Below are 72,089 nucleotides of genomic sequence, written 5' to 3' on the forward strand. Positions count from 1 at the left end.
TTTGCCACAACAACTGGAATTGTATTCTTTTGTATTCAAGTTTTCACTTATCAAATCTTTCTCAATTGATATTATTACTATTATAATATTCTTTTGTAATTGAGACGATTTGAAAACTCCTTTATTATTAAGTGACGTATATCAAGTCTTCATATAAATTTATAATTTTGTCAAAGAGTTTTGTTATGATTTCAATGAGAAGAGCATTTGATATGTCACTGACCTCGCCTTTTTTTGTGTGTATGTAGATGGTATATGGATGATGTAGATAGATGAATGATGGTCGTTGAACAAAATAGAAGCGTATCAAAACCTAATTATCCCTCAATAAGTAAAGGATGAGTAGGGTATCGTTCCACTTTTAAGTGTATGTTTATATGAAGGACAGGACTAGAAAGGGGGTTTAAGGAATTAAAAACTATTATTATAGATATTGTAGATTCTATTGCTAAACTAAACTAAACTAAACTAAACTATTGAGAATTTATAAAAGATGGAATTCAAGAGATTAGAATCCACCAATACTTTTGATTAAATGACATTTTGCTTCATGGTTGTTCTCACAAGTAGACTACAATTAGGCAATCGAGCGAGTGTCGATGCCCTCTTGGACGAAACATCGTTAACGAATAACTCTACTTAAGGTTGTTCCTATGTTCATGTTACTAGTATCTTCTTTCCTTTTATGTGAGTTTGGGCAGCTATTCAATGAATCACCATCTAAGGCAAACACAAGGAATACTTTCCTTACTCTAAAACACTACACAACTAGAAGAAAAGTATAAAATAATAGTATAATATTCAATTACAATAAATAAAACCCTATTCTAGCATGATATTCGATTGCAATAAATAAAAGCATATCACTAGCAAATATTCAATTGCAATAAATAAACCCCTAAACTAGCATGATATTCGATTGCAATAAATAAAAACCTTAATCTATACTTCCATCCTCTGGTCTGGGCAATGGAACTAATAACTAAAAACATAAAGAACTAACCTGATTGAAGAACACCATGAACCAGAAGAATCATTAAACCTTAAGCACTGGCTTCATCTCCTCCCTTGAAGGAGAAGATTAGCCTTCCATAAATAAGGAAGAACACGAAGAAGCGAGAAGAAGAAGAGTCGAAGAACATAAGACTAGAAAGACTAATTTATTAAGACTCGACTAGTTAAAACCGATCTTTTATTATTAATCTCTCTCGCCTCAAGTTAAGGAGACAAGAGTATAAGTGAATTGGCAAATTACATGAGGCACTTAGGTCCTCTATTTATAGAGGTTACAATGAGCTCTAGAAGCATTCCAAACCGTCATTTGTTTCCTAATACAAATAGACTTCTTTCGAGTCCAACTTCGTCTCCAAACCTGAGAAGAAATTGGCTACAGTGTCGATCCATGCGTCTGGACGCACTATTCATGTGTCTCAGACGCGATCAATGTGTCTGGACGCTCGATCCATGCCTCCCAGACGCGTTAGCCGATTTTGTCTCTTCTGCTCTATCCTTCTATTCTCTTTTACGGGCTTTGGTTCAAGCAACGAATTCTTTGGCCTTGGGTTTCCAAATAGGCTTTAAAATAGGTCCAAGTCGCATCTTTAATAGCTCCAATTCCTTGGCCTTCTCCATGATTGTCCACGGGCCTCCCATGTGATCCTTAATGCTCCGAATTGCTCCGTTTTACCCTTTTTTCTCTAATATTCTACAAAACTCTCTTTTTCACATGTAGAATCTTAAAACACAACTTATAAACATTATTAGTCCACTAAGATGGCTAAACAAGAGGCATAATCGAGGGTTAAATTGCACTTTTTGAGCACTTATCAATAACTAAAAAATATATGTGCCTACTAGCAAAGTTGGTAAAACCTTTGGGTGTTGATAAAAAAAATAATGTCACTAAAAAAAGATTTTTTTTTTTTTTGGAATAATTAGCGTGTAAATCATGGCAGTATTAGTAATGGTTGTATTCCACGTCAAAATCCCAAAAGTCTTAATTGCTTCAGTACATGATGATGCATGTCTTCATATATATAAAAAAATAATGTCACTAAAAAAAGAAAAAAAAAATCTGAAAAATTAGCATGTAAAATCATGGCAGTATTAGTAATGGTTGTATTCCACGTCAAAATCCCAAAAGTCTTAATTGCTTCAGTACATGATGATGCATGTCTTCATATATTCCGTGTTGAAAGCACGGGCATTACCTAGTCAATTGATAACTTACACTACAAGAATATTGAGCATTTGCCTCGGCCATAGACCGTGGCTAAAGGAATTTGGCCATGACTATGAGTCGTTGTAGGACCATGGCCAATGCACATGTGGCTAACATTTTGCCACGGCTAATAGTCGTAGCTGAAGCTTGGGTTTTGCCCACAGTTTTTAACCATTCCAAGGGCCGTGGCAAATAAATATTTTGCCACAACTTTTGAATGTGACTAATGCTTAGTTGAGCAGTGGGCTATTAGATTTTGTTTACTGGAATTATAGTTTGGCCACGGTTGTAGGCCGTGGCAAATGTTTTGAATTGGTTATTTTTAAAAATGATTCTCGACTCCTTTATCACACTTGCAGTTCATACAAAGTTTTACAATTTCAATCAAACCCCCAAAAATCCAAATTCACCACAATGTAACATTTCATACAACAATATGTCCTTGCCATAAGAATCTTTTACATAATAGATCCATATATTAGATATCCAAACTTACATAAGATAACAAATATGTAAACATATAAGGTATTGTTCAAAGGTACATACTCTATACTATTCAACTTATGGTTCACCTAAGTTGTTCCAACCATAGTACAAAATATCGGGATATGACAAAATATCGACCTCTGATTTATGGATATGTATCGTGGATATATCCCCCTGTGTGGGGATATATTACATTTGGGCATTTGTAAATATCATGGATATATCGAGATATATCGATAAATATCGACAAATATCCACAGACTATGTGTGGGTATTTCTGACTGCAAATATCGTGGATATATCGACAAATATCGATAAATATCTACAAATATCGATAAATATCTATATTTTCTTTGAATGTGGTCATTATAAAGGTTGAATTTGATCAGTCCTTACAAGTGTGAATAATGGAGAAGATTGTGATGGGTCGAGTTTTGACTGAGCTCGCTTTGGGACGAGCTGCCTACATATCAAGATTTTGTGATGAACTTGAATTAAGTCAGACGTTGTTCTTCTCCTCTGTTTTATAGGTAAGTACCCACTACTTCCCCCCTTTCCTCTGTCAGCTCAAGTCCCTGTCTTGATGAGAATAAATGAGCTTTTAGACAGTATATTTATAAGCGCGACTGATGCTACGACTTTAACTAACACAGCTACGTTGAGCGTTATTGCTCGTTGCGTGCATGTGTCAGGTTGTCACCTCGTTCTAGACAAGGTGTTATGTTGTAACGATCTATCATGAGTCCTGGAAGTTATCACCTCGTTCTAGACAAGGTGTTATGTTATAACGATTTTCCATGAGTTTTCCTGATTCGTGTTGGACACGTGCATAATATATATAAATATATTATTCCCTCACAGTCATACTTTTAATATAAATTACTCTCTAATACTCAAAAATACACCTCAGAATTCCTACATATTACATTGACTTTTCATTCTTTAACAATGAATCTTGAATTTTTTTTCTACATATTACAATACTTGTTGCACTTGCACCGAAATGTTCAATCATATAAGCGATCTATTATATCTTACATTGTGATTGAATCCATGATGAGAGCATGAAGGCCTCAAGCGACCGATGTCCATAGATGCCTCCGCCTATAGAGTCTATCCAACACTCTAACGTCTTCAGGAGACGACCAACACAACTCCAATCCACTTCATCAGTTGTCAGGACGTGTTCAATTACATCATATCACTTGCCAAAACCATGCTCCCACTAATATCCTCCCCATCACTGCCATAAACCGCATCCATCATCTTGATCAGGCAATCTACAACATATTGCAGCCCTTTGGTTGAAGCTAGGATTTTACATCCTTCAATAGAGGTTGTTATTTTGTACTATGATTCATACTACCAAAGATTACAAGCATTACCATTCTATCCATAAGTGTGTCACTCAAATCTGCACCTGTGAGATTACGACAGACGTGAAAACATTAAGGATCTCACAATAAACAAGAGACAACTAACAAATGCCACAATGATAAAATAATTCAAAGAAAGACAAGGAGATTGATTTGTTGAAGTGATTATTTAGTTTACCATCTTAACAGGTAATGGAAATCAAGATCCTCCGGCAGCAAGTAATCAAAACAAGACTGGTCTCTATGCATGTTCTCCACAGTTCAGCCAAGTGACAATTTATTTGAAAATGATGCATATGATAGATTTCTTTCAGTCAATATGAGATGAAGTCATAAGCATATGAAGAGTGGGAAATCTTATCTATCACACAAGAATTTTGAAAAAGAGAGAGCTCGCGAAAAGTGAAGTGGTGTAAGGTTCTAAAGGATTAATTAGATGATACAAATTGGAATTCAGAGTTTAAACTGCAAGAAGCTATACCTATAAATTTTGCCTTAAAAGCAACAGCCTTCTCCATATATTCTCCATTGAATGTTGAGCCACTGAAATCAGATTATCTCATATCAGCAGATGTGAAGTTCGCCCGCCTGTATTGGAAAATTGTAATATGACAAATTAGCATCAAGAACTGCTATCCAGCTTAGACTTTAACAGGTTCCTTTTTATTAAAATCAAGCACGTAGAATGGGAACAATTTGCCCAGCCATTTTCGCAACAAGACATTCGATGGTAGCATTCCAATTAGACTAGGACTCATATCTCAATCTGGAACTAAATTTAATCAAGGAGTATCGATAACAATCATAACAAAATAATCATCTCCTATAAATTCTCTAACTTCTAGTGGTTTTGCATCGATCTGTCACTGAAAAATTCAGACTTGGGTAATCTCATGATGAAGATTTAAAAAATGTGGCCTATTGAGTATTAACATTATCAACCTTTAGGCCAAACAGAGAAGTGAAGCTACAAACACATCTTAATTATATGCTTAATACCACAGACAAACAGGCATCTAACAACAAATAACAAACAAATTAAAAATAATGAAATTTCAATAACAATTGGAAGTTTAGAACAGTTACCTAAAGTTCTCATTCACATGAACAACCTTCCTACAAAACCAAGAAACAGAACAATATAACATCCACTACAACTATAAGTCTATAGCGAAACATTTTTGAAAAAAACAAAAAAAAAACACACCTCCGCAAACCTTAAATCAGCATAACCAAATTGAGCAGCAGAACCAATACCAAATTCACCACGAATATCAGCTTCAAACTTATTAAAATCAGCAAGAGCAGGCATACCCACGATATACCCACTGTATCGTCGAAATATCACGATATATCCATAAATATCGTCGATATTTGTATTTGTATTTATCCAATTACATATCGCGATATTTCGATGCCCATTTCTGATTTTTCGATATATATATATATCGCGATATTTTGTACTATGGTTCCAACACCAGCCTAGGTCTGGTATTGTCTTTGGTGAGTTCTCATTTGAACAGGGTAGGTCAAAATCCCTGTAATCTTGTTACACTTTACTTCTTTCACGTGGGTCAACTCCACACGAAGTCCTTTCATTCACAGCCTTCTTAACCTGACGGACAAATATAAAATGAACACTCACTCAGACAAAACACAATCAAGTCGGCAACAACATATATAGTACTACTTCCACAAGTAAAAAGACAACCATACCTTAATACGATTGGAATCACTTAAAGGACGTGAAGGGATAAGTTATGAAGTTTCTAAACATAATCAATAACAGGAATGGCTTCATAGAACGAGGTTGCAGCCACATCTACACAGTAAAGACGGTGACATTCTAAGTAAAAAAATGAACTTTTTTAAAAAAAAAGCTTATGCGCAACGGTCACAGAGTTCAGCAAAATCACCAATTCTGAGACTCCAACCTTTTCTTAACCTTTCAATTTTCGATTCTTTACAATATGGATTGAAACAGATCTTTGTTGTCGTCGTCACTGCACATGATGATGTCATCCTCTTTTTATCTCTAGAAAGGATTTGAACAACATTATTTTTTCTTATTAGTTTTAAGGTAACGCCGTAATTTGCTAAATGAAGAGAGAGAAAGGTTTATATAAAAGACTCGTTTTGCATTGGTTCTCTCTCTCTTTTATCTCTCACATAAACACACATTTCGGGGCATTTGTTTTTGCCTCTTATAATACCTTGGGTCTTATAACCTCTTATAAGATGTGGCCAGTGATTTTGGACATTTTTTTAGTTTGTTTTTTGTCTCTTACAAGAGGCATTATACTAGAAATGTCTTATAAGAAACTCCAATTTTTATAAGTACCAAAATTGGATCTACTTCAATTTTATAAGTCTTATAACTTGAAAAATGACTCAAACACCCCGTCCATATACCCCAAGTCTCATTTCTCTCTTCTTCCCTTTTCATTATTTTCTTCTCCAAATAACTCCATTGTCATAGCCACCACCGGCTACCACCACCACCACCACCACCGCTACCACCACCACCACCACCACCACCACCAAACTATTAAAACCACCACCACCACTGCCGCCACTATCACCACCACCACTACCACCACCATCATCATCTCCACCACCACTACCACTGTACTATTAAGACTATCACCACCACCACCACCACCATTGTGCTGTTAAAACCACCACCACTTCTACTACCACCACCACCACCATCACTACCACCGTGCTATTAAGACCAATATCATCACTTTCACTACCACCACCTTCACTACCACCACCACCGTCATCATACTATTAAGACTATCACCACCACCACTACCGTGCTATTAAGACATCCACCACATCTACTACCATCACCACCACCGTGCTATTAAGACCAATATCATCACCTCCACTACCACCACCACCGTGCTATTAAGACCACTACCACCACCGTCAATTAAAGTAGTTTCCTAAAATCGATATTCTAATTATCAAAATTGATTTGAAATCGAAAATCAAACTATATGCTTGTTTCAAATTAATCTATTCAAGTTAAATGTGATGTAAAGTAAGATTATATTTGTCAAATAACCATCTATAAGATATCATGTATTTGTTTTTTTTATTTTTACAAGTGCTTATAAGAGGAACTTAAAATGAAAAACAAACAACTTAATAAGACCATCTTATAAGACCCTCTTATAACACATGGTCTTATAAGACCCTCTTATAACTTAACCCAAAAAAACAAATAACCCCTTCATGTCTTTATGTCCTCGTTGATGTCATTTTGACACTTGGATAATATTCCAATGTTTATTTACATGTTGGGTTATGATTTGCTACTCCTGCTTATTCTATTTTATTTTACTATTCGGTGATTGGGTAGTTAGTTATGGTGACGTGGGTTATTGGTGTGAACTATTAACTTACGTAATTGGAAAAGTGAGTCGTATTTTCTACGAGTAATGTCATTTTCTAGCGTGTTTTTGGGACTTAGACTAGTATACTGCTAACAGTGAGGCGTGAGCGAAGCAAGAATAGGGAGAAAACGAAGGCTGTGAGGGGTGCCAAAGAAATAAGGGGAAAAGGGAATAGAGAAGAAAAGATAAAGGATATGAGGGGAGAAATTGTGAGGAAGTATGAGAGAAATAAGGGCAAAAAGGAATTGGAGAAGAAGAGGAAGAAGAGATTGTAAAAGTTCATTTTGTGCAGGACCTTAAGATTGTGGGAAAATAGGGGAAGATGTGGTAATGACTGAGTTCAAGTCTGTGTAAGTTGCTTACGTATCCAGTTCTCCGATGAGCTGGAATCAAATTGGACGTAGTTCCTGTTTGGGTTGGGTGATTGAATGTGGTTGAGGGGCGTAGAGCTGGAGAAGCAAGAGAGCTGAGTCTTCTCCTCCTCAGGAGATTATGGGGCTCCCAAATGAAGAAGATGGAGCCTGCTTTTATAGTTTGCTTGGTAATCTCTCATCTTCCTTTCCGTTAGGTCAGGTATCTAGTTGATGCGAGACTTTATGGAGCAGTGATGGCGAATCATTGATGAGTGTGGCCAGAGCTCTGGTCTTGATGGAGATAGATGTCACGTAAGTTACTGACCGTTACGATATCACATCAAGCTGGCAGTTTGTGAATAAGTATTCGATCTTCCTTAGAGGTTGTTGGTTCGTTCTGGAGAGAGTTGTTATGAGTTTGTTAGGAAAAGGGTTATGTGATGAGTTGTGTTGGACACGTGTATAATATACATTGGTTGTGTATATTAGTCCTTCACAGGGGTCAGATGTTCATTTATTCTTATGTTGTCACGTGTCCTTATATTTTTTTTCTTCCCCTAGCTAACACAAGAGTTCGCTTCGCTCACGAACAAGCTAGAATAACGTCTGAAATTTGGGGATTTGAATTGTTTGATATAACACCCCATTTTTTATTTTTCCTATTTTTTTAAACTTTAGATTTTCGTTTAATTGGAGCCACTTTAGGTCAAGATGACTTTGTGTGGAGCGACGAAATACCAACATTTGTAACAAAATTGGAAAACCCGCATCAGTTATACTTTAGATTTCCCTAGAGTGTAGAAAGATCTCATTTTGTTTCTTATGGTGGATACCTATCGTGTAACCTTATATTTATATTTATATTTATATTAATATATTCACACTTTGCCTGCAAAAGAAAAGTATTTTTTCTTAACTAGTTAATTGGACGTTGGGAATATATTGATATGAATTAATCATTGCTTATGAGATGGAACTTGGAAGATGCCACTATGATAATAGTGGACGTCCATTATATTGAAGGGATGGTGCAAGGCTTTTAAGCCTTCAAACCAAGTACATATTCATGGTTTAATTGTAACGGGAGCTTGATGGCTGTAGTAGCCGTTTTCATAGATGGACCATAACATGTATTAGGCCAAGAGATAGGGTCCAGACCACAGCATGTATTGGGTCAAGAGAGTGGGCCCAAGACGATACTATGGCCCATGAAGTAAACCTAAGAGAGGGATATAAAAAGAAAGAGAGGAGAAGAGAGAAAAGATGGGAGGGGGGGAGCTCATAATGGAGGCAGAGAGAGGGGTGAGAAAATAAAGGTGAACTATGGCGGCTTGATCCCGAAATGGGTACGTAGGCAACCAAATTAGTGCATCTGATCAAAGATAGAGCTTGAGTACTAGTAAAGTTAAAAGTCGCGGTATTGGGGTGCAACAAATGGCGCCGTCTGTGGGGACGAGGCAGTAGATGAGGCAAAGATGGTGGGCAGTTACCGCTAATGCTATGTTCTGCAGCAAATACAAGAAAAAGGTGTCACCTTTATGTGGTTTCTTGGTCGGGGATTATATCTGCTTATGTGAAATGTGGGAAACACGAGGAAGCTATTTATTTGTTTGGGCAAATGTTGGTTTCGGGTTTGGTTCCTAATGAATTCACGTTTCTAGTGCCTTGCGGTCTCACTGCGTGAAGTTTATTCAATGACGCATATGGGTTTTCAATAAAGAACAAGGTTTTAGAAGTCAGCAAGAAGTAATACAGAACAATTATAATGTACACATACAATTTTGGGGGCAAAAAGAAGCTGGTTCTTTCAACTATAAGTTGGGTTGGAGGGAAAAAGGATTTCTTGGGAATAGCTTATCTTACAGTTGGTGGATTGTGCCTCTTCTTAGCAGTAAGATTCATAATTGTTTATGTAGCCAAGCTGAGGTGAGTGATTAGCATTCAACTTTTCTTTATTTTGCATTACTCTGTCTAAATTATGTTCATTGACGTTCAACTTTTCTCGATGCTGTCTATGCAGAAATCAAGAGGAAACTCTAGAGCATGTTCTCTTTCACTGCCCATTCGCCAAGAGGGTTTGGAAGTATGCATAGCAAATTTTCCACATTTAGCGAGAGATGGAGTCATTTTCAGATGTGCGACAACAGAGCAAACATTACAGCTCACTCATCTTGGACATGTGGAAAGCGTGTTCATTGACGATCATGGTAAGTTTGTGGAAAAATAGAAACAAAGTCATGTACGATAATAGAGTATCAAGCTATCCACAAGTGTGCTTTCTCGTCAGGAGAGCGATCATAAGAGCTCATCATAAGTCCTCGGGACATATGGAGAATTCGGTACATGATCTCCAAATTCTCAGACACTTCAAGCTCCAGCACAAACTTCGAAGAGCCCCAAAAATCTTCGAATGTTTTTGGCTCTTACCCCCTCCGGGTATACTCAAGATAAATATCTTGTGGTGCTCGAGGGGAAACCCGGGGCGGTCGGGGATGGGGGTTTGTGTTCCAAAACTACAAAGGAGAATTTACGGGAGGCAAATGGCTTGGAGGAATGGATGCGTCCACAAATTACATGGCGTAAACAATGGCAATTGTGCGGCCATTAAACAAGCCTTCGAACCGGGATGGAGATATATTTGGGTGGAATCGACTCCTCATCGTTGTTCACGCTTTCGAATAACAAAAAATGCATTGGAGAGTGAAGGAAATATGGAAATCTCTTATGGGATAGGCGGAATGGATAAATGTCACTCCATCATGGAGAGAGACTAATTTGGGAGCAGACATACCGTGCCAAACAGGGGGCTCTATCTCTCGAGGAGATAGTATATGGTGGGAATCTAGACCTCTTTCATGAAAAATTTGGAGAACCACTATACTACCTATTTTCGTTTTGTTAACTAGATAACCATATTCTAGTAATGACCTTGTATTCCTTTTTCTATTTCTGTCTTTGTAGTAGCCATATTCAGGGATGTATCACATAGGTACTGGGCCAAGAGATAAGGCCCAGACAACAGTATGTGTTGAGCCAAGGAAAGGCCCAAGACTAGACTAGGCCCCATGAGGTAAACCTAAGAGAGGGATATAAAAAGGAGAAGAGAGAGGGGAGTAAGGGAGAGGAAGAAGAAGAGAGGCATAGAGGGATGAGGAGAGAGGTTAACTACGGCGGCTTGATCCCGAAATGGGTACGTAGGCAACCGAATTGGTGCAGCCGATCCAAAATAGAGAGTGAATTTGAGTAAATTTAGAGAGTCGCGAGATTCGCAGTAATAGGGTGCAACAAATGGCGCCGTCTGTGGGGATCATGAAGCTAATATCATTCGTGTAGTGGAGTACGTTGATTGTAGAAATTAGACAAAAGTGGCATCATCTAACTCTCGTTATCATTTTTAAACAGCTAGACGTCAGTTTGTACTCTGTTAAGGGTTTCAAGGGCTTGTTGGATCTTGCCGCTGGCGATGCTTTGAATTTCGGTCGAGTTGTGAAGAGACTACCTAGAGTGATGATGGGCCGGAATTATCGTTGACCGAGATGAGAACCGCAATAGTGTCAACTCGATATTCCTTCTTCAATATCTCATGAGCATATGATCGATTAGTGGGAAATCAGCTTCCACCGCGTGCCACCGGAGATCCGATAGTGATGGAGTATGGTATGTCAATGTTGGGATGAGGATTCGTAATTTCATTGTTGTCGGTGGTGGTGAATGGGTCGATCTCGGTGGTGAGTGGAGAGATGGGTAGAAAGATGGGAAATGGGTCGGTCCGGACCCATTTCAAATCGGGCAAAATGGGCTTATTGGGATGTTTTGGGCCTATTAGTTATCCGGTGAAGTTTGTGAAGTAGAAGGAGTCCATTGAATGCATTTTCTCATATCCGGAAAAATGGGGTGCTAAGCCTCTGTTCAAAGTCGCGGGTGCTAACATCCCACGTCGCGATTCTTTGGTCTTTGTGTTCTTGTTGGTTTGACAAGCTACCGGATTGTTCATCGGGGAAGAATGTATGGCTCTTGCGGTGCCTAAGTGAATTCATCGCTACCGTGATATTGATGAAAGTTTATAATAGTCCAATTGTTTAGTTATGTTGAGGAATTTTAATAACAAATAATAGTAGGCTCGGAGGGTTCTTAGGAAGACAGTGGAGCTAAGGAATGGAGAATAACAAGATCGAATGGGGTTTTGATGAGGATGATTCCTACTGATTGTTCTTCATCATGCCCAAACCGCGGGATGTGTGGACGAGCATGTTAGTTGCATTTACAGGTCATTTTATCCTTTGTTTTCGCAGTTCATTGACAAAGGCCTTGCCAACTCTGACATTAGTACAATCCTTGGTGGGGTAAAAAGGTGTTGTTGTTGCAACTCGATTGTGACGATGGTGACAATGGTGGGTGGTGACGATGGGTAAATAATGAAATAATGGTGTTGTTTTGGTGGTACTGATCGGTGGTTCTGGTTTGAGAAGGTGGTGACAGTTGTGCTGATCGATGGAAGGTGATGGTGGTGCAGACAACTGATTGAGTGATGGAAGGTGCTAGCGGTGATTAGAGATGGGTGCCTGGAACTAGTGGCTGTTGGTTTTAATTGTTGGTCTTGGCAGTATCATTTATGGAAGCATAAGGCATTAAAGACTTGTAATTGAAGCTGAAGATCTTTGTCAGATTGTTGAGATTAGGGTGTTGGACGACCAAGTTCCACTGTGTGTAGTTCATCCTATAATTGAAGTTTGTAATTGTGATCTTCACCCTTGAATACTCTTTGTAGTTGAGTTTACATGCCCAATGAACTTCGGATTAGGCACATATGGTTGGTACATTTGGACTAGAGGCGATAGCTATTTTTACCTTGGCCAATAATAGTGACTCTAAGTAAAGGCGAAGTCTCCCATTACGGCTTCTGGTTGAGTTATGTTATTTTGACAACCACAAGTGCAAGTAGGGCGATCGACAATTGTATCATCGTAGAAGGAAGAGAGCGAGACCAATGGTAGAAGCGCCTTACGTGATAGGAATTGTGAATAAGTGCGAGTCCACAAGTATATCCGGGACACGGAGCTTTCAACGTAAAATTCTTTGGAACTTTAAGCTGTCTTGTTGGTAGTTCTGCTGCACCTACACTAATTTGGAATGAGCTTGCCGCATTTCCGGATCCCGGCCCAAGAATGATACGCCTCCTTTGCGGCAATTTGCTATCTGTTGATTGTATGGAGTTCCCGGCCATAAATCCACGACCATTGGGTCCTTCTTACAACAATGAGGAATGTTTCCTTTAAATCTTGAACAATCACCCTGCTCCGTTGTTTGGCTTCCCACCATGCTCCAGATTACCTCCTTTTTTGCCCACGTCCATCCCAATGCCCATCCTGGTGCCTGAATATGACGATACTGCTGGAAGTTGTACATTGTAACTGTTGCAACATAACCATCAGGAGTCCAGCTCATGATATCCCATTTGATTGTGATATTTCCATTTGGATCAAGTGCATCATAAGCTTCTGTAGATGTGAAGGTGAAGCAAGAAAACAGGAACAGTAACAAAAGAGTGTAACAGGAAAGTTGTGGCTGTTGGTTTTAATTGTTGGTCTTGGTAGTGTTGGTTTGATGGTTGCCTGGGCGTGTTGACTAATCTGTGTTGTTGGTTGTGATATCTGTGCTGTTGGTTGTGATTTCGGTGATGTTGGTTTTGTTTGTTGTCGCTGTAGTGGTGGGTGTTGGTATTATTAAGACTGTGGGTGGTTGATGGGCTGGTCGAGCTAGGCGTCCGCTTCCTCTGCAAAAGTTCTTGATTCAACAAGATCGGTAACTTTTGGGGTGAGAAAAAATGGGGACTTCCTAAAAGTTTCTAAAAGATGTGTCTGGCGGTCTTGTTCTTCTTTGGAGGATTTTGTGTTGGGGATTTGTATTCGGAGTCAGAAGATGAAACTTGGGTTTGAGTTGAATCCAGTTTTGGGGAGTGCTTTGGTTTATTTTTATTCTAAATGTGGGTGCTTTTCAGAAGCTTTTGAAATATTCAAGGCTACTAATTGCGGTGATATAATTTTCTTAGACGACAACGATCTCTTCATGTGTACCAGCTCGGGAATGGGGCCTGGCTCTAAGGCTTTATGGTCAGATGATTAAGGGGATCAGACTGAACAGGAAAATTATATTCCTACAAGTGCTATAGTTGGCCGGCTAAATGTTGGTAAAAGTAGCATGTTGAATGCATTAGTTGGAGAGGACAGGACAATTGTTAACAAATGGGATACCATACCAAATAAAAAGTTGCAGACAGCGAGCTATTATGAAGAGGATGTCAAGGAGAAGTTTCAAAGCCTTAATTGGGCGCCAATAGTTTATTCCAATCGGAATGGTCGGCCACGATGTTGAAAAGGTCGTGGCTCTTGCTAGTAGTGTGGGAGAGAGAAAGGTCAAGAAGATGGGAATAGATTTGGGTTATCCCCAAACCTCGTGATATTGCTTGGGCACTGTGGCGCTAAGTTATCTAGGTGACCGCGGACCCGGATGGGTAACATGGCCAACCATTGTGTCTATATTCTCGTAATTGCTCTCGATCAACTGTAGGACGACGGTGTAGTTATTTGTATGTATTGGAGATTGAACCTTGGCTTCCACATAAAGTCTGGAGAAATCATAGTTGTGTTTCACAGCCAAAGTAAGTGCATGAGGAATGTTTGGCGAAATGCGCGTAAAGATGTTTGTTCTGTGTACATGTGAAAAAGGGAATCCTTCATGAAGGTTGCATAGTGATATGAAGGCGAGTTGCATGCAACGAATAACTCGGAAATCCAGAGGAACAAAGAGATCTAGAGTTTGGGACTGAGATCAACAGATTGGAGCGTCCGAATACAAATGGTAAGATGATTCTGAAAGAGATCTGAGACATCTGTGGCGGGGATTCTGAAAAGAAAAGATTTGCGGACCGTGGAATAGAGTGGAGATTGAGTGATATTTACTAGATGATGTTTGGTCTATTCTTATGTGGGAAGAGATAGAGATGAGCTGCCTTTAAGCCGAGAGCCGAGGGGATGAGCCTTCCGCGGACCACGGTCCGAATCAAACGCGTGGGGAGGCCGAATGTTCCCGGATGTGCATTCCGAAGGAGAGCGGAGGGTTCGAAACCGCCGTGGATATGTCGTGGGACTATCCGGAAAGAGTGCGGGGGATGAGCCCTCCGCGGACCCTTGTGTCCAAACAAGCGTGTGGGGGGGAGGCGAGGTCATCCCCAGAACCAACGATAACCCGGTCGAGCCAGCGGAGTGGAGGGGTGAACCCTCCACGGATCGAGATGCTAGAGATACATGGGGCAATGAGAGAGCCCCCCCAGCGAGAGTCCGAGCGAGCCCAGGAGTGGGATGAGCCTCCACGGATCGAGAGATGCTAGAGATCTTTGGGGGCAATGAGAGCCCCCAATCGGCGAGCCAAGCAAGCCCGTGGGATGGATGAGCCTCCTGCTTGAATCGAGATGCTAGAGACACATGGGGCAATGAGAGAGCCCCGACCGGCGAGAGCCCGAGCGAGCCCGCGGAGTGGGATGAGTCCTCCGTAGATCGGAGATGCTAGAGATACATGGGGCAATGAGAGAGCCCCAACAAGCGAGAGCCCGAGCGAGCCCGCGGAGTGTGATGAGCCCTCCGGGATCAAAGATGCTAGAGATACATGGGGCAATGAGAGAGCCCCAACCGGCTAACCGGTCAAGCCCGGCGAGTGGGATGAGCCCTCCGCTGGACCAAAGATGCTAGAGATACATGAGGCAATGAGAGAGCCCCAACAACGCGAGCTCGAGCGAGCCCGCTGGGATGAGAGCCCAGCGGAGACGGGAAGGGCAAGAAAAGAGAGCGGAGTCAAAGAAGAGTAGCCCCAGAGCTGGTTGAGCCGCAGGTCCCGGAGATGCAAAGAGATATCGCGGACATGAGATCCGAACAACGGGGGATGATCCTCCGTGGACATGAGATTCGAGTCCAACCCGGGGCAGCAGCGAGTTACCCTCATCGACTCCACTCCGGGCGGAGATATGCGGGGGATGAGCCTCTGCGGACATGAGATCCGAGTCAAGCACGAGAGCAAGTGGAGTTGCCCTCATCCGACTTTCCACTCCAGAGGCGACAACGGGGGATGAGCCCTCCGCATGGACATGATAGAGATTTCTATGAAGGAGAGCTTATGGTCATTTGACCCTCCGCCGACATTGTAGTGAGTTATGAGAAGGAGAAATACTGAGGGGACAAGACACTCCATGAGACATAGTGGTGAGTTCTCGAAGGAGAGATGGTGGGTGAGGTGATACACCATGAGGCAGGGTAGTGAGTTCCGGAAGGAGAGCGGTGGTCGGGGAGGCATCTGCCGATATGGTAGGGAGTTCTATGTGAGAGGTGATGGTTGGGTTGAGACGCGTATCGTGGGCATTGTATTGAGTTGAAGAGAGAGTGAAGGGATGAGATAGTTGTTGGAGTCCCACGAAAAAGGAAATGAAAGGGTGAGACACTCTGCTGGGATATAGAAGTGAGTTATGTGAAGGAGAGATTATGAGCGAGACACTTGAGACAACAGCGGCAAGTAGTTTTTGAAGAGAGATGTTGGGTGAGGTGAGACACTTTCGTGGACATAGTAGTGAGTTCTATGAAGGAGAGCTTATGGTCAGGTTGAGACACATTGTGGGCATTGTATCGAGTTGAAGGGAGAGAGCGAAGGGGATGAGATCCTTTGGGGATACGTTAATGGGGTATATGAACAAGAACCGATGGATTGAGTACTTCCTTCCGAGGCGTCACGGTTCGATGATTGAGACACATGGATCTGAAATGTCCTAAGGAGGAGAAGACTACGTCTGATCCTGAATCTCGTGGATATCTAGAGTCCAAAGAGAGAGACAAAGAAAGTTTGAGGACTTCGGATCCACCGTCGTCATCGCCATCGCCCGAACAGAGAGGGGGCAATGTAGTAGCCATATTCCGGGGATGTATCACATGGTCTCTTGGGCCAAGAGATAAGGCCCGGACCACGGTATGTGTTGAGCCAAGGAAAGGCCCAAGACTAGACTAGGCCCCATGAGGTAAACCTAAGAGAGGGATATAAAAAGGAAGAAAGAGGGGAGTAAGGGAGAGGAAGAAGAAGAGAGGCATAGAGGGATGAGGAGAGAGGTGAACTACGGCGGCTTGATCCCCGAAATGGATGCGTAAAGCAACCCAATTACGTCTTGGCCGATCCAAAATAGAGAGTGAATTTGAGTAAATTTAGAGAGTCGCGAGATTCGCAGTAATAGGGTGCAACAGTCTTGTTACTTTGGATTCCATGTAACTCTTATTCTTTTATTAATCAATTACCTTTAGCCAAAAAAAAAATGTCTAAATTATGTTGTCTGCATCAAACAAGAATCTAGTCATACGATTATCAAGGAGTTTGGAGAATTAATTTCTTATAAATCAGCACGTCATGTGTAAGGATTTTCCATATAAGCAGTAAATGGAGGCCGGGTTGATGTGGTGGGCTGAGTTGTTTGCTGTTGGGTAAGAGGTTATGGGGCAATTGGTGCTGGGTAAGTGAACCAGGGAAGACGGAAAAGGCAGAATGGTTGCCTTCCTAATTGATATGCCATGACTAATCAAGAAAGTTATGTGGGATATGTCGCCAGCCAAAATCGAGATGATGGGGGTTCCAGAGATGTTTTACGAGCTAGTTATGAGGCTGCGTGTAGTGGAGATGGGGCCTGAGAGGTTTGTTGGGGCTGTGTGGTAGTGAGAGATGGCGATGTGGTATACTGGAATAAAGCTCCAAAGGTGCTACTACCATAAAATAATATCGTAGGTGTTTGATGAAGTGTGTGGGTTGGTGGAGTAGTGTGCAGACTTAGGGAGTGTGGGTGATGGCGTAGTGTGGGAATTGGGGGTACAGTGTGGACATTAGTGGACTAGTAGGGTGTGGTCGGTGGTAACAGGATAGGTGTACCACCTCGGGTTTATGTGGGGCTGTTAAAAAGGGGTGGACAATCATGTCGAGTATTGCCAGAGGGGCAGTGGATCTAACAAGAGACAACATGGATGGCGAGGAAGTTGGAGACAGAGGGACAATGAGATCAATAGATTGGGGTTGAGATCAACGGCCTGGAGAGTCTGAATAAGAATGGTAAGATGATTACAAAAATGTAGAGAGGCATACACCGTGGCAGGTAACTCGTTCTTTTACCGTCATGTACATAATAGACAGACAAATAGTGACTCGGCCGGCAGCCATAGTTACATTGGGGGCAAGCATACCTTGTCCCCGTCCTTGGTAGAGATGTATGTGGGGTCAGATGGGGATTGTCCCCAGACCTCGTGGTATTTCGCAAACTAGCCTATTCGCTCTGGGAGGTCGCAGACCATGAATGAGAAACTTGGTTGTACACCTCAGGGTAAGGTGGATGGTACACTGTTTGGAGTACATGATCGCCATTATATGTGTATGCCAATCCTTATGCTAAATTAATGTATTCGTTAAAACTCACGTGTTATTTGTGCAACCTCAAATATGAAAGTTTCAGGTTGCAGAGAAAGAGAAAGATTCGCGGTACCACGGAACAGAGTTGAGATTGAGAAGGTATTGAGAGATGGATCCATCTCACCTCATTTACTACTTTATTTGCATACACAATATTGTCATCAAAGAGTTTACTTTTTGCACTAAAGGTTTATTGCATGATATAACATTAAGTAACCGGGGTCAAGCCCCATACTAGCTATACGGGGAACCTTGGAATCTGTTGGTGTCTCTATGTAGTGGTGAGTTACAGTTCACATTAAGGGCGTGATATCTTTGCACTGAGTTACATACATGTACACCATTATATCTTAATGCCTTGAGAATTTGTCTGCATATATTTACTAGAGGATGTTGGGTTTACTCTTATGTGAGAAGAGATAGAGATGAGCTGCCTCTAAGCTAGAGAACGGGGGGGATGAGCCCTCTGTGGACCCTCGTGTCCGAATCAAACATGCCCGGATGTGCATTCTGAAGGAGAGCGGAGGGGTTCAAGAAGACCCTTCGTGGATATGTCGTGGGGATATCCGAATGAATGCGGGGGGGATGAGCCCTCCACGGACCCTCGTGTCCAAACAGCGCGTGTGGGGCAGGCAGAGCTATCCCGGACCCTCGTGTCCAAAGCCTCGAGCAGGATAGGATCTGCGGACCCTCGTGTCCAAACAAATGCGATGGGGGCAAAAGCGGCCGAGTTGTCCCGACCCTCATGTCCGGCCTCGGCGGGATAGGATCTGCGGACCCTGCGTGGTCCAAACAAATAGCGTCTTGCAAAAGGCAAAAAGCCGCCCCAGCACCCTAGTGTCCGAAGCCTCAAGCAAGATAGGATCCGCGGACTCTCATGTCCAAACAAATGTGTGGGGGCGGCAAAGCTATCCTGCCACTTCGTGTCCGGCCCTCGAAATGGATAGGATTTTATGGACCACTTGTGTTCGAAGCCTCGAGTGTGATAGGATCTGTGAACCCTCATCAAACTCCACTCCAAAGCAGAGACAGCGGAGGGGATGTGCCCACCGTGGACTCTCGTGTTCGAATCAAACATAGTGGCAGGCTGAGCTGCTCCCGGATGTGCATTCCGAAAGAGAGAGGAGGGGTTCGAGAAGACCATTCGTGGATATGTCGTGGGGCTATCTGAATGAGTGCGGGGGGATGAGCCCTTCGTGGACCCTCGTGTTCGAATTAAACATGGGGCAGGCTGAGTTGTCCTCGGATGTGCATGCCAAAGGAGAGCTGAGGGGTTCGAGAAAACCCTTCGCGGATATGTCACGAGGTTATCCAAATAAGTGCGCGAGGGGGGGGGGCGCAAGTTGGAGTTTCAAATTGCAATTGGGAGCAAGCAACATATCCAGAAGGAACAATACTATTGAGTTCAACAAAAAAGAAATAGAGGGGATGATGCCCTTTGCGGATGGGATATTGAGTTTCATGAGTACGAAGGGGATGAGACCCTTGGCGGATACAATGTTAAGTTCTACGAAAAGAAAATGAAAGGGTGAGACACACCGCGGACGTGGTAGTGAGTTCTATGAAAGAGAGATGGTGGTTGAGGTTAGACACCCTGCGGACATGGGGGCAAGTTGAGCTGTCCCTGGACATGCTTCATGCTTTCCGAATGAGAGCAGAGAGGATGAGACACTTCGCGGATCCAATGCTGAGTTTGAAAGAGAAATGAAGGGGTCGAGACACTCCACGGAGATGGTAGCGAGATTTATGAAAGAGAGAAGGTGGCTGAGGTGAGACACTCCGCGGACATGGTAGTGAATTTTGTAGAGGGAAATGGATAGCTGGGTTGAGACACTTCATTGGCATGAGGATTGAGTTTAAAGAGTGAGAGCGAAGGGGATGAGACCCTTCGTGGATACGCTAATGAGTTATATGAATGAGAACCGATGGATTGAGATACTTCGCAGACATGATGATTGATGTGGAAGAGTGAGTGCCAAGGGAAAGAGACCCTTCGAAGACTGATAGGGAATTATGTAAGGAGAGCTAATAGTAGAAAGAGAATGAGGATATTGGGTCACGCGATCAAGGACGTTTAGCAAAGAAAACACTACTAAAGTAAGACTCCTTCAGTCCCAGACTATTGAAAGAGGGATCGCGGAGTAGAGTTTATTTACGGCTGACGCTCGCGGAACCATTGGATATTTGCAAAAAGAACCATAGCAAAGAGGCTAGAAAAATAGAAAAAGCGTAATCAAGGAAAGGGGCCAGAAGAGATGTAATGCACCAACATATAACAGAAACTTACAGAGATCTGAGGTACACATAGTTTATCGGCTGAGGTTGGAGAACTCGGGTAGTGATGAAGGAAGAGCGAGATGAGTGGAGGATTATAATACAATTCGTAGCCAACAAAGTCACAGAGTCAAGAAAGATGAGAGTGCAAAGTTCAAGAGTACACGGACAAAGAGAATATATAGGGATTGAGTACTTTACAAACATATGATCCAGTAGAAAAGTACATGGGTATGAAACGTCCTGAGGAGAAGAAGACTGCGTACAACCTCAAGATACTGCGGATATCTAGAGTTCAGAAAGAGAGACAAAGAAGTTCAGAGATTTCTCGGGCCCGCCGTCGTCATCGCCGCCGAACCCGAGAGGGGGCAAATGTAATAGCCGTTTTCATAGATGGACCATAGTATGTATTGGGCCAAGAGATAGGGTCCAGACCACAGTATGTATTGGGTCAAGAGAATGGGCCCAAGACGACACTGTGGCCCATGAAGTAAACCTAAAAGAGGGATATAAAAAGAAAGAGAGGAGAAGAGAGAAAAGAGAGGAGGGGGGAGAGCTCATAATGGAGGCAGAGAGAGGGATGAGAAAAGAGAGGTGAACTACGACGGCTTGATCCCAAAATGGGTACGTAGGCAACCAAATTGGTGCATCCGATAAAAGATAGAGCTTGAGTACTAGTAAAGTTAAAAGTCGCGGTATTAGGGTGCAACAATGGCGAGAACGTAATTAGAGAATATCCATGATTGGAATATATATATATATATATAGAAGTACATACTTATTTTAAATTAAAATAAATACGTAAGTAAAACTTCACCTATACCGTTAGATTTCTTTTTAAAGATGACAACAAATCTTAGCTAGGATAAAGGTTTCCAAATGAGCTCAAATTTTGTGGAGATGATCTTTATGATATGTAAGTAATACCCACAAAAAATTAGAGTTGAATTCATTTTCTAAGTGATGTTTTACTTACGTACTTATTTTAACTTTAAAATAAGTATGTACTTCTAAGATCAGGCCTGATATATATATATTATTTGCTCTATACTAAATGTGATACAGAGAACATGCTTTATAGGCTTTGTTAAGATCAGACTAATACTTTAACTAAGGACTATGACTAATGAGTTATCTTTTGTCGAGGATTCGTTTTGCTGTGATAGTCATGCATACCTATTTATTTATCCGTGTATATATTTGTGGACAATATGGAACATGTTATATCTTATTAGCTAGAAGATTCTATTATTGTTTGTGTAATTACACGAGTCACTCATACCTTTAGAACTCTCCATGCCTCCTGTTTGAAATAAATGTTTGATTAATGAGGTCATGTAGAAAGCCGCCCTAACGAGGAACTAAGAATTTTCGCCTTGCGGGTTGGTAATATCGTAGGTGGGTATTCCTTGAGTGTACGGGAATGACTCGATAGTTTTGATTGCCCATAAAATGTTTTATTTTATGTGTATTGAAAACCCAGAGATGGTTGTGACTCACAAGTTACGAGCTTACAAGATGGAAATATATTTACTAGAGGCGATAGCCCCGCTTGGGACATATGTCTTGTAGTGGTACTCAGTGTGAGAGAGGCATACAAGTATGTGTGATTTGGCAAATGTGTGAAATGCAAATCATGGAGTAGGTACTAAAAGTTGGGTTTATAAAATAAATCGGTTTAGTTAATATAAGAAATTGTATTAGTTGTGCATGTGCGTGCTTGGACTTGTGTTTGAATGCATATATCATCTGAATATTTGTATTGAAAATTTTCTAGCTCTCATTCGCAAGAAGGTAGGACTTACTAATATTTTGTGCAATCTTAGCATTTGGCAGGTAGCTTCTGCAGCAGTTTTTGCAGGTGCGGCATTCTTGGCATCTGCAGCTCTTTTTTGTCCGTTCCCCTACACCTCAGATATAATAAAGGAAGTTGAACTCCGAACAAGAAAGCTCTAAGAGCACAAAACAGAAACATGGACTTGAGTAAACAAGCAAACTTAGACTTAAATACCAAAAGTCATTTTGAAATAAGTTTGTTTGATATGCGTGCCACATTTTGGTATTTTAAAAGGATGACCCTGTTGAAGGATGACAGTCCATATGCAAAACATACTTATATAAAAATAAAAACAAGTTTACTTTTTCGAATTGGCAAGAGCAGCTTCAGTTGCAGCAGCAAGTTGCTTTGCATTAATCGATCCTTCTGACCAATTGCCGAACTTGGCCTCTGCTTCTTTTGCAGCTTCTTCCTGTAAGATAACAGTTTTATGTCAGTCAATATAACACCAACAAATTTATCAAGGGTTCAAAAGAAATCTTGACTTCTATAGAAATATCAAGGATTCAATGCATATCATAATTTCTATAGATGGCGATATCATTCACTTAAAGGCCAAACCAAGGACATAACATAGGTCTTTAATCATAGATAGCAAGATTAACACCAGCTAATCTATAGTGGCTTAGAATTTAAACCTATAACATGTTTAGGTGGACTAATGTCTATCGAAAAATGAGGACTACATGGAACAGCTCTGGTCAAGAAATAACGTGGATTTCTTATCTTACGTTCCTAGGTCATCTAGACATGGGACACAACTCTTAAATTTAACATCTCAACATGTGCTCTCACGTGTGGCATTACTTGAGCCTAACATACTTGGGTGACGTGGAGTAAAAATCAATAGCCAACTCTATACCATCTTAAACATTGGGACATCCAATCAAAACCATTTGGTGATCGGGAGGAGGCCCGGGAAGATTTCTACTATACTGCAAGGCTCTAAACATCACGCATGGGATTCAAATGTGGTTAAAGTGATCAGTGACTGAGAAAGTGCAACAAGGACCTGTTACTAAACAATTCCTAATATGTTCCACACAGTGACATACAAAAGAGATGGCAATTAAGGAATCTACTTGCACTATGTGCTGTCACAAACATTTCAATAGGATGAAAATGATTTCAAATACCTCAAGATATTCCCAGTTCAGGCTCTCCCAGATTTTTGTTTTCAAGCGCTTTTCTTCCTCGTCGTAAAGGTACCCACCTATATAGCATTACCATTTCAAAAATAAAGATAAACTAAAATAAGCACTAAAATATTCATTACATAGAGACAAACTAATTCCTTCTGAACTTTGTCGTTAAAGATACAATTCAAAAATAAAATATTAGGTTCGGCTATCCTACAATACAAGAACACAACCATACGTGCAGACACAATAAACACAAATATCTCCTCCAAACAACTCTTCCCACTCCAAGGTTTTTTGGCCAATGATAAGCCCTTTGACCATCACCACCTCCAACTGCAAAGCTCTTCCTTATAATATGGTGTTTGTCTCTAGCCAGAGGCTTCAAGATAGTGAATGACAAAATGCTCCACAGCTTGCCCTCCCACCAAGGAATGCACTCTCAAGAATCATGACGCTGAAAGAACCTCAACCGAATGAGGGGATAGCAAAATAGCCCTTACTTGGGCTAGGATCAGAGACATCCCACCCTCCACTCTAGAGTTTTGAAAGTTTAGTATGTATGTTAAAGTTTTTTGGGCCAAGCAATAGTTGTTTGACCAAGGAATTTTTTCCTTTTAGTTTAGTTACACTGAAATTCAATTCCCAGGTCCAAGGCCAAAGGGTTAAGAGGTTTTGTTGATTCTCCCCTACTAGATGAAAATCCTGGCTCCACCAGTACTTACTAGTGAATACGATAACAAAAAACGCGCAATGGTAGAGACATAAGATGAGAGTATGATGACCGACTCCCTATCTGCTGTACACAGTGGACACTTTATCTAATTAGATTTACAATATAAAGGTTTAATTTTATGTTACATTGCATGAAAAATGAAACTTGAGATGGAACTTTGCACTTCCAAACAAAACTTTCCTTGGCAAATGTTACAAGTCTAGAACGAAGTTAAAAAAAATGAAACCACAAACCTCAACATCATCAATATCTGAGAAACTTTCTGATTCATCTCCAGTATTATCTATATCCTCATGTCCAAAGTCCAATTGCTTGACCACAAACACCATCCTCAACAGTATGGTGTTCATTAACAACACCTGAAACATGACCATTTTTTCTACCTCTTAGTTGAATTTCGTAAACGCCAAAGTACTAGTGCCAAAACCATTGGTATCTCTCGTACCAAATTCGGAATATGTTTTTCATTACGAGTTTTATGTGGAAGAAACTAACATATACCTTCTGACCTCTTTCTCACACTAGAATTAAAAAGCAAACAATCAAGCAACCCGTTAACTTGAACCAAAACAAGAAAAATTACTAGCGCTTAACTCAATTTGAAGTCTGAATGCGCTGTCTAATATTTTAGCACTTTGGACAAAACAAATTTTACGACAAAAAACACTTTGGACCACAAATTTTAGCATGATATTCAGCCTTCGGAAAACTCAAATACAAACCAAAGCACAATGTGTCATTCACTTTCAATATTGCAGTACTGTGAAATTTCGGTTTTGTGTAATTGGTTTGTATATTGTTCCGGCTAGTGGAAAAAATTTCAGAAGAAAACGAATAAATTTTTAGTTAAGAAAAAAAATACATAATAATGATAAGAAATGGCCTCAGAGATCTTGGTGGATAAGAATCATCAAATGGGATTGCCATCAAGAGTAGCAAATATTATTCTACATCACTGGCGATTTCACACAATGATTTTAAAAATATATATATTCACTTCGCCAAAAATTAAATTCAGAAAAATACCATTAATTGTAAAAAAAAAAAAAAAAAAAAAAAATAAATAAAAATTGGGATAGCATGAAGTGTCAGAAGTAGCTGGTTGTAAGATCATATTTGCAACAAATCATTGGGAATCCGAACGATTTCTTTCATCACTCAACTTCATGCATAATAATACCCAAAAGAATTTTATTTACAAAAAAAATAAAGATGGAATAAATTGGCTATGATATATATATCTACCTTGTCACCGAAAAATCCTATTCTTAAAACTTTTGATAAAAGAAATAATAAGGATCATCAGAGCTAAAGGCAGAACTCTATCTAGCCTAAGGATAGATTCCTTGTTGCACTTTATTATAAGCATCAAAGAATTGCAATTTTAGGCCCTTTCTATTTTGCTAAAATAAATTGAAGAAAACAATAGTTTGACCTTAAAAAAAAACTGGTTTGAGCTGCCCATAAACCCTAAATCTTTTGGCTTTAGAGAAAAGAGTATAAATTTGCGTTATTTATAGAGATGAAAATGACGAAAACCCTAATTTTCCAAAAGAGTAAAGAGGGCAGGTCAATTCGTCAAAGTTGGATTGGCCCATATTACCCGGGTCCACGAAGACACTCGAACTGAAGAGCTCCTTGTAGCGTGATTTTAGTTGTGACTTGTGAGCTTGCGTGGTTATTGTATAACAAGCCAATATGCCGGCCTGTGGCCGGCTTACTAGTTACTACATTAATAGTTGATTTATTCTGGGCTATTATAATTGTATATTGTGCTATTATTTTGATGATGAACTAATTAACTACTCAATGTTTTAAAAGAAAAAAGTTCAAACTTATTATTCTAGTGTATTGGGCTTTAAATTAGTTGGGAATGTTGGTCTTTAAAATTGCTTGGAGAAAGAATAAGACGTCTGAGACATAATTATTTTTGGGCAAACACAAATCCTTTTAGAAAGAAGACATGTATTGCCAAATTACACTATTTGTCGAATGTGTTGTTACACTTCTTGTTTTAGGGTTACTTTTGGAATCCTTAATATAGCATAAACTCATTTTTAGTTAACCCAAAATGGACAAATCAAGATTAAAGACTCTCCCCTTCGACCCACATTAAAATGGTTACTGTTTTAAAGCTGATATCAGAAGATAACATATTGGCAATAGGGCAGTGAAATTAAGGAACCGAATAGAGAATGGTTTGAGCCTAGTAACCATTTATGTTTTGTGGTTAAGAGAGGCGAGAGGGGGGAGGATGAATGAATTGACAAAAAAGGTTACAAATAAGCCTTATTGGCAATAAAATCTAAATTTCCTAGACTTCGTTTCAAATTTTGTACAAATCAACTTGATATACAGGACCGTTTTTATATAATTTTTTTTTCATTTTATTATTATGTATAAAAAATCTTAAAACTATGATTTTAAGAAGAATAATCTTTGGATAACGAAAAAAAAAAAGGAAGAATAATCTTTAAAGGCCGATTTATGGAACACCTCTGATATGGTGTCTTAATAAGTACCTTTGAAGCCTTATTTTGTTGCTACTTATTATGAAAGGCATGTATAATAATTAATTGCAAAAATATTTTCGTGGAGAGTGTTGCAAATGCAAGAAGTAGAGCATAGTTCGCAGAGTTTTACTAAAATATAACCTATAAGTTTCCATTTCACGATGGTTTGAGGAGAAACATTTTAAATGTAAAATAGGAAAAGTTTTGTTTGGAAACATTTTTTAGGTATATTGCAAAGTAAAAGAAAAAGAATTAAAACTCTTATCGATCCCAATTATTTTTGAAGTAACTTCTTGTCAGATCATGAGTATAACCAATAAACAGTAATTCTGTGAGTCAGATCGTGAGTATTGATTCGAAACCATACACACTTCATCAATTTTCCTATAGGTGGTGTGAGCACCACTGCACCAGAGCTCGTTTTTCAGGACTTGAATATTGGTTTATAAGGTCATATTGTAGACAGTAGACTCTAACCTATAGTACAAATCAGTTACGATATGGAGACTTTAAACTCACATGCTCATTCCCTTAACGGCAAGAAATCTTTAGTTTTTGCCTATAACAGCCTGATTATGTGCTACTCTCTGGGAAGGAAATGCACGCGAAGCGATCCTCTTGAAGGATATGGAGGCCAAAGGTTCTCCCACTTCTCCCTAGTTCTTACATACAACAACACACCGGTTGAGGGACACCTCAAGTCTAAAGATTTTTCTGGAACCTCTGTTTGGTGCAGAGAAATGGTTGAGAAGGGTTTTATTCCCCGGTTTAACATTAATTTGCAATGAACTTATAACCGGCCTCCGAGATAAGGGTAAGTTGCAGCAGGTGGAGCTTCTTAGCAATGATTTGTAGTAAAACAGAGTGGCTGAGCATACTGTCAATGACATGATCTATCTCTGTTGCAAAAATGTAGCAACGGACGCATTCTTTTGTGGATGAATCCTTTCGCCTCCTGCATAAACTCCCTTAGTCGATTATCATCAATAAGGGAAATAGGTACTGTTTATTCTAATCTGATTCAAGCATTTGAAAATCAAGCTTTTATAAGGTTCTATGTTGTAAAATGGCTGTAACAATGTATAATATTTCTATACTGGCATGGCAGTTGTAAAGTGTTGACTATCATGTTCTCGTTGTAAATTTGGGAAAGGATTAAGGGAGAATGGACATTAATGTTTGTTAATGTACGGTCGATTTTTTTCATTCCCTACAGAACACTTGTGTGACTGCTGTGGTGTTCTGGAACTTAATTTTCTTGATGCTACTTTTGAAAGTTAGTCACTGTTGGATTGTCTTTTTTTCACACAGATTACCTTGTTCATTATATTATACTAAGTAGATCATACAAAGAGCTTTTAGACTTCTCCTAACTGACTTGCCCCATCATGGGCACACGACCATCAGTAATCAACTGACAATTTATTTAATTTACCTCCTTCAGCTACGACATGAGCAGAAGACACTCACTCCCTTGGAACATAACATTACTTAAAAAAAAAATAAGACAGTTTTTCACGGAAACATCATCTCCCAAAAAGTGACCAACTTCCCAAGCAAAATAACAGTCGGATATCAAAAAGCTTGGATTATGTACAATTTATTCCTTCTCCTATATGGTTTGCATTAGAGCAGTCAAAATGTGGGTTATTTATGTGCACCTCCTTACGTTAGATGCATGTACATAACACCTCTAATTACAATAAACGTCTTCAAGTTAAGAAACGCACCTCTGCCTTATAGAAAATGATACATTTAAAACCTACTGGTTGATTACAGTAAGAGAGAATACACACCTTTGCCTTCTTTCTCTGAATCACGCCCCACACGTACTGAGCATCCACGGTTGGCCACTCCCTGCAGATTACAAACACAAACATTTCAGGAGTTTTAAAGGGGAAAGGATCGTTTGAACTACTAAAAGTTGTTTGCATTTTGAAGCATACCCAAGAGAAGGTGTTAATGTCAGCTGTTTCATGCTTCCCGGCTTGTCATCCTTCGCTCGTTCCCTTCTCTGTAGGCACTGATATGGTTCTGGTGGCGAAGCGACATATTCAGAATTGCCTTCTTTATCACATCAAAACCTCCCTCCTTTTTCACAACTGAAGCTCTGGAGAAGCCTCCCAACACATAAAGACAGCCATCAACAGCACTGATGGCACAACCACAATACGGTAACCGATCCAAAGGATCTCTCCGTCCAAGCCGTTCCTTATAACATCACGCAAGCCCAAATAATACCTTCCTAGGCTCCTCTCCCTTAGCTACAAGGGGGCATTGGTGGCAACCGCTGCCACTTTTTGACAAAGGATCAAAAGTATGCCGAGAAGTTTATCCTCTTCAACCTTAGTCAAGATATAAAGCCATTCTTCCGTAATCCCAAGCTCTTTTCTCAAATCAAAGAGCTAAAGACTGTAATAAAGATTTTTCCAACTCCTCGACACCAGCTTCACATTCAAATAGTAAATCCTAGGTATCTAGCAAGAATCTGAATTGAAATGTCATCAGGGAGATTGGGAATCAGTCTTGGGTTATCCTCGTCAGGGATGCACGACATCCTCTGCCTCTTACAGGAAGCACTTTGTAGAATCTCGTTATACTCCCCTGTCCCAGTTTTGCTCAAAATTCCCCCCATGAGAAGCACCCAAACTCTATGCTAGCTAACTCCTTAAATATACGTCCTCACAAACATATGGGCAATGTATTCCAACTTATCAATACAAATGCTGAGATCCACACATAAAATGTACACCACGTGAAAAGAAAAGAACTAATCATTATCACCATACACAAAATTTTTAAAAAAAAAAAAAAAAAAAAAAAAAAATCAAACCAAATTACCTCAATTAATACCTCTCTATAACTATCAACAACAATAGACTCAGGCAGATGACAAACACGTGACTGGTAATAATTCAAACCAAATTTCTGATTAAGATTGAAAAGCATAAGATTAGACAAAGGCAAACAAAATTTAAGGAAAGGAAGTACCTTTTAGGAGATCTGAGTATTTTGATAAAAGCACAAAGAGAGATATTGTTAAGGATTAAGAAGAAGATGAGGCCATACCTTAAATCTCGATGGAATTGTTCCGAATTTTTTTTTTTCAGTACTGGGTTTCTCTTGCTTTGTTTTCTTTTTTCATCAAATTGAAATTTGAAGAGATTGGGTTTCTGTTGACATGGAGATAACAGGAATGGAAAGGTTGGGAGGGCGCCTTTTTGGACTTTATGTTTTTGGGTTTATTTTTCCATCGCAGACGTACGAACAATTGAAAAAGGCGTGGATTTGCTTTTTTATGAAAAATCTGACGTGTCAGTCTAAGAGAAAAAAAGGGGGGCTGACATAGGTCACTAGGAGCATTTTCCACTACTCAGTATTAATGGTCTTTGATGGATGTCTCGTTTCCTAGGATGCAAAAATTTGTCTATGAGAACATTTTAATGAGGTGCGTCTATTTATATAACCAAATGGTGTACCACAAGTTTTTTTTTTTTTTTTTTGAAATAACTAGGGGTTCAGGCTGCCCTAACCTTTTATTTAAAGCAAGTTCTAAGGTACATTTTTCCTTCTTTATCCCCCTTGATCATATCATTAAGTGTGTGATCAAATAGGGGAATAAAGTACAAAATACCAATACATATTTCACTACTCACTCTTGACAGATAATCTTCCACTATATTACTCTCCCTGAATGCATGTTTGACTGTTACTACCTCAAACTTCAACATCTCATTGTGAATGTGAGCTACTATATTCCTGCAATGCCATGGTGGTTTCTCCTTCCTATTTAAGATTTGGACTCCCTGCAGAGAATCCGATTGCACTTGGACCTTTCTTATGTTCATTTCTATCGCACCTGCTAGCCCTTTTTGAATTCCCAAGAGCTCCTGATACAACACAGATAGGTTAAGAGAACTGCCACAATACGCCATCAACACATCACCTTTCCAGTCCCTCAGAGCACCCCCATAAGAAGCCTTTCCATTTTGTACTGATACATCGGAGTTTAATGCAAACGTACCTACTTCCGGTTTGTTCCAGCTGATCCACTATTCTTCTCTTTGCTTGAATGTTTCCCCGATACCCAATTTTGCCAGCAGCAGTTTTGTTGCTACATCCTCCTTCACCGAATCTATAGATTTACCCATACACACTTTCATGCTATTGATTACCTTTTGGCTAACAACCTCTGCTGTTCTAAACCTCTACTTCTTTAATCTCCAGTTCCTTTCGGTCCAAATGGCTTGGACTGCTGCACATGTGAATGCTCGAAAGATCTCAAAACTCAGTGTGTTATGCCTGCACAGGCGCATCAGGTAGTACCACTCACGATGGGAGTCTCTGACCATATCTGGTAATCCTTAAAATCTTGCCATACAATTTTGGAGTAGGAGCAATCAAAAAATAGGTGCGCAGAACTCTCCTCATGACTGTCGCATAAACAACATTTGGATTATTGATAAAACATAAAAAGAATAGTTTTACTAATGAATATAACGATGAAACTCTAAACGTAAGTAAAACTAAACGATAATTTACGTGTTTAAATTTATCAAAGATTGTTCTACTCTCGATCTATTGAACATATATAGTGGAGTAGGAAGTTCGTTCCACTCATAGTCCTTCCGCATGCTGTGTTTTCTAGTCTAATTACTCTACTCTAAGTCTAATGAGAGATTTACGAAATGATAACTAAACTACGATGCAACTACCCACAAGATGCAACTAGTCGACTATTTAAACAACTATGGGAATACTACGTCGATTCTATGATAAGGAGTTAGAGGGGGATTGATTCCACCTTAGCTCAACTTAATCCGCTAACGGCCGAATCGTCAGTAATCCGAATTGAATCGCCTTCGCAGAACAATGCAGTTATTCCTAATCCCTAATTACACATGACATTTCTACCAATTCATAACTAGCATGTGAACGATTACACCCATTCTCATGGTGAACAAATCATTTCTAGAGTGGAAAGGAAATTACGACTATTCAACATTAACACGAATCAAGCCTTCATCAAGGCTTCAAGAACCCCTAATGGAGGTTCAAATGAGAATCATCACGCTTATCATTCCCAATCAAATTCAACAAGACATTATATAAAGATTGAAACTTTGCTTATTTAAACTCAAATGGAAACTACTCATGCAAAAATCTATTCAATCTAATAAAGACAAATAATTGAATCTAAGAATTGAACTAAATAAGTAAATGGAAAATGAAACTAGATTACCAAGAACACTATTTTATTAATCTAATGAATAATAAAACAATGATTCAAATACTAAATTAATAATCTACTTTGTTCTAAAGTAATTAATTAAACATGAAACTAGATCTAAAACAAGATATGAAAAACTAATTAATTAACTAATTGAAATTCTAAAAGTAAGTTCTAAAACTAATTAATGGAGGCTAACTAATCAAAATTTTAATCTAGGTCTAACTATCTACCATTAACAAAGAGTCAAGCTCTTGTTTTTATACTTTCAAATCCAAAAATCGTGCATGGGCTTGGAGCCATGTTTTGGGCCATAGAATCAGGCTCAAAACCCAATTCTTTCAGTCCAAAAAGGCCTCTTCAGCTGTAGTTGGCTTCAACAGACTTTTCATCCACTTTTGCTCCTCTGATTGGGTCAAGGCTTAGACAATTGGAAAGCTCTTTCCGAGCCGGTCGTTTTGACATAAGGTAGGCCCAATTCCGAGGTTTGAGTCCAAAGATACGGCCTTCGGAAGTTCTGCTGACTTTGTGTGATGTTTCTGCCCGTGTCGACTTTTCAGCTTTTGAACGGGCTTTACAAAGGCTTTGTCTTCTTGAATCTTGGCCTTTAATCATGGAACTCCTTAGCAACCGACCTTCGCTCCTTTATCTCGCTAAAGTGGCACATTTCTGCACATCATGGACTTTGAAGCCTGAAATGCATAAAAAACACGTAATCAGTATTAACTCTTAATTATTACTCACATAATTTGTCTAAAAGTATGATGGTTAAGGGGTTAAAACTACAGTTTTGGGCTCTTATCAATTATCCTATCACTTTCTTCTGCATCAGCCGGTTTTGTGTTGGTAGACAACCCAAGAATAGCTGCCAGCTGGTAAATGAGTGCTTCGGAATAGATAACTTCTCCCACACTATCTTGTACCACTTTACCTTGCTTCTCACATTTTTTAAGATGGCATAGGCCGATGCTATAGAAAACTCTCCTGAGCTACTCGGTGTCCATGTTACCGGATCCTCCGGAATATAGGAATTTATTTCAGTTCCTAAAATCCATTTCTTGATCTCACTATCCTGTAAGTCCCTGATGCTTCTTGACCGACTCATCTGTTATTACTTCTGCAACTTTTGCATCCTCTGGAACAACATGAGCTAGTAGCTCCCTGGCGTGCTCATTTAAGATGAGGGGTCCCAAGCACCAAGGGTCATGCCAGAAGCTCGTACTATTCCCATTTGCAATATAGTGCCTTGTAAACCTCCATGTGATTTCTCTATGTTTCAATATGCCTCTCCACACCCATGAACAGTCCTTCGGAACCTTCATTGTCCAGAAGTGCTTATGCTTTATTTGGTGTTCCCATGACCATTTAACCCACATGCTATTTGATATTTGGACAAGCTTAAAAATCAAGGCACAGTAGGTCGCTTGATTCCAGGTTATAGGATCAACAATACCAAGCCCACCTTATTCTTTATCCAGTCTAAGGGTGGCATGGCTTGTGTGATGCATCTTCTTTTCCATTTTTGGCCCTGCCCATATGAATATATTGCACAGTTTTGCCACCTTGTCAATCACTATCTTAGGTAAGACAAAAGTTCGAGCCCAATAAGTTTGGAAAGATGACAATACCGACTTAACCAGTTGCACTCTTCCTGCTCTGTTAAGGTCTTTATTCTTCCAGTTCGAGATTTTCGCAGTAACCTGTTCAATAAGCGGCAGGCTTTCTCGAATCCCTACTCTTGATGCAGTTAGGGGCAGACCGAGGTATGTCACCGGTCGAGTAACAATGGATATATTAAGAACTGCTGCTAGTTCCTGCCCTTCCACTTCAGTCATACTACCCGTGAGGAGGGTAGTTTTTTCATTGCTAAAATGGAGTCCTGTTGCCTGGGAGAAGGTATGCAGAGTATCCTTTATGGCCATCATAGATTCAGTATTACCTTTGCAAAAAAGTAACACATCATCTGCAAAGCATAAATGGGATATTGCCAGTTTCCTGTACTTTGAATGATCATTTATTCTATTCGCCTGGAGATCTCGATAGAGGAAAGCACTCATAACTTCCATAACAAGAACAAACAAATAAGGGGAGACTGGATCACCTTGCCTGAGTCCTCTTTTACCTTCAAAATAACCTTCTGGTGTCCCGTTAACCATCACTGAGTATAGAGGAGAGGTATAGCACATTTGGAGCCATTCAATGAATAGAAGATGGAACTTGAACCTGTGCAAAATAGTCTCCATAGCTTGCCAAGAAATAGAATCATAGGCCTTCTTTATATCCAGCTTTATGGCACATCTCTTCTGACCATGTTTTCTTGAGTAACCCCTTAGTAACTCATGAGCCATAAGCAGATTGTCTTGGATAGACCTCCCCGGAATAAAAGCTGATTGGGAGCAGGATATCAAGGAAGAGATACAAGACTTCATTATGTTGGTTAGTACTTTAGACACACATTTATAAATGATATTACAACAAGCAATATGTCTAAAAGAAGTAACAGAAGAAGCATTTCTCATTTTTAGGATGAGACAGAGAAACGTGGAATTTATACCTCCGACCAACTTTTTGTGGAGAAAAGTGTACTTGATAGCTCTGGTGAAATCATCTCCAATAGTAGCCTAACTTTTCTTGAAGAAGCAAGCATTGAAACCATCTGGTCCAGGTGCCTTATTATCCTCCATATCGAATAAGGTGTCCTTTATTTCCTCGTTAGAAACAGGGGATACCAGAAAATAGCTAGTTACTGAATCTATTTCCATCACCTGAATATTGCTCAGTATCCCTGGATCACAGTATGCTTCTGAATGGACACCAAGAAGGTCAGTGTAAAACTGTAGAAACGCATTAGCTACAGGTTCCTTCCCTTCCCTTCTAGTTTCTTGTGCATCATCGATTTCCCATACATAATTCCTTGACTTCTTCTCCTTCAGTGCATTAAAGAAATACGCACTACATTTGTCTCCAAAGCGCATCCAGTCAATATCAGTTTTTTGAAGCAAGTTTGCTTCCTCCATTTTTAGCAAGCTACATAGCTTATCTCTCAACTCAAACTCTTGGGCACTAAGGGCACCATCCAAAGGGTTCTAATGTAGCATTGCTTGAGTTGTAAGGAGTTATTGTCTTGTTACTGCTACCACTCTTTGAATGTTATTGCAAAAAGCTTTGGTCCACCCTTTCAACACTCCCTTTAAATTCTTTAACTTTTTTGCCAACATAAAAGATGGGCTGCCATAGTCTGCTACATCCCAACACTCTTTAAGTATATTCTCAAAATCATTATGTAGTAACCAGGCATTACAGAACCTGAACGGTGGCTGACTCCTGAAGGAATCAAGGAAAGTCATAACCAAAGGGCAGTGATCGGACACACCTTGAGGTAACAGTTCCACCTTTGTTGCCAATGATAGAGTAGACCAGCCGGCATTGACAAGACACCGGGCAATCTTTGACCACTTCCTAATATTATCTCCACCACTATTCCAAGTGAAGAAACTCCCTGATGCAGTGTGGTCGAACAACCCTGCTTCATTCAAATATCTTGCAAACGGCTGGGTTTCTCTTGGGTGCACAACCCTATCTCCAATTCTTTCATGGGAGTATAACACATTATTAAAGTCTCCCATTACACACCATGGCCCATGGATGCCAACACTAAGAGCTTCTAATTCTTCCCATAAAATCTATCTCTTCCGGACATTATTATTGGTATATATCATAATGAGAGAGAAGCTTATTCCATTCTGCAAAATCGTTACCTTAGAGTGCAAAAATTGATCCCCTTCCATTTATTTTTCTATTTCCATAAAACTTTGGTCCCAGCTGAGCCATATCCTCCCATACTCCTCACTAGCGTAGTTATGAACTGTTCCCCCACAATGGACATACCATATTCTTAATAGTGATAAAGCGCTCCATACGTACCTTAGTTTCCAGTAACCCTATACATTTAATCCTATTCTCCATTAGAAACTTGTTCATCTGTTTAGCTTTTGTATAATCATTTAACCCCCTAACATTCCAACTACTAATCTTAATCATTTATAAGATTAACGACCTTTCTTCTTTCCACTCCCTTTTGGTCTTCCCCTCCCTCTTTTTCCAGTTTGAGACTGTTGTTGTTGTTGTGTTGTCTTGTTCTTTTGGGCCATTGTTAGTACTGGGGTACTTTCTACTTCTACTTGTGACAGTCTAGGCGTACCATCCTTATCTCCAAACAATTTTGGCTCTGCATCAGATAGATCGTCATCTTCCAGTTCCACTAGTTCCTCGAAGATGTTTCTTTCTGCACAAAACATCTCTACACCAGGGTACACTTGCTACAGAGGTGCTTGCATCACTGCTAATGGTTGTTCTGACATGTCTTGCACAGCATAGGATTGTATGTTATACTCCACTAAGAGCATCTTCAATGCATACACTTCATTTAGAGTTCAAAGTGATGTCATTAAATTAAAAGATGATGTTAATTGAAGTCTTGAAAATTATCCACACTAACGCACACACTATATTATTGTTTTTATAATGAAGCTTATCTTATAGACCCGTTGGACACTAATGCTAAAATATTTTGACCACTCTCAACTTGCCAACACCCCACATCTTTCTTCTATATTTGACTCCTAAAATGGAGTGTAGTGATACAAAAGTAATAAAATTGGTTGTTTGCACATGTGGCAAATTAGGACAGCTAGTATGAAGTGTCACTTGATATAGGAAATCAAACTCTATATTTGACCACCCAAAATAGAGTGTGGTGAGTTGTCCACTTGATATAGAGCATGGGTTAATGTGGAAAATTTGAGTTGCCCACTCGACACGTAGGACTATAAAGTAGCATTGAAGATGCTCTAAATGAACTAAATTTGCTTTTGTAAGACTTGGGTAATACGTCCAAGAGGTTTGATGTCTTAGGACTCTAGTCTAGATAAAGACCAAGTCTTCAAATAGAGTAAAATACTCTATCTATTGAGATTGAGTTGGAAAAGATATTTTCTCTATATATATTAGAGAAAATAACCAATGTAAAAAAACTCTTATTAATTATCCCAAAAGGCTCTCCTACTCACTCTGCTTTCTCCATTACTATTGCAAGGTACTTAGGGTTTTAAGGTGTGAAAACTTAAGCTACCTTTCTAGTAATCGTGGTTACAACATCGAGAGAAGGTGTATCTTTGATCGATTCCAATTCTGTTTCCGCTTCCGTTGCCTAGCTTATTGATTTGTTTCGACAAAAGGTATGTGCACTATTTTGTCTACAGCTTTAGATGAGAATTCTACTTCATTTTATAAGCTCTAATTGCACTAATTTGTCAGGGAACAATTTAGAAGAATTATGTTTTATGTTTTATCACTTGTAGGATTAAATGTTTGAGAGGTCCTTGTGTTTCAGTGATTTAGCCTTGTAAAATGGCTTGTAATCAACAATGAAGGTTGAGAATTATTGTTACTCGAAACAGATTTCTTGTTGTAGTGTTCAAAGGCTCCTCCACGAGCCTTGTTACTCTACACATACTACTAACAAATTCTTGTTGTGGAGAGGGATTGGAGAATGGAGAATAGTTGATTTCATTCATCCGAAGTGGTGCCTGCATGGCCGCATCCAACTTCAAAGTTTTAAAAAACTTTTCTTCATTCTTTATGGTGGAAATGTGTTATGTACCAGAACTGTTTTGCCCTTTTGTTTTTTAGAACTTAATGATGAAATTTTAAGAAGATAACACGGATAGTCATTTGATTGAGGAACTATGATACAACTCAAAGAGCTCAACAAATTGACTATTGGATAAAAGTCATTCTACTCTGTATTTTATAACAACTTCTACACCTTAGTACTTACCAATGCTACTGAAATAGGAGAAGTTCTTCCTTATTTACTAGGGCATTAACTTGACCAACTAGGACTATTTGCACTCAAGAATTTAACACATACCACAGAACTTGGATCCAATTCAAACAACATAATTTTCCCTTTATGGCATATTTTGAAGTCTGAACCCCCTCAAATTCATATAAACCAAGACCAATGACTCTAAACTCACGTAAGTAGCCAATGTTAGCAAAATGCTAAACATAACAGAACTTCGATCACCCCAATGCAGTTTACCAAAAAAAAAATCACCCGTACCCCAATTCAGTGATGCGTAGATGACGACCCTCTCATCATTGTACCATCAACACCCAAAAAAATACCCAAACATAAACAAAAAAATACAACTACCAACCCAAACCACAAAGATATTGTATACTCCTGATCACTTTCCAAATTTGTGTTTTATTACCTTTACAATACTTCAATTATGTCCTTCTTATGCTTAATGAATAGACAACTTATAGTCGTTGCTACCTTTTGCAGGATACAAGCCATTTATGATGTATATTCCTAAAACGTGCATTTTAACGCAAAAAGGACTGTTATTGACGCTGCTTGGGAAGATTCCAGTTTAGGAGCAAAAGTGCCAAAAAGTCAAGGTCAACTGTCAAGGACTCGGGACTAAAAGCTATGGACTCAAGGACTTAAAGCCAAATCAAGTATTCAATTATATGGGCTTAAGTCAAAAGCCCACAAAGCTTAATCTTATCTTCAAGGTTGTTTCTAGAAGAAGGGGCAAATATGTAATTGGTGTCCTATATAAACCAAAGAGATATAGAGAATTAGGTTATCCAATGCTTTTAGGATCCAAACCATTTGGTTTGTAGCTTTATTTTCTTACCTTATAATTAATATTTGGTAATTAGGAGTAGATAATATGTTTTAAATTAATAGTATAATTTGTTATTTACTTATTTTCCATTTTTATGTTCTTCAAGCTTTAGTGGTTAAATCAAGTTCTTATTATCTTCAATATTAGTTTTCAATCTTGTCTTCAATACAAAGTTTTCATTACTTTTCTATCTTTGATTCAATCCCACAAACACTAGTCATACTCATTTGACAAGATATCTATCAAAACCATTTTCATACATATTTTTTCTATCAAATCAATTGTTTAATTAAGATTTCAACCCATTCTAGGTAAATAACTAGTGTTTCCACTATTAAAACCTTAAGAACAAGAGTAGAGTAAGACTAGAAAGTGATTTTTCAACCATTAAACCATTCCTCCAAATAAAGGATTTAAGATGAACAACACAACCCAAATCACCATTGTAAGGGGGATTTCCCGTCAACGGATAGATGACACGTGTATGGGAAATAACCTAGGACTATAGATGTCCAAAAATGAGACAAGGACCATCAGATCAGTTATGTAAATAAGTGATCTCGTGCTTAGCACGAGTGTTTAGTGGACATGTGCCAGGCACGTGATTGACCGCCTCTAAGCATAACAGTTATCCAAGTCATTAGGAACTGATATGGACAGTTCATGAACAGAGAGAAACTGAAGAGGGCGATCTTTGATGATAAGGAAGGAATCGTGATGGCATATCTTTAAGAGTTACCTTTTAGATATAATCTTCCCATATATAATAAGACATTATGATCATCAAGGAAACCTATCTCTCATAAGATATGGTCTAGATTCAGACTTCCATAAGGAGGGAATTCCTAATAAGAATGTAGAGTCCAAAGATGGAAGAGAACGCACAAGCGGTGAAGACAGCCCTAACCCTAGGACTCTTAAAGCTCTTCCTATATAAACCATAGGGATTTCGCTCTTAGGAATTACGCAAAATAGGGTTTGATTCTCCTAAATAAACAAGGAGATACGTAGGCAGCCGCCAATTCATAATTATCTCATCCCTTCTCTACCAAGTAAAGGCTTCTAGATCACAAGGCACAAAGAAGGATCAGGGGATACTCGGAAATTCCCCTACATCTTGTGGCGCCGTCTGTGGGGACGAAAACAGGTAAACATTCGTTCCAAACGACTGATTTAGTCGAAAAACTCTTACCGTTGTGATGGCAAGAGCAAAGAAAACAAATGGTGGTGCTACCACACGAAGTGTCGCTCTCAGAAAAGAAGAGTACGAGATGCCTGAAGAGGGGGAGAATGTCGTTCACCTTGATACAAATAGTCCCCTTCAAGGACCAGTATCCAACACCGATGGACTGGTGGCTCCCGGTGCAGTCCCTAGCAACAACGCTCCGGAAGAGTGTCAAAATGGAGAAAATGTTGTTCTCACTAACCCAGAGTCTATTCAGGCGAGCAGGTGGTACAAGCTCTAGAACAGCAAAGAAGCAAGCTTGAGCGAGAGTTGCAGCTGCTGAGGCATTTGTACCAATCTGACACAGGAAAGGAGCCACGCTCATCGATCTTGATGATGATGGCCCACTAGAAGGTGGTCGTACTAGAAACCCAAGGCGTGGGGATCCAGTTCGATGCGAACCACCAGAGTCAGAGTATAGTAACTCAGATGAGGACTCAGATACAACATCAGAGCCAGAGTCAACTGACCAGGATCATGATATCGACCTTCGACACCAAAAAAGATCCCAGAACAAGAAACTTTCAACCAAAAAAAGTGCATAGGAAACTGAGAAGAATGACCTGATCTACCAGATGCATCGGATGACAAGCAAGGGGAAAATAAATAAAAGACCCCCTTGTACAATTCGCAATAATGGGGGCAGGTAGATCTCCTTTCGCATCACGAGTAATGAGAAAGCCTTATCCCCGCGGTTATCGACAACCGAAGTTCAGTGTCTTCAGTGGCAAGTCAGATCTGGTGGATCATGTATTCAGATATCGTGCCACCATGGGACAATATGAAAGGTATGATTAGGTCATGTGTCAAGAATTCAAAGCTTTTCCTGTCTGGATCTACGCTCCAGTGGTACCACAGGTTACCTGAACGACAAATCAGGTCCTCATACGAACTATTTAGGATATTCATAGACAGGGCAACAAGCACCAACCAAAACGAATCGATGCATTGTTCAATATTAAGAAAAAGGATGGAGAAGCATTGAAGTCTTACATGCAACGGTTCATGGAAATTTCAATCCAGATAGAGTTTTGTGATGAATAGACTGCTATAATAGCTTTCAAATAAGGGTTGGATGAAAACAACGCCTTATTTGGGTCTCTCTCTAGGAAACCACCCCGTGATTTGGAGGAACTCCTCGACAGGGTTGAAACTCATGCGGGGTGGGAAGAGAATGTTCTGAACCGACGTCAGGAAGCAAAGAAGACTAATCGGACAACTCCTGTGCTCCCTCAAGAGGTGAACAAGAACTCTTCCCCTCAAAAGCTTAAGAGAGACTGCCATCGTGGTCTCCAAAGGGCTGAATCCCCATCAAAGGGACAAATGCCCAGAGGGCAGTACCAAAATGTTGCTAGTAGCGTAGATGGAAAACCACAAAAGAAGCAATGTGTGGAAGGAGCTGAAGGAGCTCTTCCCTCGATGGACAGAAACTTCGCTCCTCTGAACAAAATGTCAGATGAGGTCCTGGACTCGATCAAGAACCGAAGTTACCTCATATGGCTAGCTCTGCTCAAGCTAGACTCCCTGGGTACTAGAGACTAGAGAACTTATTGCAAGTTCTATAAGAGTAAGGGTCACAGTATCAGAGCCTACATAATCTAATTGAAAGGGGGTATTTGAAGCAGTTCGTGGCACATGACCAGGCAAACGTTGTATACCCCGATAAGATCAGCACGTCAGTTCAGAATCCCCCAGGTACTAGACCAATCAATGGCCGGCTCCAGATAAACATGATTTCAGGAAAAGCAAGCAAACAGAATGGGCAGGTAACAGAAAAAGGAGCGCGATACCAAATGCGAGTCGCCAAGCAAATGATGATCATGAATAGTGAACTAACCACAAGAGCTCAAGTCGACGCATCACCCCATAAAGATCCAGTCATTCTTTTCATTGAGGCTGACTGTCTCAGCATCTAGAGCCCACATGAGGATGCACTGGTTCTTACACTCCCTTTTGGAGATTATGATTTGCATCACATATTGGTTGACCCAGGAAGTTCGACAGATGTGTTGTACTATGATGCATTAAAAAAACTGCAAATTCCTGACTCGGAGATGGTCGCCACTAACTCCAACTAGTATGGAGCGGGGACAAAGCTCTAACAGTTGGGGAGATCCAGCTACCCGTAGCTACTGGTCCAATAACTCTCATTATAAGTTTTGTTGTGGTAAAAGCTAACACACTTTATCACATGATCTTGGGTAGGACCTGGCTACAAAGACTCCGCGCTATTCCCAGCACTTATCACCAATGTCTAAAACTCTCACATAAGTGGAAAATTGAGACAATCAGAGGAGATTAGGTGGCTGCCAAAACATGCTACGCTCTGGCGACAAAGCAGTCCCCACTCCCTTTTGAACCAATGGAGGTGGGGCAACCCGCCAAATAACAATTACAGTTAGATACCCCTCTTCTGGACCTGGTCCCAAGAGAGAGGGAGGATCCCCCATCACTGGAGCTATTAGAGGAAGTGGAAATCGTGGGGAGCAGCTCGCCAAAAACCACTTTCATCGGCACCTTATTGAGTTTTGAAGAGCGCCAGGCTCTGATACAGTTCCTCCGAGAGCATAAAGACGTGTTTCCTTGGTCATTCGAAGAAATGCCAGGAATTGACCCCCATGTGGCATGCCACCGACTCAATGTCCGCAATGATGCAGTAGTAGTTAAGCAGAAACCAAGAAAAATAGGTGTTGACAAATCTAAAGCAGTAAAAGCCGAAGTTGAAAAGCTAAAGGCAGCTAATTTTGTCAAAGAAATCAATTTCCCTACTTGGATTTCTAATATTGTCCCAGTGCAAAAGAAGAATGGGTCATGGAGAATCTGTATCGACTTCACGGATCTGAACCGTGCGTGTCCGAAAGACAGCTATCTTTTGCCACAAATTGACAAATTGGTGGATGCAACAGCTGGACATGAACTGTTATCTTTCACAGATGGGTCGTTTGGCTACAACCAGATCCCATTGTATGAGGAAGACCACAAGCATGCTAGTTTTACAACCGAGGATGACATGTACTATTATCAGGTCATGTCGTTCGGACTGAAAAATATGGGAGCCACGTACCAGCGTTTGGTAAACAAAATATTTGAAGGATTGAAAGGCAACATTATGGAGGTGTATGTAGACGATCTTTTGATCAAAAGCCTAAGACGAGGAGATCACCTCTCCCATCTGAAGTGTGCACTTGACATTCTCAGAGAATATCGCATGAAGCTCAACCCCGCAAAGTGTGCTTTCGCCGTCTCATCAAGGAAGTTTTTAGGGTATCCAGTTACTAAGAGAGGAATCAAGGCAAACCCAGATCAGATCGTGGCACTCATATAAATCCTTTCACCTAAAAATATAAAAGAGGTTCAAAAAGTTACAGGTAGGTTAGCAGCTCTGAACAGGTTCATCTCCAAGAGTTCAGATAAATGCAAACCTCTGTTTCAGTTACTGCGAAAGAATACCTCATTTGCATGGACAGAAGAATGCCAAAAAGCATTTAATCAACTCAAAACTTACCCGGGGGCACCACCAATCCTTTCCAAACCAGTTGAGGGGGAAGTTTTGGGTCTTTATCTCTGTTCATCTGACTACAATATCAATTCTATACTGATACGTGTGGACGAAAATAAGGTTGAAAGACCTGTCTATTTCTTGAGCCGAACACTCCTACCAGCAGCAGAAACAAGGTACCCTAAACTTGAAAGAGTCGCTTTAGCCCTTGTTTTTACAGCGGAGAAATTACGACCATACGTCCAGTCCCACACTATCAGAGTAATCATAGAGTACCAGTTACAATCAGTTCTGGAAAGACCGAACAGGTCAGGAAGGTCAGCTAAATGGTCCATGCAACTGTCATAATATGATATTATATACGTCCCAAGAATCTCAAAGAAGGGTCAGGCACTAGTAGAATTCTTGGGAGATTTCCCAATGACCTACACTGGGTATGACTCAACAACCCCTAGTTTAGATGATGACATCCTACCCGAATCCCAAAACACCCGATCAGACCCTTGGGAGCCCAGCTCAGGATGGCGACTATTTGTGGATGGATCTTCCAATGACAAAGGCGCAAGAGTTGGAGGTGTGTTAGTTACTCATGACAGCATGCGGCTGGAGAAATCTATCCAGTTAGGTTGGAATGCCTCTAACAATGAGGCAGAATATGAGGCGACACTAGCTGGCATCACAATGGCCCTCGACCTGGGTCTGACACACCTCATAATTTTTAGTGACTCACAACTGGTTGTGTTTCAAGTCGATGGAGGATACGAGGCCAGGGATGAACAAATGGCCAAATACCTGGAACTGGTAAGGGGTCTTCAAGGCAGGTTTGAGAATATTCATTTCTATTAGCTAGCTACCCCGATCAGCAAATCGACACACAGATGCTTTGGCATATGTTGCCTCAATGCTGGGCAACAACGAGTCTCGTTCCATCCCTATAGGATTCAAAGATAAACCTAGCATCCAAGCACTTGATGTTAAGACAGTTTGTGTTATTCCAACCACCACACCGAACTGGATGGATCCATACAAGTCTTACCTCAAAGATGGAACACTCCTAGAGGATAAGAACACAGCAAGGCATCTACTTGCAAACGTACCAAGATTCACCTTCATTGAAGATGATCTCTACAAGAAGTCCTTTTTGGGACCTCATCTCCAATGTCTCTCCCCAGATCTTGCTAATAAATAGGTCATGTGAGAGGTTTACGAAGGAATTTGTGGCAACCACGCTGGGGGGTAGAACACTAGCCCTCAAGATCCTAAGGCAAAGGTACTTTTAGCCTTATATGCAAAATGATGCACAAGTTTTTGCCCATAAATGTGAAAAGTGTCAACGACATGCTCCACTTATCCATGCTCCAGCAACAGAGTTGCACCCATTGGCCAGCCTATGGCCATTTGCATAGTGGGGAACTAACATTATAGGACCCTTGCCACCTGCTCCCGGTAATGTCAGATTCTTACTAGTCACGATGGACTACTTCACCAAGTAGATAGAAGCAGTTCCCCTTGTCTTCATTCGGGAACAGGATGTTAGAAAGTTCATTTGGAACAACATTGTCTGCAGGTTCGGCATACCCAAGGTTATCGTATCAGATAATGGGCAACAGTTCGCTGGCGGATTTGTCGCTGAACTCTATGAAGAGTTTCAGATTACCCATCTGTTCTCAACTCCAAGGTATCCACAAGGCAATGGCCAGGTTGAAGCCTCCAATAAGGTTATTTTGGATAACATGAAGCGCAAATTAGATGACGCGAAAGGTTTATGGGTCGAGGAACTACCTAAGGTCCTATAGGAATACCGAACTACACCCAAACGATCGACTGGTGAATCCCTATTTTCACTGACCTATGGAACTGAAGCGGTCATACCTCCCGAACTGGTAGCTCCAACTCAGAAGTCAGACGTTGTGCACACCCTAGACAATGAGGAGTTATTATGCAGAGAAATGGATTTCCTAGATGAAAAGAGGGAAGGTGTCGCACTGCGCTTAGCTACCAACTAGCAGATTCTTAAAAGATCATACGACAAGAGAGTCTAAATTCGAGCTTTCAAATATGGAGCTCTGGTTCTGCATGAGATCCCAGAGAATAACGGCAAGTTTGGGCCCAATTTGGAAGGACCATACATCATAGACAAGGTTGGCCGAACTGGTTTTTACTACCTACGTACTGTTGAAGGGGACGTTCTTGTCAAACCATGAAACGCACAGCACCTTTGCAAGTACTATCAGTAAATTATTATTTCATGCTTTGTTATGCATTGTTTATTCTCTCCAGTCATCAATAAAGTTCTTCACCCTACAATCTAATTTATTCCTTGCACGTTCTTTATTTATTATCCACAATGGACTAAGCCTTTAGGGAATTATCTTCTCACTATCTGTTCAAGAATATTGTATGTCAATTTGCTTTAGAACCAGTGATATTGAGTATGGGGAAGTTGAACTGTATGCCAGTTTGATAAGAGCCCAAAACTGTAGTTTTAACCCCTTAACAATATTACTTTTAGACCAATTATGTAATGAATAAATAAGAGTTAGTGATTTTTACGTACTTTTATGTATTTCAGGCATTGGAGCTGAATATGTGAAGAAATGCGCTCCTTTTGTGAGATAAAGGAGCAAAGGTTGGTTGCTAAGAAGTTATATGATTAAAGGCCAAGATTCAAGGAGAAAAAGCCTTTTTAAAGCCCGGTCAAAGCTGAAAAGTCAAAGTCAACGCGGGCAGAAATAGTGCACAAAAGTCGTGAGAACTTCCTCGGGCGTCAGATTGGACTCGAACTTCGAATTGGGCCTACCTTATGTCAAAACGACCGACTTGGAAAAAGATTTCTAATGGTTCAAGTCTTGACGCAATCAGAGGAGCATAAGTGGATGAAAAGGTTGTTGAAGTCAGTTCCAGCTGAAAACCCCTTTGTAGACTGAAGTAATGAGGTTTTGGGCTCGATTTTTCCGGCCCAAAACATGGCTCTAAGCCCATGCACGAAATTGTGGATCTAGTCTCTTCTATATAAAGAGACTAAGACTTAGCTCTTAAGTTAGTTAGTTTTTACTTAGTTATTTTTATAGAATTAGTTTTCATTACAATTAATTAGTTTTAGAACAAAGAAATGAGTTTTATTTAGAATCAGATTTAGTTTTATAATAAAGAATTAGTTTTTCATTTCAACTTAGTTTTATGATTCAATTCTTATTTAGTTTTAGTTTGTCTTAAATTCATAATTAGTTTGTCTTAATTTCATTTCATAAATTCAGCTTTAAATTCACTTTAATTCTTAGATTATTGTTCAATTAGATTTATAAAGTTAATTACTTATTCAATAATGACTTGTTCTTATTGTTCTTGTTTTAAAAATGATAGTATAATAATTCAAGGCTAAAACTTCCATTAGAGTGGTTTGAGGAAGCCTTGATGATGACTTGATTTTTGTTAGTATAGATATAGTTGTAATGTTCTATTCTACTCTAGAAAGTAATTAGTTCACCATGAAAATGGGTTTGATTGCTTCACATGCTAGTTATTAGTTGGTAGATATTACCATGAATAATTAGGGATTAGAAATACCCAACCTTTACGTGAAAACGTAAAGATTAGGATTACAACGTATTCTATGCTAGTTTATTAAGTCGAATTAAGGTGGAATCAAATTCCCCTAATTCCTCCTCATATTGTCAATTTAGTATTTCTATAGTTTGATTTATATCATCTTGATTGTTGATTCACCATTGTAGTTAAATTCAATTCCATTACTCTCACGACTTTGTTAGCTTACAAGAACTAGGAAACTTCACATATAAACGAACTAGGAGTGGAACGGATTCTCTACTCCAAACATATTGCATTGATAACGAGAGTAGATAACTTTGATATATAAATACGAAAATAGTTTTAGTTTTACTTACATTTGAGTTTCATTACTTATTCGTAGGTAAAACTATCGTTTTACCTTTTATCACAATTCCTTTCTCATCCCCATGCAGTTGGAACTGTACGCCAGTTCTTTCAAACTGCGATTATCCTCGATGGGTTAAGCCTTTAGGGAATCTGACCACACTAAATGTTCAGTAAACTGTGCGCCAGTTTGACTTGGAACAAGAGATAGTGTTCTTGAGAGCCTGAACTGTATGCCAGTTCCTGGAACTCTCATAACATCAAACATAGGGGTTGCTGGGAAGATCTGGGTTGGATCCAGATCTCCGCACGCAATCATTGGCCTAGAACTACATCGGCATGATGGCGCTGAGGAAGACTCCCCCACTGTTGTTCTGGCGATAACCTATTTATTTTTTAAATAAATAGGACCTGTCGTTATTAAACACAGTGTTGTGCTCATGGCACCAAGTTACTTTTGCAAAGACACATGTCTCTATTGCGATCAAACTTTCAGTTACAGTTAACTTCAATGGTTTCCATGATATCCTTATCAAATTCTAGTTATGCCTCATTTTAATCTCTTTAGCCTATTAAGGTCACCTATTATTGTTCTAAATGAACTTTATGGGGATCAGGGGTAGAGTATGCATAGTAGTATATGTCATATAACATAAAATGCTTTAAATGTATGCATAAACTAGAAGAGCTGCAGAGCTCAGTAAGTAAGTAGTATGCGTGCATAAACTAGAAGAACTGCAGAGCTCAGTAAGTAAATAGTATGTGAGCTACATAGCTCAATATTAGAGACCCATAGAATAATTGTTTAAAAATAATTATTTTCCAAATCATGAACTGAAGAGCTAAGTCTTTACTTAGTGTATCAGCCTAATTCATGACTACTAAGACGACAAGTTTTATGGCCAGGGGTAGCATAATGTAAGAAAGAGTGGGGCGCTGAATCCAAATCATGAACGACTAAGTACCCACCGGAACCCGAAAAGGCATAAGATTGAGTGAAGTATCGGGGCCTAAAGGGATCTTTGATTAAGGAAATAAGTAGCGAGAACCTGATGCTTGAACACGATACCTAGAGAGACAGTTGGACAAGTGGCAGACGTGGGACACGAAAAGAGATCATGGAGAGCGGTTAGAGAAGATGGAGCGGTTGGAGAAGAAAGAGCGGTTATGGGATATATAAAGGAGGGATAAAAAGAGAGAGGAAGAGAAAAAAAGAGTAGAAAGATTAGAGGTTAGGATTTTTTATTATACATTTGGCGCCGTCTATGGGGAGAGAACGAGGAAGGTGTTACGATGAAGTGATTGATAAATAAGAGAGAGTAGGATGGCAATGATGGCGAAGAAAACAAGAAGGAGACCCAAAAAAGTGAGGGCTGAGGGAGTAGGGGACGAGACTATGAGCGTGGAGATGGAAGAGATGGAAGAGGTGGAAGAGGAGGTGCAAGAGGTGGCAGGGGAAGCAACCAGGCTATTGCAGGAGGAGATAGGGAGGCTGAGGAATGAGAATGACAGTCTAAGAAAAGAAAGAGGATCCACACAGGGAGAGGAAGAGATAAGAGAGCCAGAGAATAGCAAAGTGGAAGGCCAGCATGAAGAAGCGCGTCACAGGCCAAGGGGCGATCTGGGGGAAGGCATTACACTGGAGATGGTCCAAGCAATGATTGAAAAGGACAGAGAAATGAATCGGGTGGCGGAAAGGGGGAGTCAAGGGGTTGTGAAGAAGGTGGTGGCTCGGCTCAATCAGAATCCGCTGGCCGATGTAGTCTGGAATGCCGAGGTGCCCAATAGGTTCACGCAACCAAGATTCGAGAGGTACGACGGGAAAGGCGATCCGGTGGACCACCTGCACCATTTCAGGCAGCAGATGCCACTGTAGCAAGAGAGCAAATATGATGGACTCCGATGCATGATGTTTTCAGCCAGCTTAAAGGGTGGAACGTTCGACTGGTACTATCGGTTGGCATCGCGGAGTATAACCAAGTTCGAGGAGTTGGAGCAGGCATTCGTGGACCATTTTATTCACCATAAAAAGAGGGTAGTGGATATTGCGGATCTATTTAACGTCAAACAGAAGTCCAGTGAGATGCTCAGGGAATTCTTGTGTAGATTCAAGGAGGAGACTTTAAGGGTGGAAAGTTTGGACGAGCACACCGCAGTCATTGCTTTCCAACATGGGTTGAAGCAGGGAACTAGAGTCCACGAATCTGTATCCAAGATCGAAGTCACAACTTTGCATGCGTTGTATCCGAAAGTTGAGAAGTACATCCGTTATGAGGATATTTTACAGAGAAATGCTAAGGAGCCAAGGAAGGCAGATAAGTCAATACATAATGTAGAACAGGAGGGACGGAAAGACAAAGGTAAGGCTGCGACAAGAGAGGAAAGATCTTATAGGGAAGAGTCACAAAAATCAGAGATAGGCAGAGACCAAGTTAAGAGGGAGGTTCACGAACGGAAACCATATCGCGACGTCGAGTCCACACCGCTGAATAAACCATTGGATGAAATCTTGCCATTGATTAAAGAGATGCAGCACTACGAAGGTCCGCGAAACATACCCAGGGAATTAGAAGATAAGTCGTTCTGCGCTTATCACTAGATCAGAAATCATACTACCAATAAGTGTTTCACGTTGCGATGGTTGATCAAGAGGATGATAGAGAAAGGGTCGTTGAGGGAGTTTATGAAGGAGATACGTCTAGTGGAAAGAGCACCAGCCGTGACCAGAATTTTAGGTACAATCAATGTCATATTTAGTGGGGAGACGATGGGGAGGAATGCCCACCGGGACAAAATAAGAATAACTGCCAACTTACAGCAAATAAACGAGGTTTCGTGTGTTCCGTGACTAGTACCAGGGTTCGTCATGGGAGATGGAAGGATAAAGTTCTCCCCGAAGGATCTGGAAGCAGTAACTGTGCCTCACGAAGATGCATTGGTGATTACGGTAGCAGTGGGTAATTATATGGTGAAAAGGGGTTTGATAGACTGTGGGAGTTCGGTGGATTTGTTGTTTAGGGGTGCGATGGAGGAAATGTGCATCGAATAGAGGCAGATAAAGCCACCGAGGACTAATTTGTTTGGGTTCAATGGCAGCATGACCGAACCCATTGGGGAGTTACTGTTACCCATAACCGCAGGACCGGTGACTGTGTTCACTTGTTTCATGATAGTAGACGCCGCCTCACAGTACAATGCGATCTTGGGAAGAAGATGGATCCACGAAATGAAAGCAGTTCCATCCATATACTATTAGGTAGTCCGCTTTCCGACCAATGGGGGAACCTATGAGAGAAGAGGGGACCAGGTCGCAGCTCAAAACATTCACCAGGTGGTGGTTAGAGAATTGGTCAGCGCACCAGAGGAGGGAGTGCATAGGGAGGGCAAGGCGACGACGTAGCAATTAAAGTCCGCGTCTTCTGAGGAAGACGGGTCGGTGGGGAGAAAGACACTGGATGAGACTGAGATCGTGAATCTGGGTGAGGGGGAAGAAGAGAAACTGGTATCTATTGGGGCTGAGTTGCCAGAAGGTTGGAAGGCAGAGTTAGTTGCATTTGTTAACAGAGAACATCGATGTTTTTGCATGGTCGATTGAGGATTTGATTGGGCTGGATCTAGAGTTTGCCTGTCACAGGTTGCACATGTGAGAAGGGGCCAAACCCATCAGGCAGAAAATGAAAGGGGTAAGACCGCAGTATGTAGAAGGAATAACAGAGGAGGTGCAAAAGTTGAAAGTCGTAGGAATAATCCGCGAATGTCAGTTTATTGAATGACTTTCAAACATCATCGCGGTACCCAAGAAAAATGGGAAGGTGAGGATGTGTGTCAATTTCACCGATGTCAACCAGCAGTGCCCGAAGGATTGTTACCCAATGTCGCGGATAGATGAACTGGTGGACCGAACAGCCGAATTCAAGTTTTTTTCCTTCATGGACTCCTCGATGGGGTATAATCAGGTGGTAATGTACAAACCGAACTAGGAGAAGACCGCGTTCATAGTAGAGGGAGGGGTGTATTGTTATACCCGAATGCCTTTCGGACTGAAGAACGCAGGGGCAACTTTTCAAAGGATAGGGGAGAAGATGTTTGAAGGCAAAATCAGGAGGAGTATGGAAATATACATAGATGATATGGTAGAGAAGAGCATGACTGAAGAGAAGCATCTGGAGGGATTGAGGGAGACCTTTGCGATATCGCGGAAATACAAGTTGAGATTGAACCCTGAGAAGTGCACATTTGGGGTGACATCTGGAAAGTTTTTGGGATATATCGTCACATACCGCGACATAGAAGCTAACCCGGACCAGATCAGGGCATTGGTGGAAATGCAGTCACCACAAAACATGAAGGAGGTTCAGAGGTTAGCGGGAAGAATCGCGGCACTCAACCGGTTCATTTCCAAGTCATCGAACAAATGTAGACCGCTGTACCTACTCTTAAGGAAGATAGCCGACTGTCATTGGACCGAGGCATGTGAACTAGCTTTCCAAGAGTTGAAGGTGTATTTAGGAAAGGCTCCGATCCTGTCGCGACTGGGGCAAGGGGAAAAGTTGTATTTATATTTGGAGGTGTCAGAATACGCAATTAGTTCTGTGTTGATAAGGGTGGTGGACAAGGCAGAGAGGACGGTGTACTTCCAGAGTAAAACAATGTTAGATGCAGAAACCAGATACAGCAAGATTGAGAAGTTTGCGTTGGCCTTGGTGTTTTTAGCATTGAAATTGAAGCCTTACTTCGAGGCTCACGCTGTGGTCGTGGTAACCAACTTGCCTGTCAAACAAGCATTGAAGGCTGACAAATCAGGGAGAATGCTGAAATGGGTCGTGATGTTAAGTGTATATGACATTGAGTATCAAATCTGAACAGCAGAAAAAGCACAAGCTATGGCAGAGTTTTTGGCAGAGTTCCCTGCCGAAGACCCAACGTGGGGGGAAGAAATGATCATGGAATGGGAGGGCGAGGTTAGCTGGGATTTGTTAGACCCTTGGGACATGAGGAATGGATGGAGGGTTTTCGCAGATGGGTCCGCAACTGACACTGGGAATGGAATTGGAGTGGTATTAGTTACCCCAGAGAATAATCACCTTGAATTGTCGATGAAGTTGGGTTTTGCGGCTTCTAACAATGAATCAGAGTATGAAGTGGTGATAGCTGGGCTAGAATTAGCCGCGGACCTTGGGGTAAGAGAGCTGATAGTATATTCCGATTCCAACTTGGTGATTTGTCAGATGAATGGAGAATTCGCTGCCCAATGCCCCAGGATGGCGAAGTATCTGGAGGTATTACAGAGGAAAGCGAGTAAGTTTGGCAACATCCGATTCGCTCATTTAGGACGCGGCGAAAATAGACATGCTGATGTATTGGCGTATGTAGCCGCAGTACTTCCTAGATTCGATTGCAGATCCATTGAGGTCAGGGTGTTGAACAAGCCCAGTACCTCCGAAAATCCAGAGGTGAGGGTGACCGCGGAAGAAGAACTAGGGTGGATAGAGCCCATAAGGAATTTCTTGTTGGGGATAGAGATCGAAGATAAACGAGAAAGAAGGAGAATGTAATAGGTATCCCAAAGATACACTTTGATGGATGGAGACCTGTACCGACGGAACGTCAGCAGACCTTTGTTGAGATGTCTAGGGTCGTGCCAGGCACAAGAGATATTAGGAAAGGCTCATGAGGGGGACTGTGGGAGCCATTCAGCTGGAATAACGACTGTGCATCGGGTGTTGTCCCAAGGGTATTTCTGGCCACACATGAAGAAAGAAGCAACCGAGTATGCCAAGAAGTGCGAGAAATGCCAAAGATTCGCGCCACTGATACATGCGCCAGCTGAGCCCTTGCATAAAGTGTGTAGTCCTTGGCCGTTCGCGATATGGGCACTGGATATTGTAGGACCACTACCGATGGCTAGCGGTAAACGAAGGTATATGCTAACAGCGACTGATTATTTTACCAAGTGGGTAGAAGGTGTGGCGCTCCAACAGATCAAGAAGGAACAGGTGAAGAAATTCTTGTTGGAGAATATAATATGCTGGTTCGGGTTGCCACACACCATAATTGCTGATAATGGGACTCAGTTTATAGGTGGGAAGGTGCAAGATTTCCTCCAAGCGTTCAAAGTGAAACAGGGATTCGCGCGCGGTTCCTTATAACCCAGAAGGGAATGGGAAAGCAGAATCTTCCAACAAGACAATTATGGAAAATCAGAAGAAGAAATTGGAGGATAAAAAGGGGGCTTGGGAGGATGAGTTAAATCATGTGTTGTGGGCATATTGTACCACTCTGTGAACCTCCACTCATGAGTCACCGTTTGCCATGGCATATGGGGTAGAAGCAGTGATTCCATTAGAGATGGTGGTAGCCACAACCCGAACCAGAGCGGTGGAAGAGGGTCAATGAGATTATCTTGGCCGCAGATTTGAATCTCACGGAGGAGAGGAGAGACACAGCTCGCATCAGACTAAAGGAATATCACAGGAGATTGCAAAGACAGTATGACAGGATAGTGAAGCTGCGACAATTTCAGGTGGGAGATCGCGTTCTGAAGCGAGTGACACCGGCAACTAGAAAGGAGGTGGACGGAAAGTTAGGGCCTAACTGGGAGGGGCCCTATACCGTGGTAGAAAAGGGGAGTGCAGGAACATATCGCCTGCAGACACCGCAAGGAAAGGACATCGCGAGGCCTTGGAACATCAGAATGTTGAAAAGTTTCCACGAGTAGCACCATGTACTGCGTTGGAATCAATGATAAAGTCAGCGGCTTCTAGAGATGTAGTGATTGTTTATGATGATGTTTATGTTACATATGTTATCAATGAATAGAGTACAACTTTGTTCCAAATGTTGAATGGTATTGTTGGCTGCAAGTGAGCAGAGAAATTGACCAAGGACGGTGAAGTCCAAATCTAACTTGGGGGCAAATTGAGCTGCCCCCAAACAGTTTCATGGTTGGAATGGCTAGCGGGGTGAGCCCTTCGCAGACAATGAGGTCCGAATCCAACTTGGGGGCAAACTGAGTTGCACCAAGTTGGGAGCACTTAAGAGATAGCAAGAGGGGGCAAGCCCTCCGCGGACGATGAGGTTCGAAACCAATTGGGGGGTGATATTAGCTTTTTACGACCACTTAGAGTTTAGAACTCTCTAAATTGAAGCAAAAGAAATCAAGTACCTTACTCACGATCTTCGTTGAGTAGAGTTAGAATAAGGATTCGAACTACCTAAAGTATAGAACAACTACAAATTGGATGTTACAATAAGGGAACTAAGGAGTAAGGTTATAATACTAGGTTTCTTCCTAACAAACATTAAAGCAAAACATTTAAGTTTGAAATCATGCACTTAAACAAAATACAAATTACTAAAAAGAAAGGTGGAGAGTTAATCCTCCTCATGTGAAACTATCATTAGTTGTTTATTTGAAAAAGGTTTTGATTCTTCCTAGACTCATAGACAAGTCCCTAATGGAAAAATAGAATTGATCCCTAGCATGCATGGCTCACTTAAGAGCTCATACATGCTAGCAAGTGAAACCAAACAATGACTTATCTCTAAGCTCATTGTTTGATTCCTAACTAGACACTACACCAACTATCATTTTGGGATAGGATGTAGTGTAGTTGTTCATCCTAAAACCTACCAAACTCAACAACCAATGTTTTTCCCTCACATGAGTTTGGATTAACTCCCCAAAGGGAAGTTAGCTCATGATCCTTGGGACAAGGACTTATGAACTAATAAAAACTCAAAAGAGAAAGAGAGAGAGATAGAGAGAGAAGAAAATCCACAACCAAACTCACTTCTATTATTTCTTAGAAGAACAAGTGTTCCTCCATTAAAACTATTACAAGCTTTTTGCAAAATAAAAAAACTAAAAACTCATTTTCACTAAGGAACTAAAATAATGTCATGTGAGGAAAATAAGTCAAGGGAGTAATTGGAGTGTCCCCACATTTGTCTAATTTCTTCTCCATTTGAGAGAAATCTCATTTCCTCCCATGTGAATTATCAAACCACATTGATTCATTTTTATCTACCACATTAAAACAAAGTGACACCTTGCCTTTTTTTCACTATTAACACCTAATCTAATTTATTACATGCAAGGTGTCAACTTTGCACCAATAATTTGTTATCTTTGTCTTGACATGCTCCATGATTGATGACTCATCTAATCTTGTGGCCCCAAGATAGTGGGTCCATGTGCGATCCAATGGCGATCCGGTATTTTGGGGCGCTTTTACAACTTCCCGCCTATTAAGAGTTCATCATACGATTGTCCGAAAGCAGCTCTCTTGTCGCATTCGGAGTCCTGGTTCGAGAGGTAGGAGCTTTGGAAGTTTGATGCTTCAACGTGGATTTGGGAGAATTCATATATACGCCGTTCCTCGTGCTTTATTGCAGGTTTAACCAATATTTCCATGTTTACTGCAAATACCTGCAAAAGTATGAAAACATATTTATTTCATGATTATTAAACACATAATGAACCAAATTTATATGTCTCAATGGGGTTTCATAATACACTTTTGGGTGCTTATCACACTACCCCAAAAAGACTTTGCTTGTCCTCAAGCAAAGAAGAGACACTAAAATAGATAAGTGGCCAAAAATGTGTAGTCCTAAACTAATTCTCGTTTCGCAGAGTGCGATTGCATTGACCATATGCAACAAGGCCTTAAACCACTAGGAATTCCCTAGTGGACGAGTTATAGCCTCGTGAGAGTTTTCCATAAAAGATACTCACAAACTTTATTTATACTACAACGACTCAAAATGCATGTAAACTTGTTTCCTAAATTAATCTCGGATATCCATACATCTCCTTAGCGGGAACGAGGATTTATTTCTTTGAAACTCAAGTTAATATGTATTCAATAATTAAAACATCTACATATGATTATTCATGCAAATGAACTTTTCATTGAAATATACTAGCGAGGGTTGTTTCGATCCTTGGAGAGCATACCTAAATGGGTTCTCACGGTATGTGTTGAAACACATATTCACTCAAAAATTTTCCACTCGTGTTTTGTTAACTCCAGTGTGCAATGGGCACACGCTTCCTTACATCTCAATGACGGTCGAGGAGCCGCGATGTCGATCAATCACGCTACTACTACTTATTATCACACCACCCTACTCCTAATTGAGCTAGAGGTCTTTATTAGGTATTGTGGGGCTTAGGTGATAGTGTACAAGAAAATGGAAATGGATAATCAAAATTTACGAGTTTGAGAGAATAGGGTCTTCATATATTTACACTAGAGAAATCCTTGTTTCCTTTCCTTCTTCTAACTGAGTTTTTCCAACCTTGTTCTTAAGCCTCTGGATACTAAAGATTTTTTTTTTTTTTTTTTTTTTTTTTTTTTTGATTCTATTTTCCTTTTCCTCAAGCAAACATAACCTTTTTTACTTATATTTGGGACAAGTCTTTCTCTTTATTCTTTCCACATTTCATCCTATTTCTCATACTCATCACTTAGGTAGGTTCTTTTATTTGGTTTAATAAATGGGTAAGGAATTTTTGGTGAAAGTGAAAGGTTTGATGAACGGTTCAGTGGAGTGACTAGCGGTAAAATTTGTAAATGTAAGAATTTTTAGCTATGTCGATCCAAAGAAGGCCTAAATTCTCGCCTAGGGTTCGTTGGTGATCAAGTAAGTAGATCGTAATTTCCTCTAATCGAAAAACTACTCCTCTGTGTCATCACACACAAATCACTCATATCAAGGCTTTTGGTTAGATTCTCACAGGGTTTATAGTTTAAGTAACTAACCGTTGTTTCCAGAAACTTACTGCTATGTACAATCAATGATACTCAGTACATGAATATTCATGAAAAGATGTATAAACTATTGCGTACGTATTATCTAAAATTTCTTAAAAACAAATCCTAATTCGGATACTAATGTGAGATTTCTAGACAATTTTCATCATTGAAAAGGAAACAAGACTTTGTCACTAAGTACAATTATTAATATGAAAATAAAAACTATATATAGGCTACAAGATGCCTAATTCTTGCTATAGGTTTAAAACACCCCAAACGTAATGATGCTTAGTCCTCGAAGGATCAATAATTAAAGAGAGAAAGTACCGAGAACCGTGAGCAAAATTAGGGCTAGATTGCTGGAACGAGAGGTTGGAGATCATAATATATTATTGAAAGAACAAGAAAATGTTCAATAGCACACTAAAGATAGCACACGATATAATAAACCACAAAGATACCTAAACATGAAAAACAATAGCACACCAAACGTAAGGTTTAGCTAGATATATGTACAATGGCAAACTCAAGTTTACCATCCAAAGAAGGCGTGAAGGTCAAGGCCCCTCTTTAAGGAAAATCATTTCCTTAGCATCAGCCTACCAATAGATAATAGTCTGCCAAATTTCTGCCCATTCTTTGTCTCCAGATTCTCTCAAATTGGTCTTCATCTTTTCGTCCTTTGGGTAACATCGAACAGGCCTCAGGTATCGAGCGGGACGCTTCCATTGACGAAACCTTAATGAGCGAATGATTCTGTTTCAAAGAGCGTTGAAGAACCATGTGATGTGTATGTTCGACGTCGCCATGAGATACCTGTAGCTCGCATGATAAAGTTTTTTGGAAATCGAATGATGACTCTTTGAACAAGGGACTCTTGGGTTTTTAGTGGGATTTGAAGTATGTCGGAGATCATTTCCTTATTCAATTCCAATCGTTGTCCATAGGCATTGAAGTAGAATTTTCCATCTTCATAACCGCTAAATTGGTAGAACATCAAAACCAATTCTGAATAACTAGTCTGAATGAATGATATAGAAGGCCCATCCTCGACGATGATTTCAAGTCAAAATAAGGAGAAAACCGCCTTCTTGAAAAGTTTTAGGTAGTCTTTCTCTGCCGTTATTTTTCTTGGTTGAGCCATTCTTTGAGGAAGGATAGTGAAAATTGTATGAATAAGAATGGCTTTAAAAAGAAGAGATTTATAGGCAATCTGTGAGGCTATACCAATCTGAGTCCAAGTGTATTTAATGACCCATGTGATTATGAACAAAGATCATAGGGGATCCACAAGAAGTCTTTTGTCATGTCGGATATCCAAATACAATTAATGAGATGGTTTAATGTTTAGAAAATACGGAGGAAAGTTTCACAGTGGTAGTTAGACTTACCGTAATTTCAGAAATGATGATCATAACTTCGATAATAGAATATGGATAGAATAATCGAAATGCATGTGTGACAAGTGTTATGTGTACCTTGTAGCGTCTTGCGATTTTCTCTTAACACTATGTGTATCCATTAATTATTTCGTGAGTTACGATGGCCTTTCTTTGTTATGGTTTGTTTATTTATTTACTTATTATCATTTTTTATTTTTATTTTTATTTATTTTTTTTTATTTTTTTTTTTTTTTTTTTTTTTTATTTTATATATATATATATATATATATATATATATATATATATATATATTTTATTAGAGAGGAAAAGACAACTAATATACACAACTAATTAATAACTTCTCCCATTTAATAATGTAACCCGCATAAAATGTGTGAGAATTATTTAACACACCATACTAATATACAAAATGAAAAAACAGAAAAAAGGGACGGTTACATAGATCTAGATGTTCTGGATCAAGTTATGCATGAGTGACAAGAGAATAATGATAAACACTGTTATCACGATTAATGTGATAGCCCATTCTCGTTGCTCCTTTTCCCATCGCTCTAGTTTATTCATTATTGTCAAGAAATTGAAAATTTGTGAAGAAGAAGTTGTGAAGATTGAGAGAAGGGAATGAGTGAAAGAGGAAAGGAGAGTTGTATTTATAACTTGGTTTCTGACCGTTGGGCATGTGACCGTTTGGATCAGTCCGTTGGGTTCTGACCGTTGGGCTTTGAGAGTAGGCCCAATGAATCAAGGAGCAAACTCATATTTTTGAAAGTACTATATTCGCATAACATAAATAATTTCTCATTTAAACCGTCTGGAGATACAAAATTATGAGAAATCAACCGATATATAATAATTTAGCACTAAAAAATAAAAATGCAATGCATTAGGGAAATAAATGACATAGTCATTTCTAAACCAAAGAAAATAAACATCTACTGGGAATCCTCCGGGTTAGCAGAAGATGAACCCGGGTTTCTACGTCTTCGGCCACGACAAACTTCAGCCGAAATGATCGGGCAGGAATGTGGCTTATAGATCAGAAAGTAACCGATCTTGAATTGCTGCCGATTAGCCATCATCATTCTCTGAATTGGCCTTGGCGATTTCTCATTTCTTCTTTGGAATTCATTCTGGGAAGTAATCATCTCTTCCTGGCGAAGAAACATCCTGCGCATACTAGAATTCATGTTCCTCAAGGCATCCATAGGAGTATTGATTCGGCGCATGGTATCTTCATTAAAACAGTCTGGTGGTGAAGGCGGAGGAGGAGGTACGTTATCATGCTCAATGTCATCTCTAGCTACTGGGTCCCAATGGTCTAAAACACAAGTCTCAAAAATTCCAAAATTCTCGAAAGACCTTGTTTCAATGAAAGGAGTAGCGTGACGAACCCTAAGTTAAGCATAAGCCGAAAGTAACAAGTACAAAGAAGAGGAGTGACCTATTTGACGCGGGTCGTAAGAATATGGCCCGTGAAGTGGACCATACGAGAAAGTGTGCTTCCTCTCCTGTAGGATCCACGAAGAGTGCAAGAAAGTCTTGTTCACGCCGCCACGCCTTTGAAGTTCCAATGACGCTGTCGCCAACCATCGAGTGTGACGGCTAATTGGTTACGCCCGGAATAATGCTGGTACACGCAGTTCGAGCCAGTGTTGTACTCCCCTCGAAAGCGTGTCAAACATCAAATCCCTCGTGGTCGGATACTCGACAATAATAGGGTCGGGCTATCGAGAGTAATAATCGAATCTGCGGTATTCGAAATCAACTCCGCCAGAGTTCACGCTCCATCCCATCCGCCGTAATCCAAAATTCGTCACCCCGGAAACCTCCATTATTATAAAATTTCAACACCAATTCTTCGGAATATTGAGCTGGGATTCGATGCAATAGATATTCCCACTCTCTACTTTCAATTTCCTCATCAAAAAATGGGTGAAACATCCCTAATTATAGAGATTTGTGAAATTTCTCTCGACTGTAATTCGTCTTCGTGCTGCCATAGCGCGGTATAATTTAGATTTTGATGGTGCAAATATCAAGAGGAGGTGGAGGAGGTGGTGCTGGAGGAAGGGGGTTGAGGTTGGTGGAGTTTGGCCAGCGTCTTGTAGCCTAATTCTCTCACGGGTATGCCGCGTGAGTGGATGGTGAGGGGACCAAGATCCGTTTTTTGTGGAAGAAGAAATGAGGGGGGTGGACGCGTGGGTGCCCCGCGCGTGGGATTTGTACCCGGATCTTGGGTTTTTGTGTCGGGTCAAAATTTTGGCCCAAGTACAAATGAATTACAGAAATTCCTCTTATATGTCCCTAAAAGTTCGAAATTTCAAACGTGGAAATTTGATTCGTTTCAACTCGAATTTAACGGATGAGATATCAAAACGATCATATTAAAAATGCCATCCACTAGAATATGAAAAATCACATTCAAACATCAATTTTTTTTTTTTTTTTTTTTTTTTTTTTTTTAACAATCTTTGGTTTTATTTATTTATCCTTTATATACAAATGTACAAGTCGAGAAGAACGCGGTCAACAACACCGAAATCCAAATAAAACAACACATCACAAACAAATTTAACTCAGGCAACTTTCATGTCGGCTCGGGTGAACCCAATCCAGCCGACCGCGGGCTTATCCTTTATGTTTTGGGGCCTAGGGTTTAGGGCCGGTACCATCCTTGACCAATGTGCAATGGTCTAATAATAATATTACCCTTAGTACATATGGTATAGCCTCAAACCGCCAAAACAGTCACATAGAAAACTGAATGGGGTTGGCCTCGGGGAATCCATTGCCCGCATTTAACTATGAAATATCCGATGGTGCATATCACTCTCTTTGGGCACCACCATCTTTGGGTGCTAATAACACAAAACATGTATATACATGTTGAGTCTTTTAACGTCAGATCCTCAAGACGAAAGTGAGTCTTTTAACGTCAGATCCTCAAGACGAATGTGAGTCTTTTAACGTCAGATCCTCAAGACGAATGTGAGTCTTTTAACGTCAGATCCTCAAGACGAATGTGAGTCTTTTAACGTCAGATCCTCAAGACGAATCCCAACCTGTGGGAGCAACGGGACGACGACGAAGTTTATCCTGTTGAGCTGGTGTCAGACAATAATATACCTTATACCGGCTCATCTCGGATAAAAGATCAAGACCTGGACAGAAAGGAGTTTGACAGTTCATACACCACCCCATCCTTTTCGCTCGTCGCTTTCGAGCAAAAGTACTACGACCATTACCAATTCGAGATGGGTGAGATTTGGACCAAATGATGAGTTGGAGTTCGCGAGGAAGAGAATAGAAAAGGGAGGAGAAAGAAGGAGTTGAAATTTTTGGTACCCATTGTTTTCCTGGAGGCACGTTTGCTCGATTATCAGAAGACATTTATACTCAGTTCTGAAGTAGAGTTTTCGTGGACTAAGGTTCCGGCGCTTGCAACCACACACTCTAAGGAATTTTAGAAAAGAAAATAGAAGAGGGCCCGGCTACCCTAATGGCATACTTTTCCTGTTTAAATACATGGAAAGAAGTACACCAAATAATCTATTAGTCCGGTAGATCGGATCATTGAGAAGAGTCTCTTCGACATCCGGAGAGCGCAACTCATGATAATGTTTAAAGCTACCGCCATTTACTTGGAATTCGCTACCATCATTTTCGTTTTTCACAGAGATAGCCCCATAAGGGGTGACAGCAGAGACAAAGGAAAGGACCGCACCATTGAGTTTTTAATTTTCCGAAAAAATGTGTAATCTTGAAGTGTACATCAAAACTTTTTGACCGACTTTGAACTCTTTTCGCAATATGTGCTTGTCATGCACTCTTTTCATGTTGGCTTTATAGGATTTCGAGATCATAGGCATCACTCAATTTCCTCAAGCTCATTTAACCGCAATTTTTTTTTTTACCGCCATGTTAGTGTTATAATTGGTGCTTTTGATGGCCCATAGAGCACGGTGCTCAAGTTCAATCGCAGATGATAAGGTTTTCCAAAACGAGGCGATACGGAGACATCCCTATAGGTGTCTTAAAAGTCGCTTCAGATGCCCACAAGGCATCGATAATCGTAGAGACCGATCTTTCCTAGATGGATTGACGCTTTTTCCAAAATGGATTTTATTTCTCGATTAGAGACTTCTACTTGACCACCGGTTTGAGGATGATACGGAGTTGCCACTTTGTGCGCGACTCCATATTTCTTTACTAATGATTCAAAATTTTATTGCGAAAATGTTTTCCCCGTCTACTAATTATAGCTTTTGGAACACCAAATCGAGAAAAATATTTTCTTTACAAACAAAACCACCGCTTTTATGATCGTTAGCACGACATGCCAATGCCTCAATCCATTTTGACACATAGTCAACTGCTACAAGTATGTATAGGAAGCCATGAGAATTTGGAAATGGACCCATGAAGTCGATGCCCCATATATCAAAGATTTCCACAATTAGAATTGGATTTAAGGGCATCATATTACGTTGAGTAATGCGACCTAATTGCTGGCGGCGATTGCATGCTTTGCAATGCTCATGTGCATCTCTAAATAGTGTTGGCCAATAAAAACCACATTGTAGAACCTTGGCCGCAGTTTTCTTACCACTAAAATGACCACCACAAGATTGTTCATGGCGGAAGGATAACACATCGTTGTGTTCCCACCGGAATGCAACGGCGGATTAGTTGGTCCGAACAATACTTGAAGAGGTAGGGATCATCCCGAAATAGAATTTCACAGTGGATAAAAACTTTTTCCGGTCATTACGGACCAAGATAAAGGAACTTCCTCGGTAACTAAAGTAATTTACTATGTCACGATACCGGGGACGAAAAAATAGAGTACAAGTGTTCATCCGAAAGGAATCACGATAGGTTCAAGATCGATTATCAACATCACCGACAAGTCTTGATAAATGGTCTGCAACCACATTTTCGCTTACCTTTTTTATCTCTAATTTCGAGAGTAAACTCTTGCAAAAGGAGAATCCATCGGATCAACCTTTGTTTTGCATCTTTTTTTCGCTAATAGATAACGGCGTGCGCATGGTCGGTGTAGACAATAGTTGGAGAACCCACTAGGTAAGGACGAAACTTATCTAACGATATACAACGGGCGAAAACTCTTTCTCGGTGGTGGTATAGTTTCGCTTGAGCTTCATTAAGGGTTTTACTCGCATAGTAAATGACAACCGGCTTATCTTCTCGGCGGTGCCCTAGTACAGTACCTCAATAGCATAGTCGCCAAAGGCACATTAATTCAAAAGGTTTAGACCAATCGGTGGTTGAATTATGGGAGCGGTAGTTAATGCGGTTTTTATACCTCAAAGGCTTGTTTGCAACTGAAACTGAAATCAAAAAGCGCATCTTTAAGCAGGAGATTGGTTAAAGGTCTAGCAACCTTTGAGAAATCTTGAATAAATCTCCTATAGAAACCTCGTGTCCTAAGAATGCCGAATGTCTCGAACTATTTTGGTATAGGAAGTGAAGCAATTTTTTCTATCTTAGCTTTGTCGACTTCGATTCCGCCCTTTGAAACGATATGTCCTAAAACTATTCCTTTAGTAACCATGAAATGACATTTTTCCCAATTAAGAACAAGGTTTTTCTCTTCACAACGTGTAAATACTTTTTTTCAAGATTTGATAAACAAACTATCGAAAAGAATCTCCATAAATTGAGAAGTCGTCCATGAATACCTCCATAAACCGCTCAACCATATCACTGAAAATATGAAGCATGCAGCGTTGGAAAGTACCAGTGCATTGTAAAGGCCAAAAGGCATTCGCCTATATGCAAATGTACCAAATGGACAGTGAAACGCGTTGTCTTTTCTTGATCGCCAGGTCTATGACTATCTGAAAATAACCGGAATAACCATCAAGAAAGCAGTAATAGGCATGACCGGCTAAACGTTCGAGCATCTGATCGATGAATGGAAGTGGAAAGTGATCTTTACGAGTGACGGCATTAAGTTTGCGATAGTCAATGCATATTCGCCATTTCTTTTATCGGATACGAAATGAAATGCATTCATCTTTATCATTTCGCACAACTGTAATGCCAGATTTCTTTGGAACTACGTGTACAGGACTCACCCAAACACTATCAGAGATAGGGTAAATAATACCCGCATCTAGTAATTTTAACACTTCCTCTCGGACCACATCTTTCATGGTAGGGTTTAGGCGACGTACGGGTTCACGCGACGCCTTTGCATTTTCTTCCGTGTATCGCGATGGGTGCACACATTAGGTTCAATGCCTTTAATGTCATCTAGGGACCATCCAATAGCGTAACGATGTTGTTGAATGACATTAATTAAACGAGCTTCTCGATCGCCGCTTAATTTTGAAAGAAATAATAACCGGGTGACGACCACCATCAAAGATCAAGTCAGACGTATTTTAATTCGGGAAGTGGTTTTAATTCAGGGGTGGAGGAGGGTATTAAAGATTCTTGAGGAAGATCATCATCCATGTAGTAAAATGATTGATGATCATCCAAGTTACTTGACATCACCGTTGTAGGTCAAATAATGGTAATCGACTCTAATAACTCATTTACTTCTTGTGTATAATCATCGCCCTCAAACTCGTGAGTCGCTAAAGGAAAGAAATCGGTACACTTCATCTTCGGAAAGAGTTTGTAAAATACTCTTGCGAATCTCATTCAACCCCGTTAACCTCACCATCAATGTCGCTCGAAGTTGTTTCATCAACTTGAACACATTCACCTCGACCGAAAGATTTCCGGGACATGGTCATGGAACCATCTCGACAATTAATGAGAGCATTAGCAAAGGGCAAGGAACGGACGTCCTAAGATGATAGGAATGGAATCACATGAAACCTCTCAGATCCAAAATAACAAAGTCTACGGGATAGAAGAAATCTTGACTTTTACAAGGACGCTTTTCCACAATTCCTTTTGGATACTTTATGGAACGATCCGCTAACTGTAGAGTCATGGTGGTAGGTTTAAGTTCATGAAGACCTAGTTGTTTAAATAAATAATATGGAAGTAAGTTCACACTAGCTCCTAGGTCTAGTAGAAAGCAAGAGTCGCGGTATTTGTCACCTAAGGTGCATGGAACCGCTTGGTCTACCGTGGTCTTTGTATTTTACTATACCATTGTGGTTCTGTGAATGGAGGGAAACCGCTCAAAATGAGGAACGCTTGTTGAGGAACATTAGTTCTTCTTTTCTGGTGCACATATCTTTCAGAAATTTTGCATGTTTTGGTAATAATTTTAAGGCATCGAAAAAGGTAAGTTTATTGTTAAATTTTGAAAAGTCTCTCGAATTTCAAAGAAAATTGTCATCGTTTATTCTTTGCTAAAGCGTCTTTGAAACGGTGCCTTAGGGCTGAATTTGGCAAAGGGGTCTACTTGCTTGTTTCCTACATTCGAGGTGTTGACTTTGTTGTATCCGGGAATCTTCCGTAGGTTCATTATTAGAAATAGATTCCTTGAACCCCTCCCCGCTTCTTTTGGTTGATTATCCGCATAATGATCCGATTGTCGGCCGCTTTTCCGTGATCGTAGAGTAGTGATTGCATGCACCTCACCTTGGTCGGTGGTGCTTGTACCAGGGTATTGGTGAGTTCAAAGGTCGTGGTTTGTTTGGTTTAGGGTTTGAACCGCTTGTGCAGAAACACGCCTTTCTCGACTCTTTTCTTGCTGCCCATTCTGAAGTGATTGTTGGATAGACGTTAAAATTTGAGACCGCTGGTTCATGTAAGCCAAGAAAGTATCATTTGTCCTATCCATAATGGTTGGCGCAGTTGTTGCAAAAATGTAGTAGTTCTCGATTATTGCTTAGAAGTTGTTGATTATAGTTGGATTTGGATTAAAATTTGGAACAAGGTCAGTTGGTTTGATAATTAGCATTGGAATTATTTTGAAATTGACCTTGTTGGTATTGTTGATTATTTCCTTGGCGGTATGGAATAAAATTATTGGTAGGTCGAAATGTGTTGATTAGCTTAAACCCGGAGGAGCCCCCATTTGTTGGTTATTTTGGCGCCGCTTAAATTCGATGTTGTCTCCATGGTGCATTGGGAATGTTGAATGCACATGCCTCCTCTGCTTGTTGAAAGGGGGAAACATATAACAAAGGACAATATGCATCAGGATGATCAGGACTAAGACAAAGGACACAAGGAGTGGTGTCAACGTTCATGACTGGTTTTGGTAGTTGATCGTTTACTTGAACTGCAAGGGCATCTACTTTTTTAGTTAGGGATTCTATCAAATTTTTTATTTCAGGATCGGGTTTTACCTCAAAAATAGATGTGGCTTTTGTAACAGTATCCTTTGATGATCTAGACGGCTCAGTGTTACCCCAGTGTGTACCTTTTTTCGCTTTGTTTTTCAAGAAAAGTATAAGCTTCAAGAGCTCCTTTGTCCATGAAGCAACCTCCGCTCATTATATCAAGAGTTTCTTTTTGATGATCGCATTGCACCATTAAAGAATGAACGAACAAGGACAGCTTTTTCTAGTTGGTGGTGAGGACATTCTAACGTAAGATCGAGAAAAGCGACTCCATGCTTCCGTAAAGGATTCATGAGGATTTTGACTAAGAATTGAATTTTCTCAAGCATTTCGGTTGTTTTCTTCGAGTGTAAAACCAAAGCATAAAAGCTTGAACTAGTTTATTCCATGTGTCTATGGATTGTGATTGTTGTCCCGCTAGCCGATTGATGCTTTTTCCGCTTAAAGTGAATGGAAACAACCCGAAGCAAAGAGTTGTTCCTTAGAGACCTGCCGGATGATGAAATGTTGTTGCCACTTGTTGAAGTCTACGAAGATGATTGTACGGTTTTTCGTGCTCCAAACCATGATATATTGGTAACAAACCGAAAGACGCTTGGTGGGATACGAAAATCACCGACAATGTCCTCAAAGTTTGATGCGGGAAGAAGGTCCTTCCCCAGTAATGCAAAGATAGAAATCCGAGAGGGGCTTCTCTGGCGGTGGAGGATCGCCGGCCATAATGACGAAGTTGATGGCGGCGAAGGATTATGATGAAGGTAATTAGCGTAGAAGAAGAACAATTTTTTATGTGAGAACTTACGCAATTGCTTATCGATTTTTTCGACGATAGGTTTGTTCAATTTCTTTAGTAGAACCGCACCTTTAATCTCATGCAAGCATAAAATTAGATCTAACTTACGTAAGGAATTATGAGGACTCGAATTTTATTATTATCTTAAGCATTAGGGGTGAACAACATATGCCTAAGCTGCCGCTAACGTAGCGATGAAGCTAGAATACGCGGTGCATAAACCAAATGCCACCAGTCACAAGATAGATATGAGGGAGGATTTCCGCGCAAGCACGGTTCTAATTAAGTAACCTCAATCTTTCAAGTTTCCTAGACACCATTGGAATATGATTAAGATTTATGGAATTAAAATTTATGCAAAGGTGGTATTAAATTAATTTTAATTTAATTTAATTTAATTTTTTTTTTTAAATTTATGCAAGGTTTAAAATACAAACATACAAATACGATCTACTCATACAATACTAGGTGCAAGAGCATATGAAGGTACTCTACTCATAATGATAGCTATACCTAATAGGCAAACTTGTGTCATCGATAAATATTTCCATACGCATGCAAAATATACATCAATAATAATGATATGTACGCTTAATTTGTAAATCGATATTACGTAAATGTATATCAACGGTAATGTGGTAAATTTGAATCACTCATAATGATCTAAATACATTAGCATACCTAATACAATATACATAATGCAATAGATGACAAAACTAAACATGCAAAGTTTTATACCTAAACTAAAATACGACTCTTGTATTGCATAATAAATCGATTTCGACAATACTCATTGAGATTGCGAATGTCCTATAGAGAGCGGCTTTACCCCGTAGGTTTTAGAAACAACTTACCCAACTAAGATTTTAACCCTCGTTGAATGTTCTCCTCTTTCTTGACAAAATCGACATATTAGACAATACCGCAATGATAATGTGAGAAATATCAAACATTTAACAAGCAACATTTATAATGAGAAAGACATATACCCATGCAATACAATACCATTAATATGTAAATATACATTCATATGCAGATCATGTCCGTAATCGTGATATAAATATTTACCGTATATACTGAATTTGATTCATGCATAATTCGAGGCTAAAGCTTAAATAATAATCCATAAATTTTTCCTAATACTATATACATGGCATTCATGCAAAAAACATACTAATAATAATATAAATAAATTACAATAATACTTCAAATTTGGAACCTCAGAGCTTCCCGCTGCGTTTTCGCCAAAGATATGAAACAGACGTTTCGATTAAATTACGCCGATTAATCCCAAAGGATTATCGAATTTTTCCGGTACTGGACCAAATATTTAGGCCCGAGGACGCGGGTCCCACTTCAAGACGCGACTCCACCCAAAGACGCTGGTCTTTTTTTCGAATGACTTCAATTTTCACAGAAGTCTTATAATTTGCTACAATGATGTTTCCCAGTCCTAACTTTTGGAACCTGGCAGTGGAACGAATTTTTTTTTAGCGAACAGGTTGTTTATGAGGCAAAAAATACGAAAAAAAACAAAAAAAACGTAAAAACAAATGAAACGTAAAAGAAGAAAGAGAATGGGGGTTCCCCCTTGATGCAACTTCCGATCTTTAGCACAAGTTCTATGGCTTTAGAACAGCAGCGGCGCCATTTGATATATGCTTGGACACTACTTAGAGATTTGAACTCTCTAAGTTTGATGTAAAAGCACTCAAATACCTTACTCACGATCTTCGTTGAGTAGAGTTAGAATAAGGATTCGAACTACCTAAAGTATAGAACAACTACAAATTGGATGTTACAATAAGGGAACTAAGGAGTAAGGTTATAATACTAGGTTTCTTCCTAACAAACATTAAAGCAAAACATTTAAGTTTGAAATCATGCACTTAAACAAAATACAAATTACTAAAAAGAAAGGTGGAGAGTTAATCCTCCTCATGTGAAACTATCATTAGTTGTTTATTTGAAAAAGGTTTTGATTCTTCCTAGACTCATAGACAAGTCCCTAATGGAAAAATAGAATTGATCCCTAGCATGCATGGCTCACTTAAGAGCTCATACATGCTAGCAAGTGAAACCAAACAATAACTTATCTCTAAGCTCATTGTTTGATTCCTAACTAGACACTACACCAACTATCATTTTGGGATAGGATGTAGTGTTAGTTGTTCATCCTAAAAACCTACCAAACTCACAACCAATGTTTTTCCCTCACATGAGTTGGATTAACTCCCCAAAAGGGAAGTTAGCTCATGATCCTTGGGACAAGGACTTATGAACTAATAAAAACTCAAAAGAGAAAGAGAGAGAGATAGAGAGAGAAGAAAATCCACAACCAAACTCACTTCTATTATTTCTTAGAAGAACAAGTGTTCCTCCATTAAAACTATTACAAGCTTTTTGCAAAATAAAAACTAAAAACTCATTTTCACTAAGGAACTAAAATAATGTCATGTGAGGAAAATAAGTCAAGGGAGTAATTGGAGTGTCCCCACATTTGTCTAATTTCTTCTCCATTTGAGAGAAATCTCATTTCCTCCCATGTGAATTATCAAACCACATTGATTCATTTTTATCTACCACATTAAAACAAAGTGACACCTTGCCTTTTTTTTCACTATTAACACCTAATCTAATTTATTACATGCAAGGTGTCAACTTTGCACCAATAATTTGTTATCTTTGTCTTGACATGCTCCATGATTGATGACTCATCTAATCTTGTGGCCCCGCATAGTGGGTCCATGTGCAGTCCAGTGGCAGTCCGGTATTTTGGGCAGTTTTACAACTTCCCGCCTATTCGTAGAGTTCATCATACGATTGTCCGAAAGCAGCTCTCTTGTCGATTCGAGTCCCGGTTCGAGAGGTAGGAGCTTTGGAAGTTTGATGCTTCAACGTGGATTTGGGAGAATTCATATATCGCCGCCCTCGTGCTTTATTGCGGGTTTAACCAATATTTCCATGTTTATGCAAATACCTGCAAAAGTATGAAAACATATTTATTTCATGATTATTAAACACATAATGAACCAAATTTATATGTCTCAATGGGGTTTCATAATACACTTTTGGGTGCTTATCAGGGGGCAAACTGAGCTGCCCCCACTTGGGAACACTTCAAAGGTAGCGGGGGGGGGGGGAGGGGGGGTGAGCCCTCCACGGACAATGAGGTCCAAAACCCAACTGGGGGCAAACTGAGCTGCCCCCAAGTATCCTAATGAATTAAAAGGAGGGGTAAAAAGGCAATGCAATAGGATAAAACACTTGACTAAGGGAATAACAAGCCCACTGGGGGAAATATTGAAACATCAGTAATGGCCCGCTGGGACTACCCATAAATACGGGAAATATAGTGTGCATACAAAAAGTTTTCTAGCAAAATATGGCCGGATTAAGTACATGAAAAACTTTCTTCAATTTACTGCTCCACGACCGCCTCCTTCAGATTGAGATCCTCAGTTGTTTGTTTTTGGGGGGAGACCTTAGATATCTCCACCACCGCGTCATTAGCCACCGTGTCAAGATCGAGATTTCCTTCGTGGCGCGGCGGGCAAAATGGAAGGACCAACAGCAGGGGTAAAGGTGGAGGAGGGTGAGGGAATGAGTCTCCCAGCAGTGGTGAGATCCTCTAACTGCCGTTGTAGCTCCCACTACACCATAACTGGCTATTTGCAACGGCAAAAAACCGTTGCTAATAATTTTCGCAACGCTTTTTAAGCGTTGCAAATATGGCGTGGGTAAAGCGTTGGGAATATTTGCAACGGTTAATAAGCGTTGCAAACAGAAATTTCCAACGGTCAATAAGCGTTAGTAATATGTTAAAAATATTACCAACGGTTCTTAACCGTTGCAAAGTTGTTTGTTAATTTAAAAAAAATAATTTAAAAATAATTTGTAACGGTTATAAACCGTTGCTGATGGGTTGCTAATAAAAAAAAATAATAATTTCTCATATTTTGTAGCCACATTGCTTTATGTGCAAGCTTAATCAAGGCCAAAATTACAACTTTACAAGTCTGCAAAGTAAACTTCCGAATTGGAACAAAACCTTAAAAACAGTAATTAGTTATAATAATAACAATTATGATACTAGTACTGATGGTCAACAAATAATGACCATACTTACATCAGCAATTAGAGGGGACAAAATATCTTCTTGGCCATATTGTTTACTAGCAACAACAACTTTCATGCGGAGAACAACTTCATCCTTGTTCCTTACATCCATAATCTCTGAACCTTCCTCTACCAACTCATCTAAAAGTTCAATTGCCTGAAAAATAAATATACAAAAAAGTCTCAATTTATACACTTTATCAAGATGAGTTCTTTCCAAATATAATTACAAACCTTAGCAATAGCTTTAGTGTATCCACTAATAATTTCACTCGGGTGCAACCCTGACCTGATAAGCTCCTCAGCATTTTATAAAAGTTCCCCAGAAAATGATATCGTTAGATTAGCTCCATCACCAATT

At 40.0% G+C, this 72,089-nt stretch overlaps 1 protein-coding gene, 2 long non-coding RNA genes, 2 other non-coding genes and 1 pseudogene across 16 annotated transcripts; all 6 read right to left on the reverse strand.

Moving 5' to 3' along the window:
• Positions 1 to 3,571: 3,571 nt before the first annotated feature.
• On the reverse strand, positions 3,572 to 25,926 carry LOC147504750 (uncharacterized). 12 transcript variants are annotated; one of them, XR_015193119.1, is made up of 10 exons: positions 24,539 to 25,865; positions 23,567 to 23,643; positions 22,733 to 22,842; positions 22,399 to 22,497; positions 6,018 to 6,118; positions 5,800 to 5,905; positions 5,291 to 5,698; positions 5,170 to 5,199; positions 4,565 to 4,671; positions 3,572 to 4,127 (listed from the first exon to the last, which is right to left on the reverse strand). It is a non-coding gene; the product is annotated as an uncharacterized LOC147504750 (long non-coding RNA). The 12 variants fall into 12 exon arrangements; XR_015193118.1 differs by having other exon boundaries at positions 6,000 to 6,118; XR_015193125.1 differs by lacking the exons at positions 5,800 to 5,905; positions 6,018 to 6,118 and adding an exon at positions 25,909 to 25,926 and having other exon boundaries at positions 24,539 to 24,664.
• LOC147504751 (COBRA-like protein 3 pseudogene) lies at positions 12,107 to 18,438 on the reverse strand (annotated as a pseudogene).
• LOC147504752 (small nucleolar RNA SNORD24) lies at positions 25,186 to 25,266 on the reverse strand. The gene has a single exon (XR_015194117.1). It is a non-coding gene; the product is annotated as a small nucleolar RNA SNORD24 (small nucleolar RNA).
• On the reverse strand, positions 25,389 to 25,469 carry LOC147504753 (small nucleolar RNA R12). Its single transcript, XR_015194034.1, has one exon. It is a non-coding gene; the product is annotated as a small nucleolar RNA R12 (small nucleolar RNA).
• Positions 25,927 to 27,478: 1,552 nt separating the features above from the next.
• LOC147504754 (uncharacterized) lies at positions 27,479 to 28,905 on the reverse strand. The gene is made up of 3 exons (XR_015220447.1): positions 28,765 to 28,905; positions 28,615 to 28,675; positions 27,479 to 27,773 (listed from the first exon to the last, which is right to left on the reverse strand). It is a non-coding gene; the product is annotated as an uncharacterized LOC147504754 (long non-coding RNA).
• Positions 28,906 to 35,164: 6,259 nt separating this feature from the next.
• LOC147504755 (uncharacterized) lies at positions 35,165 to 35,674 on the reverse strand. The gene has a single exon (XM_086605351.1). The coding sequence runs from the start codon at positions 35,672 to 35,674 to the stop codon at positions 35,165 to 35,167; it is 510 nt and encodes a 169-aa protein (XP_086461477.1).
• Between the last annotated feature and the right edge of the window lie 36,415 nt (positions 35,675 to 72,089).

The sequence above is a fragment of the Coptis chinensis genome, chromosome 4, assembly GCF_015680905.1.
Source record: "Coptis chinensis isolate HL-2020 chromosome 4, ASM1568090v1, whole genome shotgun sequence".
Classification (NCBI taxonomy): domain Eukaryota; kingdom Viridiplantae; phylum Streptophyta; class Magnoliopsida; order Ranunculales; family Ranunculaceae; genus Coptis; species Coptis chinensis.

Coding starts and splice junctions, on each gene's coding strand:
- LOC147504755 (XM_086605351.1), bottom strand. CDS start 35,674: ATGGGAGACTTTAATAATGTGTTATACTCCCATGAAAGAATTGGAGAT.